General features: G+C 35.8%; 1 protein-coding gene across 1 annotated transcript; it reads right to left on the reverse strand.

Annotated features, from left to right (window-relative positions):
• Nucleotides 1-4,897: 4,897 nt before the first annotated feature.
• Nucleotides 4,898-57,298, reverse strand: LOC145270141 (uncharacterized). Its single transcript, XM_080125751.1, has 4 exons — nt 56,931-57,298; nt 43,922-45,025; nt 23,499-23,721; nt 4,898-6,295 (listed from the first exon to the last, which is right to left on the reverse strand). The coding sequence occupies exons 2-4, from the start codon at nt 44,871-44,873 to the stop codon at nt 5,431-5,433; spliced, it is 2,040 nt and encodes a 679-aa protein (XP_079981877.1). The 5' UTR covers nt 44,874-45,025; nt 56,931-57,298; the 3' UTR covers nt 4,898-5,430.
• Between the last annotated feature and the right edge of the window lie 14,791 nt (nt 57,299-72,089).

The raw sequence follows: 72,089 nt of genomic DNA on the forward strand, positions 1-72,089 counted from the left end.
GCAATGAAAAAGAAAAACAGGCTTGACCCGGTGATAGGCGCAGTTCACACAGATGAGCTGGATGAGAGTCAAATCATGGCTATTCACAAAGGTAGTGGACATCTGGGGGTGCGACGCACGACCTACTTTGTCAGGAAAAGTTGCCCAACCACGACAAAAGCAACCCACCCAGTGGCAGTCAGGTGGGAAAAGGGAAAGCTGGAAGTTAACAAGAATTAGAAAAGAATTGGAACGGATATCACGCATTATGGCACCTTCCACTTTTTAACTCTAACAGACTGTGGCCCATCGCTCGCGTTTCTCCATTTGGAGGAAATCAGCAAGGCAGGACTTGGCAAGCATGATTCATCAGTTGGAGGCAGTGTTCCTCAGGCGTGGCTTGCTGCATGAAATCCTTTTAGACAATGACACAGCTTTCTGCAGCAACACGTTCCAAGCATTTGCACATAAATGGGGAGTTCACTTGCGATTCCATTGTGCAAACGCTCCAGCTGAGAATGGCATAGCGGAACAATGTCACCGTACAGTGGAACGAATAATGGCTAGAATGAGCTGTCCCATACAGGAGACTGTCTACTGGTATAACATCACACCAAGAGACGACACATCTCCCTTCACTGCGCCTGCCAACCGGATTTATCAATACGAGGTTCGAGTAAAGGAGACTAATCTCGCAACAGCATCCCCAGGTCCCAAGAACAGCTCTTACCAGGTTGGAGATCACGTGTGGGTCAAAAGACCGCAAAATCGATGTACCGTGAGGTTCGGCAAAGGTGGGATGACCAAGGTAATCAGCCATCGATCGATTTTGGTGGACGCTGTGCCTCACCACATGAAAGATCTGCGCCCTCGTCATTATATTGTTACATCAGAGGAAGAGGAAGAGGAAGACAGTACAATATCTTCTGAAAGGACAGAGAGTATGATGCAGGAAGATATAGAGGATTTTGAGCTATTTAATCCACCTACTGAAGAAGTGGAAGAGGGACCACCCGTCTTGCCATTAAAAAGGAGTACCCGACAAAGACGGCTACTGCCCCCCTGCCCCGATTGTGAAACACCGTCTATGGAACAGACTGGTGGCAATAATGGTGGTAATGAGGAAGATGGCAAGGAGGAAGTGCTGCCTCCGGTTCTTCGAAGAAGTACCCAACAAAGACGACTGCCACCCTGCCCCGTTTGTGATCATGAGATCAGGGAGGAGTAAAGCAGAATTAGCAAAAACCGAAATGAGGGGAAATAGAGAGCTTACCTGGGATACGTCTGTAGTGTTTCGGGCCGAGCGGAAGAGAGGGTTCCAAGATGGCGTCCATGGGGTTTTATTATTCTCGCGCGATTATGCAAAAACATAATTCCCGGCCACTAAAAAGGGAGGACACTGGACAGGTGTCGGGGGCGTCCTGCAGATTGTGTGTAGGTGGTTCTGGCGAGTGGATTGGATTGGATTGTTCTTTGTTATGAACCACATGTCTGCCAAAAGCGAGTTTTTGTTCTTTCTGGTTTTTTTTTTTTGTCTTCTTCTTTCTCCACAGTTATTAGAGACAAGAAACATCTCTCTTCTAGAGGTGGGTGATACTTATTATTTCCTATCTGTGTTCCTGATTTTTTTTTTTTTTGCCTACTACATTTTGCTTCAGTATCGAATGTCTAGCGACACTGATAACTGACCAGTTCAAACACTTGACATATATGAATTTAAAATCAATCTCTAACCAGCACTGGCAAATTGGTATATAAACACAGCAAGTTGCAAAGTTGAAAAGTTGTTCCCTTTTCTATTTGCTGAGGTTGAAACGTCGAGCTGGCAGGCAAGATGACTGACGTCACATAAAGCAATATAGAGGCAAAATGTATTGAATCTCATATCGACAGAAATGAGCTGCGTTTAACTCCTACCATGACCACAACCATGATAACAAAGTTAGAAAATCAGACGTCCGCAGTGTTTAACACTCAACTGTTATACATTTATGTAACAAGTAATTAGTGTTTTATTTTGCTTTTATAATACATTAAGACTTTTTACTTATAACAAGTCGTCTGCCGTTTTTTTTTCTTCTCATGACGTCACCAGTCTGATTGGAGTGACTTGCTGGAGAATATTCGATTTCGTTTTCAGCGCATGTAAACTTGGATTGAAGACACATCGTAGGCAAGTAGGCACCTGCTGGCGTCATCCATACAAGAAGGAGCCGTGATCCAAAAGGGCCAATCCTCTTCCCAGCAGGGTTAGCTAGCCGGATGGGAAGAAATGTCATAGACGTATGCTACATTAGTGAGAATATTAAATTTTAATTACATACAACAGCATCATATGCTTATAGAGAACATTAGATTTTAATAACATCAACCAGCATTATATGCCAGTGAGAATATTGAATTTTTATTACATAAACTAGCATAATATTCTAGTGAGAAAAATGAATTTTAATTACATTCAGTTGGAATATATAGTAAGAATATTAGATTTTGATTACATAAACCAGCATCATATTATAGTAAGAATATTAGATGTTATTTACATAAATCAGCATCATATGCTAGTGAGAATATTAGGGGAAACAGTTTATGCGCTCCTAAGATTCTGGGTAGCTTTACATCCCAAGAGAATTTTATGGTCTCGAACTTTATCTAGTTGCTCGTCTGCTAAGTTCTCGGTAAAATTAAGCTTCTTTTAAGCCTGTTTAGACTTGAGCTTTTTTCATCACAGAATAATTGAAAATTTGCTACACTACTACTCTCACTTGTCGGCGGTTGGTTAAGGAGAAATATGTATAATAAAATAAGAAATATATGCAACAAGGATAAACAAACAAGATTTGAAAAATACAATATTTTTATGAATTTTATTTTTTAAAGAACAACTGTAGTATCTCAACATACAAATATTTTTATAACTTTTACTTATATAAAATTCTATTAGTTTACCTCCTCACAATCCAAGGTAAGTTTTTAATGTAAAGAAACGAAACGTTACATTTGAATAAATGTATTTTGTGCAGAAATGGTATCAAACAAATTTTTAAAAGTATTTTATAGGCCTTAAAATGAGATCTTCTACAACCAAGAATTGATTAAAAAATGTTTCTATTGTCTGGCTATGAACTTGATTGTTTGACTTCATAAAAAAAACGTGATTGGTTAACAGTGTAGTTGGAAAAACTTACATCATTCACCATCATACGCTTTCCATTCATCGCTATGGATTACGAAAATACCCCCCAAATTGCATGTTACATAATATTTTTAAAAATTCTCCGCCCTTTATCTTCCCTATATAACTGGGCTCCCAATTAGAACAATTAAAAAGCATTAAAACTATGTAACACACACAAAATTATGAACCACTTTTTTTTTTTGAAAACTTTGCTATTTCAAATGTCTACTAAAGATTTCTCCATGATGTGATAAGTCATTTCACTATAAGAAAACATGAAATGTCACAAAATATTTTCAGTTCTGGGGGTTCATACCATGCAAATTGTAAATTTGCCACGGGTTTGGTTATCAGATTTCTTGTCAGCAAGCTTGAATACTTCTAAAAAAACTAAATTAGAGTGATCGGTGTTCTGTTGTAACATCAAATAGTTTTATTAAAAAGTCTTTTTTAAATAGTTTTATTTAAATAAATTTGTTTAAACAGTTTTATTTGCCAGTTTTGTTTAAATTTCATAAACCAGTTTTGTTTAAATAGTTTTATTAAAAGTTGTGTTTAAATAGTTTTATTAAATAGTTTTATTAAAAGTTTCACTCATATAGTTTTCTTAAACAGTTTCTTTAGTTTCATTTAAAAGTTTTGTTAAAATAATTTTAGTAAAAATGTTTGCTTAAATATAGTTTCATTAAAACAAAAATATTACATTTGTTTAAAAATGAAGAGATAGATAGTTCACATGAATATAGTTTTTATTAGAACCAAAAATATTATATTTGTTTAAAAATGAAGAGATAGTTCACATGAATATAGTTTTTATTAGAACAAAAATATTACATTTGTTTAAAAATGAAGAGACAGATAGTTCACATGAATATAGTTTTTATTAGAACAAAAATATTACATTTGTTTAAAAATGAAGAGATAGATAGTTCACATGAATATAGTATTTATTAAAACAAAAATATTACAATTGTTTAAAAATGAAGAGATAGATAGTTCACATGAATATAGTATTTATTAGAACAAAAATATTACATTTGTTTAAAAATGAAGAGATAGATAGTTCACATGAATATAGTTTTTATTAGAACAAAAATATTACATTTGTTTAAAAATGAAGAGATAGATAGTTCACATGAATATAGTTTTTATTAGAACAAAAATATTACATTTGTTTAAAAATGAAGAGATAGATAGTTCACATGAATATAGTATTTATTAAAACAAAAATATTACAATTGTTTAAAAATGAAGAGATAGATAGTTCACATGAATATAGTATTTATTAGAACAAAAATATTACATTTGTTTAAAAATGAAGAGATAGATAGTTCACATGAATATAGTTTTTATTAGAACAAAAATATTACATTTGTTTAAAAATGAAGAGATAGATAGTTCACATGAATATAGTTTTTATTAGAACAAAAATATTACATTTGTTTAAAAATGAAGAGATAGATAGTTCACATGAATATAGTTTTTATTAGAACAAAAATATTACATTTGTTTAAAAATGAAGAGATAGATAGTTCACATGAATATAGTATTTATTAGAACAAAAATATTACATTTGTTTAAAAATGAAGAGATAGATAGTTCACATGAATATAGTATTTATTAGAACAAAAATATTACATTTGTTTAAAAATGAAGAGATAGATAGTTCACATGAATATAGTTTTTATTAGAACAAAAATATTACATTTGTTTAAAAATGAAGAGATAGATAGTTCACATGAATATAGTTTTTATTAGAACAAAAATATTACATTTGTTTAAAAATGAAGAGATAGATAGTTCATATGAATATAGTTTTTATTAGAACAAAAAATATTACATTTGTTTAAAAATGAAGAGATAGATAGTTCACATGAATATAGTTTTTATTAGAACAAAAATATTACATTTGTTTAAAAATGAAGAGATAGATAGTTCACATGAATAGTTTTTAGTAAAACAAACATTACATTTGTTTAAAAATAAGAGATAGATAATTCACATAAATATAGTTTTTATTAGAACAAAAATATTACATTTGTTTAAAAATGAAGAGGTACTATTCAGCAAATTACACATAATCGATGAAAAATTAAGTGCAACATAACAAGAAAAGTATTTGGTTTACATTATGTGTTTGCATGCAACATATTAATATATTAGATATAAATTTAAACGAATGATTTCTATTCTGTATGTGTTCGCATATGTTGCAACATACAGTCTTTTCTTTTGAAAGAAGAGCCACACACACCACAAGAGAAAGGTTTCTCTCAGGTATGCTTACGCATATGTTGCAACAAATATTGTTTCTTTGAAAAAGAAGAGTGACATATTTCACAAGAATGTGGTCGCTCTCCGGTATGTGTTCTCATATGCTGTACCATATAACTTCTTTGTGTAAAAGAAGAGCCACACACTTCACAAGAATATGGCTTCTCTCCAGTATGCACATGCATATGTCGCAACATACTTTGTTTCCGTGCAAAAAAAGAACCACATATTTCACAAGGATATGGTTTCTCTCCAGTATGTATTCGCATATGTTGCAACATACTTTGTTTTAGTGTAAATGAAGAGTCACATATTTCACAAGAGTATGGTTTTATTCCAGTATGCATGCTCATATGTCGTAACATACGTTGTTTCAGTGCAAAAGAAGTACCACATACTTCACAAGAGTAAGGTTTTTCTCCAGTATGCATTCGCATATGTTGCACCATATGTTGTTTCCTTGTAAATGAAGAGCCACATATCTCACAAGAATGTGGTCGCTCTCCAGTATGTGTTCGCACATGCTGCAACAAACTACATTTTTGTGTAAAAGAGAATCCACATGCTTCACAAGAATATGGTTTCTCTCCAGTATGTGTTCGCATATGTGTCACCATGTCTGATTTCCTTGCAAAAGAAGAACTACATACTTCACAAGAATATGGTTTCTCTCCAGTATGTGTTCGCATGTGTTTTAACATATTTGATTTATTTGCAAAAGAAGAGTCACATACTTCACAAGCATATGGTTTCTCTCCAGGGTCTCTTTGCATATGTAGCGACATATGTGATTTACAGTTAACAGGAAGTTGTTTTTTCAATATCTTTTCAGAAAATGCTATTTGATGAAAGGAAAAAATTGTTCAGATTTTTCTCATTTCCGGCTTTTAACTTTAATACATGTGCATTTATTTTCTTGTCTTGTTTTCTTGATATTCTGCAAAATTAAAAAAAGATAAAGGTAAAGAAAATATAATTAATTTATACATGTTTTTGCAAAGCATTTTTATGACATAAAGTTATGGACTCAGTTATTCATAAAATATATATTAGAAATAAGTTTTCAGTATAATGTGCTAAAAGCAAAAATCAGAATTATGTTCAATTTTATTAAAAATTCAATAATTGTTTTGTTTAAAAATTGAATGAAGATATTTTTACAATACCTATTTTTTAATTAAATGAATGAATTTAATTTGTATAGGTAATATTAAACTAAACTTTCACAAAAGTTTTAATGAGATCATAATTTATGTTTTATTTAGTTTATAAATTTAGAAACACAAATACTTTATTGATGATCTTTAAAAAACTGTTATAATAATCTTGTTAAATTTGCAACACATTGACTAATTCTTTCCAATGCATTTAATAAATCTGGAAATTCTTTAACATTACATAACATTGACATATACATATAACATATATGTAACATAAGATACATAACATTGACATATGTAACATAACATTACATTCAACAAATTAATGTATAAATATTTGAAGATGTCTGAATTAAATTAAATTCACCAAAATTAGAAAAAGTTAAAATTCAAGAAAATACAAAAAAAAACAATCATACATTTTTTCACGTCATCAAATATTTCCTAATTTAATATATTTTGTGTATCGAATTAAGTTAAATTTTAAATATGATTTATACTTAAATCAAAATAGAATAAAAGGTTATTTAAGATACAATAAATATATACTAAATAAAGTCGGAATGTGTAACAGTTATATTCTTATTCACAAAATCACATTTATTGGACGGTTTAAACATGTAACTATTATAAAATACTGCCAGAAAAAAGGGTCAATATCTAATGAATAAACATTGTACAAACTCCAGTCATGTCATTCTTGTTTGAGATAACTGATCTCATGTATGATGAATTGAGTCGAGTGTCTTATCCTCATGCATATGTTTATGGTTTTCAAGTAGTGTAGTGAGAAAAATTGAGATTTTGCCTCGTTTATCTTTTTAACTGTAAACAAAGCCTAGCATAATGGGCTACTAATTGGGACTACATATACATGAGATTATGCAGGGAGTTGAGCGACAAGATGTCTGTGTTACATTTAAATTTCTGCATTCTAGTACAATTATAGAAGCAAGAAACATTAAAGGAATTCCAAAGTCTAGCAGTACGAGGAAAAAAGAACTATTAGAGCAGATTGCTTTTCAACATTTCAACAATAAATGAGATTTTAATGCTTGTTGGGTTATTCACAAGTACATATGCTAAAGGGCTACAAGATGCAAGATTGCAGTGATAGGACAGATGTTTGAGTTTGGTCGAGTGCGAGACAATGCTTTTGGACCCTGTTTAAGAGGGTAACACTAGTAGTAGATACGCCAGACGTCATGCCTTATGATTGTGGCATTCATATTGGATAAGTTAGGCCAGTTGTTTTCAACAAGTTCACTGGCTTACCAGACACAGTGATTTAGGTTTACTTCCATTTTTGATTTACTTGCAAGGCATTCGCAGTTACAATGATGGACCCTTAAAAGCTTCACTGAGGATAAACGGTTGTCAATGACATGGAGAATGCAACATGATAGAATATCTCTAGTTTGCATAAGCTACTTGCCTACACAGGCCAAGTCTTACAGACATAAAGGAGAATAATGCAGACAAGGGTCTAGTAGATTCTGACTTCTGTGTTCAGCCTGATATATTTTCAAAACCAGAAACACAATCGAAGTTGACAGAAGCTGGTGCAGACATAACAGATGCAGTGAAGTATGTCTTCACAACCTTAATCTGTTACCGTGATGATGGAGGGAAAATATTTGAATGATCAACTAATTCAAAAGTTTCTGTGTTGAGGAAAGGCAGTTGTTTTTTATTTAGAAAGAAGGCCTGCATTTATCTTCATGGTAATCTTTGAAATGTAAGATTGCATCTTAGCAATAGCCGACAGAATGCCAGTGAAGCTTTCACCTAATATGGTGATATCATCGGCATAGTCTTCACCCTATATGACTTTAAGTTACACCGTGAATGTTGACCATAGTATTCAATGTCATCCAGTTCATGGTGTAATTGAAGAGAATGAGAACACATCCTTGTCGATCACCAGACTCAAAGACTTCTGACCATACAGCAAAGTTTAGTGCATGTGGAAAGATAGTAGGCTTTGATTAGGTCGAGAAGTTTTAGAGGCATGTCCTTCCAAGGGTTCCATATTTAACAGTCAAATACAGTTAAGTGAAGTTAATGAAGCAGGGGATAGTTTTTGCTCATGCATTCTTTGGAGAGTGAAAATCTGGCAAGTACATCCTAGAAATCTACATTGTCTGTGTCTTTAAAACTGCTCCAACAGAATAATAGTAACGATTTTGCACTGATATTAATAAGGCTGATACCACAATACTAATAGTAATAGCATTTATCACCTTTCATGTAAAAGAGAAGCAAGACAGCATTGCTCCAGTCTTGACAAAGCTTTTCAGCTTTCCAGACATGGATGAAATTTAAATGGAGGGTTGAGACTAATAGATCTGAAGCTTTCAGATAAAAGACCATCTTCACCAGCCATTTCAATTTTTTTCAGTTTTTTGATGTTGTCAAGGTTTCATCAGTAGTGAGGGTATGATGACACAAATGTGGCAACAATACTTTTCGCATAGGAGAATGATGGCTTTGTAGAAATACAGGATACTCTCAGGTGTAATTTTCTAGCAGGGTAGAGGGAGCCCACCTCCTTTGCAAGGGTCTTTGCAATATATTTGTTACAATTTATGTTACCTGAGAATGAAAAGTCAATGATTTTGAATGAAAAGGGCTTAGGTAGGGCATTATTTGCCATGAAAATCGGTGGTTGAGAAAATTTCTTGTAATTGCAAAAGGAAGGAAGTTAGTGCAGCATTAATTATAACCATACATTCATGGTCACATTTAACTACAAACTGAAAGTCGTTTTCTTTACTATAGAAATATGTATATTTTTTTTTTTATATCTATTACAAATCGTACTCTTTTCGTACACAATTTTATTGGAAAGATTTTTCATGAATATCAGGAAGTAAGGTCAACGATTCGATCCCTGATGCCCACACAACTTAATATCATTTTGTTTGAACATACTGTCATCAAGAACAATCTGGAATTTTCTCTTTTAAATGCATATGTGTTTAGAGATGGCAATTATATGCAGTAGAACGGGGTTAGCTAACTCCATGCTATTCATTAGAAATGAGTTTATAAGGTTGTAATGCAGTAACTACTCTTCTGTAAGCACATGCTAATAAAGCATATGCTTACAGAAGAGCATTTACTGCATTACAACCTTATATATATATATATATATATATATATATATATATTTAACATTACATTATAAATTGCTCATTCCATGTCAAATCGACAAATTTGGGGGGGGCACAAACAATGTCCAACACAGATTTTTTTCAAATTTGCTACGCTCTATGGTCTCCATGAAAGGAATTGAATGGCACTTGTAAAATATTTCAAGGTCAAGGGGTTCCTGAGATATGACCTTGACCTTTTACAAAAATATGAATTTCATACTTCCTCATCCACCATGATTGTCGCCTTTACCTACTCAGCCTCGGAAGTGTCTCACCATCCTTCTGCTGCACGTCACTTTCCATCATCTTACTTTCAACTGGCTTGATGTTGAGAACAAGTCCTCGTCCCTCCTCCATCGCAATGTTGTTGCTCATATTACTTCCAATCATTTGTTCTCTGCTCCACCCATGTGTCATACATCATGCACCTGGGAGCTTCACCCATACTTCATCCATACTTCACCCATACTTCATCCATACTTCATCCATACCTCACCCATACTTCATGCATACTTCATCCATACTTCATCTATACTTCATCCATACTTCATCCATACTTCACCCATACTTCATCTATACTTCATCCATACTTCACTCATACTTCATCCATACTTCACCCATACTTCATCCATAAATCACCCATACTTCATCCACACTTCATCCATACTTCAACCATACTTCATGCATACTTAACCCATACTTCATGCATACTTCACCCATGCTTCATGCATACTTCATGCATACTTCACCCATACTTCATCCATACTTCCCCCATACTTCACCCATACTTCATCTATACTTCACCCATACTTCATCCATACTTCACCCATACTTCACCCATACTTCAAGCATACTTCATCCATACTTCACCCATACTTCATCCATACTTCACCCATACTTCATCCATACTTCACCCATACTTCATCCATACTTCACCCATACTTCAAGCATACTTCATCCATACTTCACCCATACTTCATCCATACTTCACCCATACTTCATCCATTCTTCACCCATACTTCATCCATACTTCACCCATACTTCATCCATACTTCACCCATACTTCATCCATACTTCACCCATACTTCATCCATACTTCACCCATACTTCATCCATACTTCACCCATACTTCATCCATACTTCAACCCAGAGTTGTATAGTCCCAGTTGTCTCTGCTTCTCTGCTTGCCGACTAAACTCTGGGATGTCTCCAGGAGTATATGAATATCGACAGGTGTGGAACTGTTTCTAGCACTTGTCCTTAACTAGGTAACATATTGTACCAGTAGACAGCTTGCTCTCTTGAGATGCTCACTCTCTCTGGCACTGCCATTATAGTCCATAGGGAAAAGTGTCCAGGTCTGCAATCGATCATTGTCATATAAAGCCTTCCTCCCCACCTCTGTAATGAGTGACATCAACTGCCAGTCCTTTCTAGGTCCCCATTACACCTAGTTCTCCTGCTTCATACAGCAGGGTCAATTAACCAAAACCACATATCCTGACTACTTGCTTCACTTGTTCCTTGTGGACAATTGGGTTGACTTTTCTCACAGAAACCCCATCCTCTATATCCTCATATCATGAATATTGTGCAACTGTCACACTCCAGAAATATCCAGATTAGAGACTGCAGCGACATCCTCATTTTTTTGGCATGAGCCAGCTCTTTTTCACTCTTGTAAGAACATCATCTTTGTTCTTCTCAGAGGACACCATGGTTACACACTGATTCAGGAAGAACTTTTCTAGCCTTCACTTCACTAGCATCTCCTCTGCTTCTTTCGTCCTTATCCTTTTATCATTGGCAATTACCGATTTTAGCCACACATAGTGGGAGAGTGTGTTTTCACACAGATGTCACATAGTCCTCATTTCAAGGCCAGATTCCTTTCTTTCGTAACTGCGTCCAATTCTGATGTGGCTAGCATAATCCATCTTTCTTAGCCACATCCTCCACAACCACTCCACCTACTTTCAAGATGACATTTGTTGCAATGCTGTTTGCATAACAACACACAAATCCATCCAGTGTTTGCAGCACGTCCAATGTTCCCTGAACTGGGTCTTGCCTTTTCACTCCTTACAGGACATCTTTGATCAAGGCAGCCATTCTTCCTCCCACTTTATCATCCTAGCCTCTTCCTTCAGCATGCCTCTTGATATAACTTAATGCCGTTCTAAGCCTGCAACAGTTTAATGATATTGAAAAAGCTTGTTATGCTTTTCCATCATTTGTGGGACCTCTTTCCCTCTGAAATTCCAGGTCACTTGATGCACGTTGTCTCAGCTTTAGCCCTGAGGCTGCTACCCTGTCCAATTTTTCCAGTGCTTTGATGACCAAACTGAAGTCCTTTAATGAGCCACCATATCATTTGCAGTCACCAGAGTTTAATTTACAAGGATATCATCAATGTATAGGCTTACGGCACAATCGCCTTTCCCTATTCTCTCCAGAAGCTTCCTCAGAATGGTTGACATGATCTTTAAGTTTAGTCTGAATTCTACTTTCATAAAGCAGTAGGTTTTGCTTTTATATCTGACCAACTGGTACTTCTGAATGTCTTGGCAATGCAGCGTTACAAATAGGCAGATTTTAAATCATCTAATGTAGATGCACTGCTCATTTGATTTCATTCTTTAATGGTCTCACTGCATCTACAGCATCACCTCCAGTATGCCACTCAATGTGTTAGTTCAAATCTAAAAAATTCAGAACTGGTCTGACCTTCCATTTTGTCGGTTGCAAAATGGCTATTAACAACAAGATGCCTGATTTAACATCATCTGTCCATGGCAAGAGTATACCCTCTTCAATCCACCTGCCCACTTCTCGTTCAAAACCCTTTCTCACTCCTCCTTTGAGTGAATTCTCATAGCATGCCACCCTGTTTGTTAGCATCGGCAGTTTATTCTTCCACGCTCATTGTTTCCTGTTGAATTCCACTTATAAATCTGGATCACTAGTCAATATCCTTCTCTTGTCTCCATCCTTAAGGCTAGAGTCCTTCAGGGGTCAATCCTGGGCCCAACTCTTAATGATCTCGCAAAACATACTTAAATCATTCGTTGACATCTATGCTGATGACATGACCATCTATGACAACACATCAAAAGCCGTAAATGACAAAATTCTCTCTGACTCTCTCCTCTGATCTTGAGTGCATGGTAGAATGGGGGAAAGAGGTGGTTGGTTACTTTTAATGCATCTAAAACCAAGCTCCTATCTTTACATCATCAACACTCTGATCCCCATCGGCTATTAATTGAAATGGATGACTCTCATCTTGGGGAGGCTCCATGTTTTGACAAGCTTCTGGGTTTGACCTTTACTCCTGATCTGAAATGGAACACGTACATCAGGTCGCTGGGAAATGAGAAGAGACATTGCGAGCCTATCTTTGTTTTATCATTATTTCTATGGTAAGTGCTCGTCTGAGCTCCATCTCTGGTCCCCCCTCGCCAATCTTTCACGAAAAACACCAGTCTAGCTGAAACCACTGTCAGTAATTTCCCCACTCTTTATCTGTGCCTAAATCAAAATGTAGATTCCATGAACAAAGCTTCTTTCTTAGATGTGCATGCTCGTGGAACTCTCTTCTGTTTACCTATTTCCCACCTGACTACAACTTGGATGTCTTCAAGTCCAACATAAACAAATTCCTGATGAATCGGCCCCTTAAGTAAGATACTTTATCAAATTTCTAATTCTAACGATTACTACGATACTATCCCATTGATTACTGTACACTCAATAACCCTTATCCCCGAGTGGTTTCGAGGGCTTGATAAGTGGTGACCTCCATGTAAAAAAAAAAAATTACAGGCACCATCTTTAATTCTTTTCCTTTCTCTCCCAACTCTCAATGCACACACGCAAGGAGGCTAAAGCAGTAAGCCTTCTCTGTTTTTCCCACAGCCCACTCTCTCTTTAGACAACAAGTAGTTTTCAAGTGAATGAATAAACCTTAGTAGAAAGCCGTATTCTTAGCAAGAGAATGAAGTTACAATAGCAAGAATAGATTAATTATGATTTTAAAATAAATGAATACTGAGGTACGTTCAAAATAACCATGGCTTATATAGATTAAGTTTATAAAAAGAGACTTATCTGATAGTAATTATTTAATAGTGTGTGTTAAAATTTTTATTGTTTTTGAAAGATAAAAAATTGTTTTTTGTTTTTTTATTACATTTTCACCTCAAACAAGACACATTGCCACTTTGATGTAGGGGGCTACTATCAGGGACATAAGCTACAGGGGTACTATGTGGGGAGTTAGGCAGCAAGATGTCGGTTCACGTTACACTTGAACTTCTGCATGTCCATACAGTTGGGGAAGCAGAAACCTGGAAAAGAATTCCAAAGTCTAGCAGTTCTGGGGAATGAAACTACTGGAGTAGAAGGCTCTCTTACATCTAGGGATATCTACTGTGAAGGGGTGGGACTTTGCTGCTTGTCAGGGTTTGTTGGGGGTATTTACATTGAGGGGGTACAAGTACTTATAGATCTTCGGTGCATTTCGTCGATGCGACAGAGGCTGAAGCTTAGATGACAGTTCAGGATCTTTCGAACCTTGTCTATGAGAGCGAACAGGTGAATAAATAAATTGAAACATCTCTTGAAAAATTTAAATTAGTTTTCTGGAATTATTTATAAGCAAAGTAAATTAACGTCTTAAGATAATAATAGATGTAACTACTTTTTAATAAAATTTTTTCAGTACGAATTACCTACTGTCATTTTTTATTCTCTGAAAAATAGTGGGTAGTGAGTGAGGTGCAAATCTTTTTCATTTATTGCAATACTGTCCATCCATATTTCTTTAAAAAAATCGTTAGTAGAAATTATCAATCTTAATTTTTTCTACATCTTTTTGTTTCAATATTATATAAATAAAATCTTATGTTGAAGTTAACACATTTATGCCATTTCTGCTAGATGAGTATTTTTTGTAAAAGATAGAGAATTGCATCAGCAGTGAGATATCTAATGGACTGGTAGAAAGATCCCACTATTTTTCCAGTAAGCTAACAAGAGATTTGATGTCCGTGTTTCATTTCAGATCAGGAGTAAAGGTCAAGCTCAGAATCTTATCAAAACATGGAGCCTCTCCAAGATGAGAATCATTCATTTAAATTTATGCCTGATGGGGATCAGAACATTGATGATATAAAGACAAAAGCTTGATTTTAGATGCATTAAAAATAACCAGTCACCTCTTTTCCCATTGTATCACATGCTCATGATCAGAGGAGAGAGAAGCAGAGAGAACTTAATCATTTACAGCCTTTGATGTGTTGCTATAGATGGTAAAATGTCTATGAATGATTTTAGAATGCGATTTGAGAGATCATTGATGTAGATCAGGAAGAAAGTTGGGCCCAGAATGGACCCTTGAGGGACTCCAGCATAAATACTGTGAGCTTCAACCATTACTCTTATGACTATAATGACTATTTTGTAATATTTAAGAAACATTTGAAAACAAAAATTTAATTAGTGTTTTTCATAAAAATGCAAAAAATGAATTCATCCGTTTTTTTACTTGAAGAATAACTTTAATAAAAAGGTTTTGTTGACATAAAGTATTACATTTTTAACAAGATTTGAAAGATAATCAATTCATTATATTCTATAATCATTAATTTTCTTACTCGTGTTCACCTCAGACAAGAATTAACCATTATTTTGGACATAAGGGGCTATTATGTGGGACTATGTTTACATCGGATTATTTAAGGAAATGAGCAAGATCTCAGTTTACATTGCATTTAAACTTTTGAATGTCAGTAAAGTCAGGGAAACAGTAAGCGAGGAGGCAATTCCAAATCTAGCCGAGGAAAGAAATTATTAAAGTAGAAATCTTTTCAGCATCTCTAAACCTCTACAGTGAAGGAGTGGGAGTTTGCTGCTAAATGGGTTTGTCAGGGAAAATATGTTGAAGGTTCATGCAATGAGTTCATTAGAGTACATTCCATTAACGTGTTTGCAAAACAGAAACAGGGGCACAACATTGGCCACAAGACATGAGTTGGAGCTTGGTTGATAGTGTGGCATGTTTTAGATCAGAGATTCTTGTTTGGGATCTTGTCGAAGATGGAGAGACTAGTTGTGGATATGGTAGCTTCATTGAGTCAAACTTTGTCACACATTCAAACTTTGTCACACATTCCGCCATCAAAGTTTTGTGTTGCTTGCCGTTGTGTGGCAGAAAGACTGTTTCCCATATCTCTGGCCTTACATAGCAATCCCAGTTAACAATGTGCATCACCTTGCCTACAGGTGCCTGCATCTTGAACTTCTTCTTTGTTGGAGAGTGTGAGTAATGCAATTCTACCGACTGTCATTTGGACTCTGACTTGTAGTGATAACACCACATCCTGTCACAAGTGATAATGTCGTCCAAGATTTGTCATATTTGGCTTCATATTATTCAACCAGTCCTAACTTGGTGGTTCTTTAGATCTTATGTGAGCATTCACGAACCCTTGTTAGCACACACTTTGCTGTATCCTAGGGATGGCAACATCGTTTTCAGTGCACTCACACCCACATTTTATTCTATACCCATTTAATTTACAATTATCCATCAATTAGCGTAGATGAGTTGGTCGAGGTGCACAGTATTTTCCGAGGAGGTAGCTGTTCGTGAAACAAAGCAAGATGGTATTTATTTGCTCCCCCACTGAGCAAATTAGGCACAAGGCCGTTTTTAATGTGAGGTAAAAACCAGCTCCCCTAAAAGTAGGCAAAAAGGGGGCACTCTGGTTACCAAAAATAATAATTGTCCCAGTATAGAGGGTTTCCCCTCCATTGACTGATACAAATTATCTTATTTATATATTTTATTTTCGGTAAAAGTACATACATATTTTCACAAAAATTGAAATTTTATAAAAAACATACAACAATTACAAAAAACAAAATTAGGCACAAGGCCCTATAAGAAATTGGGAGGGGGAGGGTACAGGGTCTTTGTGACTATTTGACATTATTGAAAATGCAGACTTTGGAGTCTTACTCTTGACTGGCAACATCTACCAAAATACCTCATTCACTCTGTGGATCCTAATCTAACTAATAACCCCAGCGTTCAGTGTAAAAATAACATATTTACAATTTGCAACAAAAAACTTGTCTGTGTGTTGTGTGTGCATTTTTTTTTTTTTTTTTTTTTTTTTTTTTAAAACAAAAACAAAATAGTGTGTGTGAGTGCATTTGTTAAAAGTCCAAAAAAGTTCAAATTCATTAAAATTATGTACAGTTTGTAATCAATTTGTAAAAGCACGTGGAGTGGGGCAAGCTAGTCAAAAGAGTTCAATTTAAACATAAAAAATAAAGCCTACTTGGTTTGTTAGTATTGACCCCCCTTACTAATCTAACGTCTAGACCCCCCACTGTTTTCCGGGAAACCGAAAACAAGCAGGGTGATCCCTATATGGGGTTGGGGTGAAGCCTTAATAGGAGAAAAGAAAAACAACGGGAGGAGGGGTTGATTGGTGACCTCTGAGTACTGGGGGAAAGACCAGGATTACATCCAAAACAAAAAGCAGGTAACGGGGGAGCGGGTGGACTCAGAGGTTCTCTAGCACCGAAAATAATAACAGGGGCGGGATCTCGTTTATACCACCAGTCAAGAGTCTCTTTACTTGATTATGCTAAACTAAGCGGGATGGGTTCCGAAGGACCCAGCACCGCCCGTGCCATGCTTAAGGAGGGAACACGTATTGGAACTTGGCTCCTCGACGGATGCACAGACTAGTGTTGTGCACCCACCTCTTATTAAACTCCGCTCGAGGCAACCTCCTCCAATCGCATCTGATCTTTACTTTAAGCAGATGTTTAAAGTAAACGATCAGATCCCGATCCGGAACAGATATCCCTTCGCGGACCAACTTGAGGCGCATACAAATTATCTTAAGTGCAGCATCTGCAGAACAGATACTACACTTTGAGATATTAAATCTTTTATTCATGTTAAAAAAATCCAGTAAAATTAACGGTGAACAAAAAACTTAGGCACATGGCCAACTCAAAAGGGGGGATTTTGGGGGTCGTTGGTCATCCTTGTCGCTCCAGAACTAAACAAAGTCAAAAGTTTCTCCCAGCTAGTATCTTCTTTCACCATAATACTGCATTCACCCTTTCATCTTGGGGGACGTCCTAGTAACTCCCAATTTTTAAAACATTTTTTATTGACGTGTAAAAACAAAAAAGATAACAATAAAATGGTAACAATAATTCATTTGTGTCGAGGGAGGGGGAAGAAAAAACAAAAGGTGATTAGTAGGACCCTCCCAACCCCGTCTAGTTGATAGACTGCCCGTTCCACTAGGTTTGTAAAAGGAACCTCGCTTCTGCGGGTCAGTCTCTAGGTGGGGATGCCCTCTAGATGGGGGTGAATGGAGAAAAGAAAATTTTGTGGGTAAGGGATGGAGGTTAGTTTGTATTTCTTTTTCTCCAAGATGGGTAAAATTTAGAGGAAGGGGTGAAAAACAAAAATTGCAGGTAAGAGGGGATGGGGATCTTGGAGGCTTCCTAATCGGGGAGGGATGGAACACACACTCAGCTAGCTGAGAGACTACTTGTTTAATTTAACTTTACAGAACTGCGCGTTCCACACCTAGGCGGGGAACACGTATTCGAATTTGGCTCCTCTTCGTACACACAGACTTGCCACATGTATCCATCTTCTGTCAAATGCCGCGCGATGCAGCCTTCTTCTATCACATCTGATCTTCACCCGTAGTTGGTGTTTAAAGAACGCGATCAGATCTTGATCAGAAAAAGACAACACCCCCCGGCAACCTTGCAGACGCGACGTCCAAATCACCATTCTCGCCACGGCCAGAATCGTAACGTAGACCATTTGTCTTTCCCGGTCCCACGGCGGCCTCACGTTGTCCACAACATTGGATACAGTAATTGGGCGAGGATGCTCAGGATCGATGCGAGCCGTCACCCCACTGACATACGACCAGTACTGGCGGAGTTCGCGGCAATCAAAGAAAGCGTGATCCGTAGTTTCCACAGCCGTTGTCCCACAACGGGGACAATCGGGCGACTCCAGAAACCCAGAACTGCATTGTATGTTGTTGAGTGGAAGTGCATTTCGGGCCAATCGCCAGGTCAGAGAGAACTCCGAATTGTTCAGATGACTCGAACCTGGCGCCCAGCTCCACGCGGAGCGGATCTCACTCTGCTGCCACCCCAAACGCGCGCATAGCGGGTCGTCAGCGGCCTCCCTCACTAGATCCCTGTGGAGTTCCCTACGGGTAGCAGTCACAAGGTCACTGGACCTTGGTAGTCGTTTTAGCGCGGCTCGGCACTCTTTCATGTAGGCAGATTCTCCCCGCGGCCTGCGACGGCTCTCGATGGAAGGGTCGAGAACGAGGTCGGGGAAGGCGGCAGTAACCACGGGGTGCCACGGTTGGTCCTCCTGCATATAGTTGCTCAGGAAGGCCAGTCTCTCAGCATCTCGATGACACTTCAAGTCCGGCATTCCCAAGCCTCCCTCACACGGACGTTGAATACAGACCTGTCTGCTCACCCAGTGTCTTCCTCTGTCCCAAAGGAGCGAGGACAAGAGTTCGACGAGAGCTTTTAGGTGTTGTGCAGGCAGGGGAAGTACGGCCAGTCGGTAAAGGATGAGAGGAAAGACGTAAGTGGCGCACGCCTCAGCTCTACCCTTTAAGGAAAGTTTCCTAGGAAGCCACGAACTGACTGCAGCCTCCACCTTTGACCGTACCTCCAACCAATTCTTGTCAAGCTGGAGACCCGGTCCGAACCACACGCCGAGGATCCGGACCGGGCCATCTGTCCAGCTGAAGGGCGCAGGGAGGTTTGCGTTGCCACTCCATGCGCCCAACCGCAGTCCTACCGACTTGTTGCGGTTTATCTTGGCCCCTGTAATTCTTTCGTACTGTGTGAGTGCCTCCGACACGACCTCAATGTCTCTGGAGCCCGACACGAAGATCGTGACATCATCGGCGAACGCGGATACCTTGGCAGCTGAGCCGCCAGGCAGAGCCATTCCGCGCAGGGCCGAATTTGCCTCCCCATGTCTCAGCTTGCGGAGAAGAGGCTCCAAAGCCAGGACATAAAGCAGGGGCGACAGCGGACAACCCTGACGAACCGACCGAGAGATAACAAAGGGTTTCGAGCGCTTTCCGTTCACTTGCACGACAGCCATGGGCTGCCGATACATTATGGAGATCCACTTGCAAAAGTCCGGTTTAAAACCGGCGGCCTCTAAGACAGATGCCAGGAAACGATGGTCGACCCTATCGAAAGCTTTGGACTGATCTAAGTTTATCAGCGCGGCTTCTGTGTCGTCATCTATTCCCCCCTCTAGGATCATGCGGATCAGGTGCAAGTTGTTCTGAATCGATCTCCCCTTCACAGCGTAGTTCTGTTCTGGTTCAACCAACTCGTCGATAACAACCTGCAGCCGATTCGACAGGACCTTGGCCAAAATCTTCAACTCTGTGTTTAGCAGAGTTATGGGCCTGTAGTCATCTAACTCTTCCCCTCCATGCCCGTCACCTTTCTTCAGCAATGTGATCACTCCCTTGGTCACCTGCCCTGGGATGGATCCCTGAGCAAACCAATGGTTGAACATATCCGTCAGAAGAGGCAGAAACATGGGCGACAGCCTCAAGTACAGTTCGTATGGCAGACCATCAAGTCCTGGCGATCTGTCACAGCTGACCTGCTTCAGCGCAGTAAAGACCTCCTGCTCCGTCACCCGGCCCTCGCAACCAGCCGCTCTAGCCGCCTCGAGGCGGGGAGAGTCGGCCAAATAGTCGCTAAACTCAAGGACCGGAAGATCGGGCTGCTGCGTAAAACGCTCCTCGAAATGTTCTCGAAACCCCTCGCAGATCTCCCGAGTCGATTCCAGGGTGCGTCCATTCGGATGTTTGATTTTTGCAATATATTTGTCCGAGCCACGCCTAGAAACCTCATGGCGCACGTCTGCATCAGAATTGACTGCTTCGTTGCCTATCTTTCTAAGCCTAGCTCTAACTACTTGGCCTTCGTAACGCTCGCTAGTCTCGCGTAGAAGGTCCTGCTTAGCTAGTTCCTGACTAACCCTATCACCCTCCCCGGTAGCCTGGGCTAGTTTCTGCTCTAGCTTCTTCTTCGTCTTGGCCTTATCTAGTGCGAGGCGCTGGGCATACTTGACGGAGAAGCTTCTGATCTTGGCTTTGAGACCTAACCACCACTTACTCCCGGTAACCGCCCCCACTAGTGCCTTTTTAATCAATTCTCTTAACTGATCTTGGAAGTCTTGTCTCTCCAGAAGGGAGGTGTTTAACTTCCAGTACCCCGCTAACTTAGGCCTATTTCCTAGCTTCAGCCGGGCCATAACTAATTTATGGTCCGTCTGGCCTAGCCAAGTGAACGTGGGACAAGATAAGAAGTCTACTTCGCCTCTCCTAACTAACATCCTGTCCAAATAAGTATTTGGATAGGAGGAAACACTATTGGTCCACGTCCACATCTCCCGCCCTGGATGCTCGACCCGAAACCTGTCGACCAGACCGCATCTAGCCATCAGATCAGCCAGGCTGGACTCGCACCTCTCCGATCCTCTAGCTCCGCCTCCTACCTTATCTATGTCGGGGTCTAAGATGGAATTCCAATCCCCCATTAGCACTACCCGCTTCCGACAATCTACAAACGCGTCAAGCTGACTGAAGAATGAGACCCTCTCACGAGCGGTGCTGGGCGCATGAACCGCAATCACCCGAAACACAGAATCTTTTACGGCAACATCGGCCACAACCAGCCTACCCACTGCATCTCTATGGACAACGTCGACCGTCGCCGACAGGGTACGTTTAACCAGCACGGAAACTCCCTTCCCCCGCGGGCTGCCATATGCTGAGAAAACCTCAAAGTCTCGGGCCAGCACCTGACAGTCCACAGAGGAAACGAAATGCGGCAGATACTACACTTTGATCCCGGCCCGAAGGCCACGAACAAAGCAAGATGTGAATACTATTGACATTGCTACTTCTATCGACAAGGACTACTGCAGATCTTCCGCTAATCAAACAAATTGTCAAGACACGAATTTATCTTCAAAATAAACGATTGATTAATCAGTTATTTAAAATTAATCTTATGTTGTCTATTTCTTCCCCGCCACCATACGCTTATTCAATATAACAATATGAAAATAAACAAATTTTTACTTGTGTACATTCAAAAATATTCTAATTAAAAGAAACATTTCCTGTTTTATTGCAACAAAATTAAATTAAATGTAATTATTGCACTTCCCATGATCCATACTTTTGTGTGCGTTTACAAATTCTTGTCGTCTTTTGTTTTTATAGAAATTTTAGTTTGAAAAAGTGGTGCTTATGCACTTATGTTACCGTGCTATTATTTGAAATAGAATTTTCAATTTTAATTCAAGTTTTACGATATCTTTTATTAAATTCTTAAGTGAAAGTACAGAATAATTACAAAACACCCTTTTTGTCCCATGTTAAGAATGGCTTTCTAAATAATAACAGTATTATATCAACACGGTAACTTAAGTACATGAGTACCAAAATTTTTTTCATTCGGTATTTTATGAGTTTAATTCATTAATTATTGTTGAAATCATTTCAGAAAACTGATAATAATTTTTCCAAAGATATTTTAAGTCAATTTATTCGAATGAAAATTCGAACAAAATTTTCTTTTTTCTTTTCCTTGTAATTTTTTTTAACACGTTTTAACAGATTTAGAGATTAGATTTAGAGCATGTTATCTTTCAAAAACTATAAAAATTTAGACGTGAACCAAAAAAAAAAAAAAAAAAATCATAAGTTTCATTTAAAAAGGATAATGGTTCATTTTCTTCGTCCATACATATATCTATAATATTACAAGTCTTCGTTTATATGCAAACATGTCAATATCAAAACCAAACGAAACATAATAATTTGGACTCGCCACTGTAGTAAAAAAAACAAAAACAAAACAGAACAGAAGTCCCAAAATCAAATGATTTCAACTAATACTTACTTTCAATCTGCTTTCAACAAAGAAATGATGAATTGCTAAAATGTTAATTAAAACGAGACGAGTTTGACGGATAGAGGTCGATATTTCAGATGAAAACCGGAAAAGCAAGTTCGCAGAAAATAAAAACAATTATTTTCATTTATTGTAATTTTAAGTCTTGTATTTTTATTATTTGTTTTTACCTAATTTAGTAAATAATAAAAAAGAAATATTTTTCATTTTAACAATGAAAAATATTTCTTTTTTTATTATTTAAATGTATTAATACTTTTTTTGGTACTCTTCTTGCAGAGTTTTTTGGCCCGGATCCTCGGAATATTTCGTCAATTAAGCCGAATGCTGTTTAACTGTTCAAACACTATATCGACATTTTTTTCTTGTTTTTTTTTTGTTGTTGTTGTTTTTGTATATATATATATATGTGATGAACTGAAAAGAATATCTGAGAAGGGAAAAGAAACCGTTGATATAGGTTTTATTAACGAACAAAGAATACACGTCTGTGATTAATGATGTAATGTCGGAAGGGCTTACTCCGACCAAGGGGGATAACCTGTTATTTTATTACCGCTAGGGGTCCTTGGAAAGGATAAAGCCAAAGGGCTAGGGGTCAAGGATAATTTAAAACTATAACATTTTCTCCTTCAAGAATTATTATGAAACGGGTGTATGAAGGGGATCACTAAGGGTTGTCTGTCCAGCAAAAATCCTTAAATTTACTTGGGAGTCTTTCGTACTGATTCGTAGGGATTAAGGTCCTTTGTATTAACTTCTTGGGAGGTGTTGGTTTTTTCAGGGGCGGGCAAAGGATTCTTCTCCTCCTCATCGGCCGCGCCTTTGTCAGTAGATAGTTCTTGAGAAGCCTCCGGGCTAGCAGAGTTGTTTTCATTATATAAATCTGTTTCATTCAAGGAGTTAGGAGCTATGTCTTGCACTGTAGTTTCTGCGCCAGAAGGAAGTCACACATGAGCATAGTTAGGGTTGATGTCTAAAAGAGTGTCTGGAGTAACAGGAGCTTACTAATTCTAGTGTGAATCTTCACATATATTCGGCCTGGTTTTGGACAAGAAGTAATCAAAGTCCTGAAGGAGGATTTACAGCTGTATTTGTCATGATAAGTTATATTAGTGGCAGGGCAGAGTAATTAACTAATTCAGTGGAGGGCATCAGGTAATGCGTCTTTCCAACAAAACCGCTTTATGATGCTAGAGTGTAACGTTACTTGAATGACGTACAATAAAGTGCCGTTCAGTGACCCAGCCTGTCCATTACCTTCAGGAAGGTATCTGCTTGTGTTAGGGTAGCAATACTTTTTCCATGTAAGACGTCTCTAATTTCACAAGAAAGGAAGTCAGCAGCCTAGTCAGTATGTATCATATCAGGCATCCCAAAAATTGAAAATAGTTGGTTTAGACAATGGATGATTGGTTTACTTGTCATGTCTTTACACAAAAAAACAAAGGGAAAGTGGGAATATTTATCAGTTATAGTAAGGAGGTATTTGTTTCCCTGTAAAAAAGTTGGTAATGAGCCTTTAAAATCGATGGGTTAATCAATGGAAAAGGTAGTATGGTCTTTACGGGTGTCCCTTTATTAGTACTGAGAAATTTGGACTTCAGATACTGGCAGGAGGAGCAGGAGTTGGTTATGCTTTTTATTTGGTTTAAAGAAAACGTGAGATTTCTCGTTTTGATAAAGTGGCAGAGCCGTGTAACACAAGGATGATATAATCGAATATGCAAATCACATAGGTTTTGCAAAGTGTGTGTGAGAGCTGAGATGTGAAAAAATGTGACAGCAGCTGCATTTTCCGTTCCCGGATGATAACCAATACTGAATTTGAACTGTAACAGTTCAATGCACCACTGACATTTTTTGTCATTTTAATTTTCGATAATGTTTGATTTTTTTTTTGGATTGTGAAAAGAATGCAACTGGTCGACCTTGTTGATTTAATGTAAAAGCTACATAGTAATTACTTGCGTCTCTACTTCAAATTCTTTACATTGGTCAACTGCTATAAAAGAAACGTTTTTTTAAGTCATTTTTCTAAGTTTGAAAAGAGTATGGAGATGGAGGTTGCAGTAAAGTGATTGAAATAATGTTCTTGACGGAAATTTATCCTCTAAATTCATGCGAAAGTAACTAGTCTGAAAAAAAAAATAAAATAAAAGAACGAAATAAAAAAAGTGGGGGTGGGGGGTAAAGAATAAAAAATAAAGGTCTTGTTTCAAAACGAAGAAGAGATTTTATTTACAATAAAATTAGTTGAAAATTTTTCCCTTTTGTGGACATTAAATTCAAAAACAAAAAACGCCAAGGTAACAGTATATAATAAAAAAAATAACACTGGTTCTTATAATGAAGATGTCGTATCCATGAACGAATACAATAATATGATTCAAAATAGTAGTTCCTAATCACACTCTCATATGTTATAAATTTCAGGAACGTACTCACAAATTGAAAGCCAGTCAGGCACGTGCCTTTTTCTTTTTTTTTCTCGATTTAAAGTCCTTTTAAAAAATTATACTGCTTCCAATTACGTGCAAACCATAGCCACGTAAATAGTCTTCCGAAGTATGCATCGTCGCGTGTCCGGGGTATTCTTGCTGGGCTTTCTTCTTTGAAGGAGGCTTGTCAAAATTCCATTTTCAGCGCCGGGCTATGAAACCACGTCCAATATTCTCGTTGCGGAATTTCAAAAGAGGACGAATTTCACGCTGGATTCGTGACGTGATCACGGAGCTAGCATTTCCCTTTTCTTCAAATTAAAGGGAGTTTTGTACAAACTCAAAATATACAAAACTAAGAATCAGAAGATACGAAATACAGAAAATCAAATATAAGAACCAGATAAAAATTAATAAATGTATAAACAGGGGGGATGCACTATTATTGGTACAAAAAAATTCCAACATTCTCCCCCAACAGGAAATGGCAGTCACCCTACAATTGGATGACACCTGTAAATATTATAATACAATTTTTTTCTTTATATATATACCACACAATGTATGGTCAGAAGAACTCCTGGAAACACATATCAGAACAAGGATTTAATTATGTTAAGTATTCTTTCAGTGATACCGTATGGTTTGATTTTCCTGAGGAAACCTTCATGCCATACCCTGCCAAAAGCCTTAAATATATTAAGAGCTACTGCTCTACCCTCCCCTGCTTTGTCCAGTGAATGGCATATACGTTCAGAGATTACAGTTGGGATATCTGCTGTTGAATGGACTTGCCTAAATCCATATTGTTGGTCAGTCACATGTTTAGCAGCTGTAAGGTGATGGACTAGAGCTTGGTTAATTATGGACTCAAATATTTTGGTGAAAATCAGCAGGAGGCTAAGGGGGCGACATTTTAATGGGTTAGTTCTTTTGCCAGAATTCTTAAAAATTGGTGCCACAGAAGCAGGTTTCCAGCAGTCAGGAAAGCAAGATTCATTAAAGCATTTGTTGTAAAGTTTGAAAAGAATTGTAGCCACCTCGGTGGAATATTTTTTTAATAGCACAGCTGGGATGAGATCGGGTTCACATGCTTTCGAGGTGTCTAGTGTTCCCAGCCAGCCTGAATGATCGGCCCATCATCGGCCCATTACATAACCGACGATCAGCCGACAAACACTGTAATGGGCCGATGATGGGCCGATCATTCAGGCTGGCTGGGTATGTTGCATGTTAAGTCTGAAGTCCATAAAGGCTTGGTTGTCTGATTTAAGTTTTGTTTCTCTAGTCAAACACACATGTGCATGTTTCGAATATAGACTCCAAGTGCATGTTTCGAATATAGACTCCAAGTCTGTCTGGGTCCTTACAGCAGAGTAAGAGATAATGTTAAAGTGGTTCGAGAGAATGGAGGAATATAGGGTAGTTTCACTTGTTTCCACCAAATCATATGCATAAAAATAAAAACATCCGGAAAACACTTTACAAAGAACTCAAAATGTATTGAAATGGAAATACATTTGTTTACGTGTTTAAGAAATATTAATTCAAATCGTTCCAATGTTAGTTTTTTCTTGCAGCGAGTGTTCATTAGGCTTAGCTAATGAGTGTCTGATGAAAATGATTTTATGATGAGATTGTAACACATGATTATTTCCTGAGGGGAAGAAAATAGTCATTAAACCATGTAAGCAGAATGTGCGTGTGTGTGTGTGTGTGTGTGTGTGTGTGTGTGTGTGTGTGTGTGTGTGTGTGTTCATCACATAAGAAAACAATAGTTGGAAATATAATTGATGAAAAGAAGAATTAATTCTCATTTGATGTGGTAACTTTCCATGATGAGAATTGTTGTCTCACTGTGCATGTGTGCGGATTGGTAAATTACGACATTGTGTGACTGCACATTCTTAGAAGAAGGAATATAATTATTGCAAGTTGATAGTAGTCCAAAAGAAGAGTGATGTCATCAATTTTTGAGTTGCGCGGCTGGTTGGGGTATGATGAATTGTGTAATTTCGAAAGAAATGAGCCAGCTGTGTTTGCAAGTTCGTCTCAATTTAGAATATACACAGGAGTTGAGCAAAAGGAGAATATCGGAGGTAATAATTCCTCACCATTCCTATGGTTCACAGCGATCTGTCATAGATCCATATAAGTCTGCAAGTAAGTCTACAGAGTCAAAGTCCAAGTGAATCTGTAATGGTTTATCGGCATTTTGTAGGAGTGCAATTTAGCTCCTTGTGCATGCATTAAAATGCAGCAGAATTACTTAAGACTCCAAGGTGTTTGTAATGGAGCTCATTTGAAATTGTCCATTATGGTTGACTCAAGTAGGGGGAGACGTTATTAAATTCTGCCCATGTGAAAAATAGTGGTATCTCTGATATGCTTGGTGTGGCCATGATTGATACCAAAGCATTTGTTTGTATTGTATTGCAAATTAAATGGGAGATTCAGCGTTAAACAGGTGTTGATAATCACCACTGTCAACGATGTAGGTAAAATCCTGTTTGTTGGTGAATTTTCCAACGTGCTCACTTTGGGGCCGTTAATATGTAGGAGGAGCGTTTGACTCTAATTGACTGCAGTCAGGATCAGATTCATAGGAAAACAGGGTTTTTTATTATTTGCAAAACTCAATCATTTTATTGAGACCAGTGTCGCTAGTTTGTAAGGAGATGTGCGGATACACATGTCATTGACTTACTGCCATTCAATTCATTAACAAACATGCAGGATGGGATCCCAGTTACAAAAGAAGACCCTCCCCCACACGCTTCTTAGTTGTTGACCCTTCTGTTTAATTCAAAAAATGATTTATTTAAAGTCATTTTAATTCATTTAAATTAGCCATTTGTTCGAAAAAAAAAATTACTTTGCAAAAAAACAAAAAAATTTTTTTTATAAAAATCCAATGTTGCATTAATTACAAAATTGTTTTATTAAAATTATATTTTATTCCGCAAACTTTTAAGTAAATGTTTTTACAATTATATATTGATACATTTTTATACAATAAATGTTTTTACAATAATATATTGATACATTTTTATACAATAAATGTTTTTACAATTATATATTGATACATTTTTATACAATAAATGTTTTTACAATTATATATTGATACATTTTTATACAATAAATGTTTTTACAATTATATATTGATACATTTTTATACAATAAATGTTTTTACAATTATATATTGATAAATTTTTATACAATAAATGTTTTTACAATTAATATTAATACATTTTTATACAATAAATGTTTTTACAATTATATATTGATACATTTTTATAAAATAAATGTTTTTACAATTAATATTGATACATTTTTATACAATAAATGTTTTTACAATTATATATTGATACATTTTTATACAATAAATGTTTTTACAATTATATATTGATACATTTTTATACAATAAATGTTTTTAGAATTATATATTGATACATTTTTATACAATAAATGTTTTTACAATTATATATTGATACATTTTTATACAATAAATGTTTTTACAATTATATATTGATACATTTTTATACAATAAATGTTTTTACAATTAATATTAATACATTTTTATACAATAAATGTTTTTACAATTATATATTGATACATTTTTATAAAATAAATGTTTTTACAATTAATATTGATACATTTTTATACAATAAATGTTTTTACAATTATATATTGATACATTTTTATACAATAAATGTTTTTACAATTATATATTGATACATTTTTATACAATAAATGTTTTTACAATTATATATTGATACATTTTTATACAATAAATGTTTTTACAATTAATATTAATACATTTTTATACAATAAATGTTTTTACAATTATATATTGATACATTTTTATAAAATAAATGTTTTTACAATTAATATTGATACATTTTTATACAATAAATGTTTTTACAATTATATATTGATACATTTTTATACAATAAATGTTTTTACAATTATATATTGATACATTTTTATACAATAAATGTTTTTAGAATTATATATTGATACATTTTTATACAATAAATGTTTTTACAATTATATATTGATACATTTTTATACAATAAATGTTTTTACAATTATATATTGATACATTTTTATACAATAAATGTTTTTACAATTAATATTAATACATTTTTATACAATAAATGTTTTTACAATTATATATTGATACATTTTTATAAAATAAATGTTTTTACAATTAATATTGATACATTTTTATACAATAAATGTTTTTACAATTATATATTGATACATTTTTATACAATAAATGTTTTTACAATTATATATTGATACATTTTTATACAATAAATGTTTTTACAATTAATATTGATACATTTTTATACAATAAATGTTTTTACAATTACAAATTGATACATTTTTATACAATAAATGTTTTTACAATTATATATTGATACATTTTTATACAATAAATGTTTTTACAATTATATATTGATACATTTTTATACAATAAATGTTTTTACAATTAATATTAATACATTTTTATACAATAAATGTTTTTACAATTATATATTGATACATTTTTATACAATAAATGTTTTTACAATCAATATTGATACATTTATATACAATAAATGTTTTTACAATTAATATTGATACATTTTTATACAATAAATGTTTTTACAATTATATATATATACATTTTTATACAATAAATGTTTTTACAATTATATATTGATACATTTTTATACAATAAATGTTTTTACAATTATATATTAATACATTTTTATACAATAAATGTTTTTAGAATTATATATTGATACATTTTTATACAATAAATGTTTTTACAATTATATATTGATACATGTTTATACAATAAATGTTTTTACAATCAATATTGATACATTTTTATACAATAAATGTTTTTACAATTAATATTGATACATTTTTATACAATAAATGCTTTTACAATTATATATATACATTTTTATAAAATGAATGTTTTTAGAATTATATATTGATACATTTTTATGCAATAAATGTTTTTACAATTATATATTAGCACATGTTTTATACAATAAATGTTTTTACAATTATATATTGATACATTTTTATAAATAAATGTTTTTACAATTATATATTGATACATTTTTATAAATAAATGTGTTTACAATTATATGTTGATACCTTTTTATACAATAAATGTTTTTACAATTATATATTGATACATTTTTCTACAATAAATGTTTTTACAATTATATATTGATACATTTTTATAAATAAATGTTTTTACAATTATATATTGATACATTTTTATGCAATAAATGTTTTTACAATTATATATTAGCACATGTTTTATACAATAAATGTTTTTACAATTATATATTGATACATTTTTATAAATAAATGTTTTTACAATTATATATTGATACATTTTTATAAATAAATGTGTTTACAATTATATGTTGATACCTTTTTATACAATAAATGTTTTTACAATTATATATTGATACATTTTTATACAATAAATGTTTTTACAATTATATATTGATACATTTTTATAAATAAATGTTTTTACAATTATATATTGATACATTTTTATAAATAAATGTGTTTACAATTATATGTTGATACCTTTTTATACAATAAATGTTTTTACAATTATATATTGATACATTTTTATACAATAAATGTTTTTACAATTATATATTGATACATTTTTATACAATAAATGTTTTTACAATTAATATTGATACATTTTATGCAATAAATGTTTTTACAATTATATATTAGCACATGTTTTATGCAATAAATGTTTTTACAATTATATATTGATACATTTTTATAAATAAATGTGTTTACAATTATATGTTGATACCTTTTTATACAATAAATGTTTTTACAATTATATATTGATACATTTTTATACAATAAATGTTTTTACAATTATATATTGATACATTTTTATACAATAAATGTTTTTACAATTAATATTGATACATTTTATGCAATAAATGTTTTTACAATTATATATTAGCACATGTTTTATGCAATAAATGTTTTTACAATTATATATTGATACATTTTTATAAATAAATGTTTTTCCAATTATATATTGATACATTTTTATAAATAAATGTTTTACAATTATATATTGATACATTTTTATACAATAAATGTTTTTACAATTATATATTGATACATTTTTATAAATAAATGTTTTTACAATTATATATTGATACATTTTTATAAATAAATGTGTTTACAATTATATATTGATACCTTTTTATACAATAAATGTTTTTACAATTATATATTGATACATTTTTATACAATAAATGTTTTTACAATTATATATTGATACATTTTTATACAATAAATGTTTTTACAATATATAATTAGTACATTTTTATAAATAAATGTTTTGGTTTTCAAATATTTTTCTGTTTGGAAAAAAATCTTGTTTATTACTGATTAACTGTGTTTATTTGACCAAGAAAAAATTGGAGTTATCGCCTCCTAACAATGGCCACCGTCCGCATACATTATTTTCTTTTTAATTTCATAAATTGATTTTTGTGTTCAGAGTAGTCAGTGTTCTGTTGTAGCGTAAGGGGGCATTTGCTAAAAACGGTACTTTCACCTAACAATTTATGGTGAAAAAGAACAAACAAACAAACAAATTTTCTTGAAAAAGCAAACTTTTGTTGGTAAGAAAAGTGCAAAATAATATGATGTGCGGGCATTATTGAACCGTACTGAATAATAAGGTTATTATTAAGAAAACTATTCTTAACATGGGGGAGAGAAGGGTGTTACTTAAACCACCAAAACAACGGATCGAAGCACAGAAATTAGGAACTCGTGATTTCTGGAAAATCTACAACAGTGTAGTAAATAATGGGTAATCAACAATTCCCCTACTATTCAACAATCATGAGGTTGTTTGCTCAGCAAATTCTTGAAAACTGATACCATAGCAGTTTTCCAGCAGTCAGGAAAGCAAGATTCATTAAGGCATTTGTTGTAAAGTTTGGAGAGAACTGGAGCTACTTCAGCGGAGCACAGCCTCCAACTCCACACTGGACCCAGCAAACCACTCCCTCCCTGACTTGGATTTGCAGACACACTAGATGATCTGAAAATCACCCCTTCTCAGGTGCATGCTATCATAAAATAATCCTGACACTTCAAAAGCATGTGGACCTGATCTCATCCCGGCTGTGCTCCGCTGAAGTAGCTCCAGTTCTCTCCAAACTTTACAACAAATGCCTTAATGAATCTTGCTTTCCTGACTGCTGGAAAACTGCTATGGTATCAGTTTTCAAGTATTCTGGCGAATTCTGGAAAAAAAAAATTCTGTCCTAGTAAATTATCGCCCCCATTAAGCCTCCTCCCACTTTTCACCAAAATATTTGAGTCCATAATTAACCATGCTCTAGTCCATCACCTTACAGATGCTAAAGTTCTGACCGACCAATAATATGGATTTAGGCAAGCCCGTTCCACAGCAGACATCCTAACTGTAATCTGTGAACGTATATACCAATCACTGGACAAAGCAGGGGGGGTAGATGATAGCTCTTGATATATGTAGACTACAATTTATAGTGGGTTGTCACTGCGAGGAGGTATGTGACACTTCTTCCTGGTGCACCATGGTGAGTCCTTAACTAAAGGTGGCAATCAATCGATTTAATTGAAAAATGCACAATTTCTCTGATTTCAATGACAATAAGAATATGGAAGGGTGAAACATTCGTTGATTATATTTACTCCTGTGCAATTATTGTCTGGTCTCTCTGCAAGTATGTATATATATATATATATATATATATATATATATATATATATATATATATATATATATATATATATATATGCAATTGCTCGATTCCAGCTAATTCTGGGTTCTCGCTTGATCATTAAAAAGTGTATGTGAACGAGTATATATATATATATATATATATATATATATATATATATATATATATATATATATATATATATATATATAAAATCTCTTCTTAATGTCTAATACATGTAGAAAAAGTGGTTCACTGGTTCATCCTTCGTAGAGACGTAATGTCCCTCAACAAATAGGTTGTTCCATAATCGTGTCTGGGGAGTCGGCTAATTTCAGTTAATGTTTGTAGATGAGATGTCTACCGCCTGCATAGCAGCAGTAACTATCTTAGTTGTATAAGACACATTACTTTTCGCATAGTAGAATGTAGAACTAGATAAAATATATAAAAAAAAATTAAAATCAAGGCATAGCAAATATATTGCGCCGTGGTTAGGTCGTCAGTATTGCATACTTCATGCTTGCGACGACCTGGGTTCGCGCCTATGTTGGAGATGCAGTACATTGAAACCCACTTTGGCTCTGGTGTTGTCCGTTGTTGATGCAATTGCTCGATTCCATCTAATTCTGCGTTCTAGCTTTATCATGAAAAAGTGTATGTGAACGGGCATATATATATATATATATATATATATATATATATATATATATATGATAGTAGTAGAAGAATATTTAAAAAAGATTAAGTTATAATTCATTAGTAAATATTTAAAGTATATTTAATTTAAGGTTATTTTTAAAGACACAAAATGAAATAATGTCTAAATTTATACTTATTATTTTTTGTTTTGATAAAAGTAATATTCTGCTAAAATGCCGAAGTTAAAGTTGAATGATGGAGCATTTTCTTGCGATATTTTTGGAAAAGGATTTTCACTGAAAGGATATCCAAATACACACAGAAGAGAAGCAACTTGTGAAATATGCAGTAAATCGTTTTTTAAGAAACGAAATTTAAATAAACATAAAAGAATACACACTAAGGAAAAACCATATTCTTGTAAAATACGTGGTAAATCTTTTTCAGAAAGTGGAAACTTAATTGTACATATCCGAAATTATACTAGAGAGGACCTAAAAAATGATCTAAAAACAACATGGTCTCTGAAAGAAATAAACATAGGATAGGAGCAACTGGCTTAATAAAAAAGAACTTCATAAATACTTAGAAGCAATCCCTGGAAGACCAAGCTGTAATGAAATACAGATAGAAGCCATAAAGGGAACAGTATCTATTCTTACAATAGCCCTCGGATATAAATTTAAATCATAACAGAATCAAGTGTTAGCTCCAGGAGGGAGCCCCTTGATCTCTTAAAACTTACTGAAGTAAAATACAAAAAAAAAGAGATAAACCATATAAATGTGAGGTGTGTTTTACGTCTTTTGCATATAAATCAGTCTTAATAGACCACGTGAGAATACACACGTAAAGTTATGTGACTTCAAGTAATAGCACAAAGCCGGATACTCCACCAGACTAGATAAATTCTTGTCCTGGAATCCAGTAAGACCAAGAGACCAAAATAAAAGATATACTACAACGTATGAAAATGGTTAATTGGGGAGAGGAAAATTATGTTCGCAATTTCTTTATTAATGCTTGAGAGACAAAGAACTTAAATGGAACATTCGAATATCTATGTATCTCATATAGTGTTCAAGTGTTAGCCCCTGGATTTCTGAAGTAAAATAAAACAAAAAGAGTACAGCCATATTATTGTGAAGTGTGTGGGAAGTCATTTGCACGTCAATCCCAAGTGAAAAGTCATTTGAAACACACACACTGGAGAGAAACCATATGAATGTAATGTATGTGGGGAATGTTTTTCTGCAAGAATGAAATTAACTCAACATATTCGAATTCACACTGAAGATAAACCATATTCTTGTGAAATGTGTGAGATATCTTTTGCACATAAATCAAGCTTAACTATACACATAAGAACACATAGTGGAGAGAAGCCATATTCTTGTGAAATATGTGATAAATCATTGGGGAACTAAAGGAAATCTAATTATACACATCCGAAGTCATTCTGGTGATAAGCCATATTCTTGTGATGTGTATGGAACGTCATTTTCACGTCAATCTCACATGAAAAGTCAATTGAGAACACACCAGTCCTCATAAAACATGAAAATACATACTGAAGGTCTCGTTGTTGGAAATTGACCCAGACTGGTAAAAATTAATATGAATAAAGCCTTCAAGACTCTTGTTTCGAGTCTATAATGCCGTCACTCCAATTAAACATGAAATAAACCATGTAGCATACAGGTGTATTCAGTTAAAATTCCTATCCCAATACCAAGCGAATAAAGGAGGAGAAACATGAAGACCAAATTATATAAGCCATATATGGAAACGAAAACTAACAAAAAATAGAACGGAAAACGCTCGCACATCTGCATTTCTATCCTGTGAAATCACGGGATAAAACTGAATAAGAAGGTTAAGAAGCTGAAAAAATCAAACACCACTAAGAGTTAAGATGTCATAACATTATGCTGAAATAAAAACCTTAGCTGCACAAATAAAAAACTAAGCAAAAAGGATAAATAAACGTTTTGTAACAAATGGTTTATAGGAGCCTCATTAGAGAAGAAATAAAGGTGAGTAACTCAAGAAGAAATTGAAATCTTCTAGAGGGACACTAAAGACCATAAAGAAAAAGATTAGATAAACACCATCGAAGAGGAAAACAAGGAGAAAACAAAGATGCCAGCTCTAAAACTTAGTAAGGAAGCTGTCTGTAGCTCAATCAGTAATTTGAAGACCCCAGATATAGACCACATACTAATTTATGGCTGAAAAACACTGAGCACACTATGCTAAGGCATTCAATAGAATCATCAGTGATGATGAAGAGCTGCCGGCTACTGTAAGCAGTACATCACTTATTCCCAAAAGTGAGGACACTCACTTGGCTTACAAGTACAGCGAATCTGGTGCCTTACAACAATCTACAAGCTCCTAGCAGGGATAATCGCTGATGCAACACACGATCATCTGATTGCTGCTGACGATTACCTCGAAAGTGAACAGAGGGGATATTTACTAGGAAAAAGTTCGGCACAAAAGATCAACTGCTTGTAAATAGATTCTGGAAGATTGCAGAAGAAGAAAAAGAAATCTGTCAATGACCTGGACCAATTACAAGAAGGCCTCATACCTGGATACTTCACTGTTTGTAGCTGTACATATTACCACATTTCTTCAGAAGCAAATGATCAGATGGGGCATATAAATGATGCTAGACCATACAGAAGATACAGATGCAAAACTTTAAGGAATATTCCAGGAAGACAGCTTTTCGCCACTTCTTTTCTGCCTCATAATGGATCCACTGAGTAAGCTATTCAAACGATCTGATGCCAGATACAATCTCAGCATAGGCAGAAGGAAGGAGGAAAACAAAAGAGAAACACATCTAGAAGGAAAGACACAGATGGGAAACATTAACATTCAGTGAGGAATATTCCAGGGAGACATCTTTTCTCCACTTCTTTTCTGCCTCATAATGGATCCACTGAGTAAGCATGCGATACTCCAGAAATCCAGGACAGAGAAATTAACCCTTTTCTCCACTCCATAATATCCTCAATACTCATCAGTGACAAATGTCGACAACTGAGACAACCAATGATGAAATATGGCAACAATTACAACAGCAAATCATGGAAGGGTGGCCAGATCATCGACATACCCTTAACACCTGCCACCACCAATATTTTAACTACAGAAATGATCTTACATACCAGGAAGGGCTTCTATTAAAAGACCCACAAATTGTTGTCCCAACTAATATGCGAGCAGTAATGTGCAAGATTTTGGATCAGGCACACCTGAGAATTGAAAAAAACTAAATCCAACACTGGCAAAAGGTTGGAACAGACCTTGTCAGACTGCGAGGGAAAGATTGTGTCATAGTAGTGGATTACTACTCCAATTTTCTTTTTGGGAATTCAGCCATCTCACTGATACAAGTGTCTCAACAGCGATAACTCGAAGAAAACACATCTTCAAGCATAAAATACCCAAACTGGTAATCTCTGATAATGGCCTTTAATTTAAATCTCATGAATACAAGAAATCTGCCACTAAATAGGACTTTTAAACATGTAACAAGCAGTTCAGAATACCCACAGTATAATGGTCTAGTGGAGAGCACCATTCAAACACATTGCTCAAATGTTTCCAGATGATCCATATCTGGTTCTATTAACTTTATGCACAAAACCTGGCAAAAACAAATTTTCTTCACCAGCGGCTAAACTTATGAATCGCTAACTAAGAACCGTCCTACCCGTCATGAGAAATTATGGTCATGATCTTTGCACATCGTCTTCAAAGGACAGACAAGAGACAAAATAGGACATCAGCAATCAGCGTGACTTCACCTCAACAAAGATAGGGGATCATGATGGTAAAACTTGGTCCAGGGTAAAGTGACAAAACGTTGCTCACAACCCGACGGTCATACTTGGTACTCATGGGAAATGGCGGAAGTACATGCCGAAACCGCCGAGATCTACTGTTAATACCTCGATCAAAGATACCATCAGCACAACCTTACCCTGACACAATATTTAGCTCACCCAAGCAGGTTCATCGACCAGGGGACGGAACACCAAATCCAGCAACTCCAGAAGCAAGTTTTTGATCAAAATCAGGACGACTAATACGTTAACCAAGATGGATGCAAGACTACACAAGTTAGGAGAGCTTGTCTTTTATCATCAAAGGACTAAGGAGGGGGATGTTGTATATATGAAGGACAGTTACTGCAAACTTTCTTTTTTGGGACTTCCGGGTTGTCCGGGGTCGGGTCTTCCGGTAATGGCGTTCTTGGAATAAAACTTCTGTAAACATTCTCCGATGTCTATTTTCTTCCTTTTACCTGTTGTAAAAACATCATGATTTCTTCTTTTCTTCCAACGGTAAGATTATTTCATCTCCTAATTACTCATAAAGAGATAAACCTTGTTGTGTTGAATGACTGTAACATCTGAAGCATCTGATGGAAGTGCGGCATGAGAAATTGAACCTGGCTAGTGGGTTTTAGAATTACTGATACTTAATACTGATTTTATGAATAAAATGAATAAGGGAGCTTTAAATGACATTTTTTGGAAAGTAAGAGATAAACAGAAAAAAAGGTCAAAGTTTTAAACAGAAACTCATCGCTAAAAATAGGATGGAAGAAACAATAAAGGAAAGTTGAATGGGTCGATATTTGAATATGGTATCGAATGTCTAGCGACACTGATAACTGACCGGTTAAACACATGATATGTATGAATTGAAAATCAATCTCTAACCGGTACTGGCAAATTGGTACATAAACACGGCAAGTTGCGAAGTTGGCTGATCTTCACTTTTTTATTTGCTGAGGTTGAAACGTCGCAAGGTATCTGCCGTCATGTAAAGCAGTAGAGAAGTTTCTTGGTGCGAATGTATTGAATCTCATATCGACAGAAATGAGCTGCGTTTAACTCCTACCATGACCACGACCATTATAACAAAGTTAGAAAATCAGACGTCCGCAGTGTTTAACACTCAACTGTTATACATTTATGTAACAAGTAATTAGTGTTTTATTTTGCTTTTATAATACATTAAGACTTTTTACTTATAACAAGTCGTCTGTCGTTTTTTTCTTCTTCTTATGACGTCACCAGTCTGATTGGAGTGACTTTGCTGGAGAATATTCGATTTCGTTTTCATCGCGTGTAAACTTGGATTGAAGACAGATCGTAGGCAAGTAGGCACCCGCTGGCGTCACCCATACAAGAATGAGCCGTGATCCAGAAGGATCAGCTAGCCGGATGGGAAGGAATGTCATAGACGTATGCTACATTAGTGAGAATATTAAATTTTAATCACATACAACAGCATCATATGCTTATAGAGAACATTAGATTTTAATAACATCAACCAGCATTATATGCCAGTGAGAATATTGAATTTTTATTACATAAACTAGAATAATATTCTAGTGAGAAAAATGAATTTTAATTACATTCAGTTGGAATATATAGTAAGAATATTAGATTTTAATTACATAAACTAGCATCATATTATAATAGGAATATTAGATTTTGATTAAATAAACCCGCATATGCTAATGGGAATATTAGATTTTTAATTACATAAACCAACATCATGTTATAGTAAGACTATTAGATGTTATTTACATAAACCAGCATCATATGCTAGTGAGAATATTAGGTAAAACAGTTTAAATAGAGATGCGGCGCATCTCAGATGCGCTCCTGAGATTCTGTGTAGCTTTGCGTCCCAAGAGAATTTTATGGTCTCGAACTTTATCTAGTTGCTCGTCTGCTAAGTTTTCGGTAACATTAAGTTTCTTTTAAGCCTATTTTGACTTGAGCTTTTTTCATCACAGAAGAAATAATTGAAAACTACTCTCACTTGTCGGCGGTTAGTGAAGGAGAAATCTTTCTAGACTGAAGCAATTTTTATGTATAATAAAATAAGAAATGTAAGCAACAAGTATAAGATTTGAAAAATACAATATTTTTATAAATTTTATTTTTGTAAAGAAGAACTGTAGTATTGTTGTATATTGGTTTATATTAGAGGAGATGATATATTAAAACGTGTCATGAGTTATCTAGCGGATGTAAGATATTGTTCTTTTAACAGACAGATAATAAACGTATAAATCGTATGTATGTTGTTTAGCCAGGAGGACATGATATTGATGTGTAAACCGAGTCATGGTGTATCAGACTTATCACACGGGATATTTTTACAGTTCATATATAGGAAGAATAATATATGCTTCATACCTTTTTTCTTTAAGAGTTCTTCTGTATCTTCCCGCTGTTCCGTGACGAACTATGAAGCGATCAGCACCATCCAATTGAGACATCTGTTCTTATTTGTGAAACCATTAAAACAACTCTTTATATATTTATAATATAAATTTATTACAATTGTCTCAAATAGTTTTCACAGGATCTGCAGTTCGTCTACATTTTCTGTTCTTACAGCCCGCTCCTAGCTGTCTGTCCACTCCTGTCTATCCGCTCTGGTGGTCAATTAACAACTCTCTGAATCCCTTTAAAACTAACTATATCACGTGTTCTCTTATGTCACCTAATTACGTGTCTCAGACCAACCTAATGTCCACAACTAGTTGTTTGTTTATTCAAAACCCCAAAATAATGTTTACATATATTTTCTATTTTCACATTCCTTTTGCGATTCACACGTCAATCATTTCTTCCCCAATTTAATTGTTTATTCTTCTAATCATAATAACTGATCCATTGACCATCCGTCGCTCAAATCAATTACTAAGAATACAATGACAATAATAATAATGTTTTGACCCTTGACCCCGCTTGCCACAGTTAACAGATACTATGCTATGATTGCATAGGTCATAACATTACAGTATCTCAACATACAAATATTTTTATAACTTTTATTTATATAAAATTCTATTGGTTTACCTCCTCACAAGGGCATATTAAATCCAAGGTAAGTTTTTAATGTAAAGAAACAAAACGTATTTAAACAAAATATATTTGAATAAATGGATTGTGTGCAGAAATGGTATCAAACAAGTTCTTTTTAAAGTATTAAAGGCATTAAAATGAGATCTCCAAGAATTGATTTAAAAAAATGTTTTTATTGTCTGGCTATGAACTTGATTGTTTGACTTCATAAAAAAACGTGATTGGTTAACAGTGTAGTTGGAAAAACTTACATCATTCACCATCATACGCTTTCCATTCATCGTTATGGATTACGAAAATACCCCCCAATTGCATGTTACATAATAAATTTTTTTTTTAATTCTCCACCCTTTATCTTCCCTACATCACTTGGTTGATGCCGCCCCCACCACACCCTGCCCCAGAACTGCCCTCCTCCCCAAACAGAATTTTTTTGAAATGTTAAACGGCATTCTACTCAGTAAATGTCAGTGCCTTACTAATGGAAAAACGATTAAATAATCTGCAGAAGCACCTGTTAAACTACACAAGTTCTATAATTAAAAAAAAGAAGGAAAACATAAAAATGTTTTTGTAAACCACTCATATAAACTTAATTTTTTAGATCAATTAAAAAGCATTAAAAACTGTGTAACACACACACACACACACACACACACACACACACACACAAATATGAACCACTTATTTTTATTTCAAATGTCTTCTAAAGATTTCTCCATGATGTGATAATTTACTTCACTAAGAAAACACTACTGAAGGTGGTGAAATGGCGCAAAATAGTTTCAGGGCTAGGGGTTCATACCATGCAAATTTGCGACGGGTTTGATTATCAGATTCATTGTCAGTGACCTTAAATACCTCTAAAAAGACTTAGACTGATCGATGTTCTGTTATAACATTTATCAAATAGTTTTATTAAAAGTCTTTTTTAAATAGTTTTTGTGGTCAGAAGCTAAGAAAAACAGAAGTCTTACAGTGGGTGTGCAACGAGTGAGTTCAGGCAGAGAAAAGAAAACGCAAAGATGGTGGCCAGCCTTTTATTATGTGCGTTCTCGCAAAATCTTGTGTGCGCGTGAAGCTCGAAGCTACAAAACGAGCTTCATTTGTTAGTGCTAGAGAGATTCAAGATCTGGCAGGAGAGTAGGTGCAATGGGAGTGGAGATTCTACTTTCTCGGATTTATTTCCTTGGACCCTCATCCGGTGTTTAGCAATATCAATAGTGACGGTCTTCCTCCCACATGTTGAAAGACCCCTCTGCAAATGCTTCGATTAGTCGACCCTTGATGGCGTCTGCATCAGCCTGATCTTGCTCACTGAGCTCCAAATAGAGGGCCAGTGTGTCCCCTTCTAGAAACAGTGGTATTACTGCGGCCACGTCGTCCAATTTTTGAATCCTTACCACAAGGTTCACTTTTTTAAGCCACGTCGCCACATCACCGTCACCATTAAAAGGCTAAATCATGTTGCTTAAGCCTGCATTGGCCATCGCCGAAATAGCTTGATGTTTCTATGCCCACTCTACAGTCCACTGCTCTGCGTCGAATTCAACCCAAACCCCACTCGTGTAAGGCAGTTGGTTTTGCCTTTGTACCTGACTAACTGGTATTTCCAGAGCTTCTTGGTGATGCAGAGTTGCAAATAGGCAGATTTTAGATCATAGAAACTCCATTCATCTGCCTCCATTCTCTAATGGTCTCACTGCACATGTCTACGGTGTTGCCTCCAGTATGGCACTCAACATGTTGGTTCAGCTCTCGGAAATCCAGGACCGGCCTTACTTTCACTTTAGTTGGTTGCAGAACAGCGCTCAATGGCAAAATGCCCGACTTCAGGAAACTGGCAAGGGGAAGCCGAAGTGCCAGTGGCCGCCCCGATTCCGCCTCGAATAGTGGCACACTCGCAGCAGATGCCCAAGCAGAAGATCGTGGTGGAAGGATGGGGAGTTATGGCCCTGATCAACATTGGCTGTACCACTACCATGGTGCACACGACCCTGATGAAAGATGAAAAACACCAGATGAGGGTCCATGCATTGTCACCCATTACAGGGGTGGACTTTACCTGACCATGATTGACTGCGAGCCCGGGCAATTTGCCTTATAGAAGAAGCTAAGTGAAGGAACAGGCAATGAAATAGCGGCAATCCTCAATGAGGTGTTTTTGGAGTGAGGTCCCATGGAAGAGCTGTTAACAAAAAATGGGACTACATTCAAGTCAGTAGCAGTGACGGAAGTAATGAAGAAATGGAATATCCAACAATTTTTCAGAGCTGCCTACAAACCCAGTGGCAACGGGACCGTGGAGAGAAATATTCCTGGAGACATCCTAGGGTTGAGCTGGCAAACAGGGAAGCAGAGACAACAAGGACCATTAAACTCGGTGATGAGGCAAGGGTGAAGCCACCGGGGGCGCGCTGCACCACACAATGGAGAAGAGGGCGCGTGACTGGGAGGAACACCAGAAACAACATTGTGGTGGACGGAGTACTGAGGCATATTCTCAACATCAGACCAGTGGAAGGTGAAGCAATAGAGGGGAATGTGCAGCAACAGGAGGAGGACGAGACACCTCAGAGGCCAAGTAGAGAGAGGCAACCGCCACAGTGGATGAGAGACTATGAAATATGATCTTGAGATCAGGGGGGCGTGTGGTCAGAAGCTAAGAAAAACAGAAGTCTTACCGTGGGTGTGTAGTGAGTGAGTTCAGGCTGAGAAAAGGAAAAACAAAGATGGCGGCCAGCATTTTATTATGTGCGTTCTCACAAAATCTTGTGTGCGTGTGAAGCTGAAAACTACAAAATACGAGCTTCATTTTTCGGTGCTAGATAGATTCCAGATCTGGCAGGAGAGTAGGTGCAACGGGAGTGGAGATTCTACTTTCTCAGATTTATTCCCTTTTGCGTATTTAAGGTGACCCGCCTCCCCTTGTAGTTTAAGGACCGTGCCCCCCTTTTTTTAAAAGAAAGTATTTTCAGTTTTATTTTTTTAAATTTGTTTAACCAGCTTTATTTACAAGTTTTGTTTAAATAATTTCATAAACAAGTTGTTTGAATAGTTTTATTAACAAGTTCTGTTAAATAGTTTTATTAAAAGTTTTATATAAAATATTCTTTAAATAGTTTTACTTAAAAGTTGTTAAAATAATTTTATTAAAAAATTTTGTTTAAATATAGTTTTTATTAGAACAAAAATATTACATTTGTTTGAAAATGAAGAGATACTATGCAGCAAATTACACATAATCGATGAAAAATTAAGTGCGATATACATAAGAAACTTATTTGGTTTACATTATGTGTTTGCATGCAACATATTAATATATTAGATATAAATTTAAAAGAATGATTTCTAATCTGTATGTGTTCGCATATGTTGCAACATACAGTCTTTTCTTGTGAAAGAAGAGCCACACACACCACAAGAGAAAGGTTTCTCTCCAGTATGCATTCGCATATGTTGCAACAAATGTTGTTTCTTTGAAAAAGTAGAGTCACATATTTCACAAGAATGTGGTCGCTCTCCAGTATGTGTTCTCATATGCTGTACCATATTACTTCTTTGTGTAAAAGAAGAGCCACACACTTCACACGAATATGGCTTCTCTCCAGTATGCATTTGCATATGTCGCAACATACTTTGTTTTCGTGCAAAAAAAGAACCACATACTTCACAAGGATATGGTTTCTCTCCGGTATGTATTCGCATATGTAACACCAAATGATGTTTTCTTGTAAAAGAAGCTCCACATACTTCACAAGAATATGGCTTCTCTCCAGTATGTGTTCGCATATGTTGCAACATACTTTGTTTTATTGTAAATGAAGAGTCACATATTTCACAAGAGTATGGTTTTATTCCAGTATGCATGCTCATATGTCGCAACATACGTTGTTTCAGTGCAAAAGAAGTACCACATACTTCACAAGAGTAAGGTTTTTCTCCAGTATGCATTCGCATATGTTGCACCATATGTTGTTTCCTTGTAAATGAAGAACCACATATTTCACAAGAATGTGGTCGCTCTCCAGTATGTGTTCGCACATGCTGTAACAAACTACATTTTTGTGTAAAAGAGAATCCACATGCTTCACAAGAATATGGTTTCTCTCCAGTATGTGTTCGCATATGTGTCACCATGTCTGATTTCCTTGCAAAAGAAGAACTACATACTTCACAAGAATATGGTTTCTCTCCAGTATGTGTTCGCATGTGTTTTAACATATTTGATTTATTTGCAAAAGAAGAGTCACATACTTCACAAGCATATGGTTTATCTCCAGGGTCTCTTTGCATATGTAGCGACATATGTGATTTACAGTTAACAGGAAGTTGTTTTTTCAATATCTTTTCAGAAAATGCTATTTGATGAAAGGAAAAAATTGTTCAGATTTTTCTCATTTCCGGCTTTTAACTTTAATACATGTGCATTTATTTTCTTGTCTTGTTTTTTTGATATTCTGCAAAATTAAAAAAAGATAAAGGTAAAGAAAATATAATTAATTTATACATGTTTTTGCAAAGCATTTTTATGACATAAAGTTATGGACTCAGTTATTCATAAAATATAAATTAGACATAAGTTTTCAGTATAATGTACTAAAAGCAAAAATCAGAATTATGTTCAATTTTATTAAAAAGTCCCTAAATTCAATATTGTTTTGTTTAAAAATTGAATGAAGATATTTTTACAATACCTATTTTTTAATTAAATGAATGAATTTAATTTGTATAGGTAATATTAAACTAAACTTTCACAAAAGTTTTAATGAGATCATAATTTATGTTTTATTTAGTTTATAAATTTAGAAACACAAATACTTTATTGATGATTTTTAAAAAACTGTTATAATAATCTTGTTAAATTTGCAACACATTGACTAATTTTTTCCAATGCATTTAATAAATCTGGAAATTCTTTAACATTACATAACATTGACATATACATATAACATATATGTAACATAAGATACATAACATTGACATATGTAACATAACATTACATTCAACAAATTAATGTATAAATATTTGAAGATGTCTGAATTAAATTAAATTCACCAAAATTAGAAAAAGTTAAAATTCAAGAAAATACAAAAAAACAATCATACATTTTTTCACGTCATCAAATATTTCCTAATTTAATATATTTTGTGTATCGAATTAAGTTAAATTTTAAATATGATTTATACTTAAATCAAAATAGAATAAAAGGTTATTTAAGATACAATAAATATATACTAAATAAAGTCGGAATGTGTAACAGTTATATTCTTATTCACAAAATCACATTTATTGGACGGTTTAAACATGTAACTATTATAAAATACTGCCAGAAAAAAGGGTCAATATCTAATGAATAAACATTGTACAAACTCCAGTCATGTCATTCTTGTTTGAGATAACTGATCTCATGTATGATGAATTGAGTCGAGTGTCTTATCCTCATGCATATGTTTATGGTTTTCAAGTAGTGTAGTGAGAAAAATTGACATTTTGCCTCGTTTATCTTTTTAACTGTAAACAAAGCCTAGCATAATGGGCTACTAATTGGGACTACATATACATGAGATTATGCAGGGAGTTGAGCAACAAGATGTCTGTGTTACATTTAAATTTCTGCATTCTAGTACAATTATAGAAGCAAGAAACATTAAAGGAATTCCAAAGTCTAGCAGTACGAGGAAAAAAGAACTATTAGAGCAGATTGCTTTTCGACATTTCAACAATAAATGAGATTTTAATGCTTGTTGGGTTATTCACGAGTACATATGCTAAAGGGGACTTCACTGTCCTGAGTCGAGTTTTGAGTTGACAACCGCAAATGTTTCTTCCAGCATAGTGATGGTGCTGGATCGATGACTTCACAAAGGACATGGAGAATGCAGCATGATAGAATATCTCTAGTTTGCATAAGCTACTTGCCTACACAGGCCAAGTCTTACAGACATAAAGGAGAATAATGCAGACAAGGGTCTAGTAGATTCTGACTTCTGTGTTCAGCCTGATATATTTTCAAAACCAGAAACACAATCGAAGTTGACAGAAGCTGGTGCAGACACAACAGATGCAGTGAAGTATGTCTTCACAACCTTAATCTGTTACCGTGATGATGGAGAGAAAATATTTGAATGATCAACTTATTCAAAAGTTTCTGTGTTGAGGAAAGGCAGTTCGTTTTTATTTAGAAAGAAGGCCTGCATTTATCTTCATGGTAATCTTTGAAATGTAAAATTGCATCTTAGCAATAGCCGACAGAATGCCAGTGAAGCTTTCACCTAATATGGTGATATCATCGGCATAGTCTTCACCCTATATGACTTTAAGTTACACCATGAATGTTGACCATAGTGTTCAATGTCATCCAGTTCATGGTGTAATTGAAGAGAATGAGAACACATCCTTGTCGGTCACCAGACTCAAAGAAGTATGACTTCTGACCATACAGCAAAGTTTAGTGCATGTGGAGAGATAGTAGGCTTTGATTAGGTTGAGAAGTTTTAGAGGCATGTCCTTCCAAGGGTTCCATATTTAACAGTCAAATACAGTTAAGTGAAGTTAATGAAGCAGAGGATAGTTTTTGCTCATGCATTCTTTGGAGAGTGAAAATCTGGCAAGTACATCCTAGAAATCTACATTGTCTGTGTCTTTAAAACTGCTCCAACAGAATAATAGTAACGATTTTGCACTGATATTAATAAGGCTGATACCACAATACTAATAGTAATAGCATTTATCACTTTTCATGTAAAAGAGAAGCAAGACAGCATTGCTCCAGTCTTGACAAAGCTTTTCAGCTTTCCAGACATGGATGAAATTTAAATGGAGGGTTGAGACTAATAGATCTGAAGCTTTCAGATAAAAGACCATCTTCACCAGCCACTTCAATTTTTTTCAGTTTTTTGATGTTGTCAAGGTTTCATCAGTAGTGAGGGTGTGATGACACAAATGTGGCAACAATACTTTTCGCATAGGAGAATGATGGCTTTGTAGAAATACAGGATACTCTCAGGTGTAATTTTCTAGCAGGGTAGAGGGAGCCCACCTCCTTTGCAAGAGTCTTTGCAATATATTTGTTACAATTTATGTTACCTGAGAATGAAAAGTCAATGATTTTGAATGAAAAGGGCTTAGGTAGGGCATTATTTGCCATGAAAATCGGTGTTTGAGAAAATTTCTTGTAATTGCAAAAGGAAGGAAGTTAGTGCAGCATTAATTATAACCATACATTTATGGTCACATTTAACTACAAACTGAAAGTCGTTTTCTTTACTATAGAAATATGTATATTCTTTTTTTTTTTTCATGCCTATTACAAATCGTGGTGTGATCAACAAATGTACTCTTTTCGTACACAATTTTATTGGAGATTTTTCATGAATATCAGGAAGTAAGGTCAACGATTCGATCCCTGATGCCCACACAACTTAATATCATTTTGTTTTTCAAGAACAATCTGGAATTTTCTCTTTTAAATGCATAATATGCGTTTAGAGATGATATCTGCAGTAGAACGGGCTTAGCTAAATCCATACTATTTATTAGAAATAAGTTTACAGTTACTGCATTATAACCTTATATATATATTAACCATTACATATAATATATATAAATTATATATATATATTAAACATTATAATATATATATAAATTATATATATATTAAACATAATATATAATATATAAATTAAATTATATATTAAACATCACTATTGACAATTTTTCTTCATACCCAATATATTCTTTAATATATTCAAAAATTAATAGCAGCAACATCTTTCTGCAGTCTGATAATACATCGAAGTTCTTTTTACACGCAGTTAGTACAGTAAATGGTTCCAAATAATCCCATACAAATGAAAAATATTTTTTCAGTTGAAAGAAAAGGCATTTATTACTGGTCGTTTCCACACCAAGCCACTTGACACCTATGTCTTGAGCCAGCAATAATATGGTCACATTCGGACTTTTTCACGCATGGTTAATTAACAGTTTTTTAGTTTGCAAGTATAACCTGGTGTTATATCTGTCATTTGTTCCATCATATACAATTGTTCGAAAATCTTGTAAATGTTGGGAGAATAAATTGGTTCTACATCTTGTTTAAAAGTTTCTGTCGTCCATCATGTGATTAAAAAACTCTGCCACGTCAGTGTTGTTTAGAGGTAGCGGAAGGAAAGGAGAAAAAAAAAAGATCAAATGAACAGAGGTCTAACTGCGGGTGTGTCGGGTGAGAGAGAGAGAGAGAAATCAAGATGGCGCCAATAGTTTTAAAAGGTGTGCTCTGGTGGAAGTCATGCAAAATCACACAGGAGACATGTATAAAAGTTGAGAAGTTGGTGACTTGCAAAGACAATTTTTAAAAAAATTTTGTCGTCCTAAACCAGGAACACTTCAAGCTATTTCGGTGATGGCTACTAGCCTGAACAACATGAAAAAGCCGTTCGACCTAGTGGCAAATCTCCAAAAGATAGGCGATGTTGCCATAGTGATACCGTTGTTCCTGAAGGGTGACGCATTAGCCCTATATTTAGAGTTGAGCTCCCGTGAACATTGAGGCGATCATAGCCAGATTTATCCAGGCATTTGTGGAAGGGCCGTTTGAGACGTGCAACAAATTAAAAGAGAAGAGGTGGCTGGGGAAATCCGTCGAACGATTGCTGGAACTGGCAGGAATTCAGAGACCAAGTAGGGAAAGACGACGACCACCAGAGTGGATGAGGGATTATGAAATGTGATTCAGAGATCAGGGAGGCATGTTGTTTAAAGATAGCAGAAGGAAAGGAGAAAAGGAGAAAACAGATCAAACGAACAGAGGTCTTACTGCGGGTGTGTAGGGGGAGGTTGGGTGAAAGAGAAAGAGAAATCAAGATGACGCCCATAGTTTTAAAAGGTGTGCTCTGGTAGAAGTCACGCGAAATCATGCAGGAGACGTGTATAAAAGGAGTTGACAGGTTAGGTTGGCGAGAGGCAGACAGACGAAGTGATTATCTCAAGCCTGGCAATTGTTAGCTTGCAAAGACAAATTCTTTTTCTTTTTATTTCTTTAATTTTGTTTCTTTCTTCGCTTTTCTTTCAATTCTCTTTCTTTGATTCCACTGTGACAATATGCTTGCATTATAGCTTGCGTATTTGCATGTGTGTCAGTGGTTTTGTTACATGCACATCATTTTAATTAACATCAATGCATCAAAACTTAACTATTTTTCATTCAATTTTTACTTTATGATATTGAATGTGCATCATAAATTAGGTTCACTTTTAATTATGCTTGTTTAACGGCCTTAAAACATAAATGATGTCTCAAATAAAACGGGTTGATTTTTTTTTTGAAACTATAAAGAAAAGACAGAAAACAGGTTAATTTCTACTTACAAATCTTGAGAACAACGTAATTATTTGTTCTTCCCTTGCTTACACACAAGGTCAATATTTGATGTAAAGTATTTTAAAGTAACACAAAATCACTCAAGAGAAAAGCATTTTCCATCGTCTAAGTTGGAGTTGCATGAAAGCAATCAAATAAAAGGAAAGTGACTATGAGTATATATATACAATTTGTGATTGGGAGGGAATAGCATTAAATCTTGCATTAAATCTGACATTTTCAGGAAAATGTTTTTATTTTCATAAAAACGAAGAGAAAATGCTTCTCTTTCAGTAAAATGCTGAATAAAATGCCACACTTATGAAAAAGTAAATAAATGACATTTTCTTAACATGTTTGAAAGACGATTAAATTTCTTGATGACAAAAACATGACTTCATTTTAGTATAAAATCAATCATAAGAGTAAGATGTTGACTGGGAATGAGAGGATCTGGGTCTGGTGACATCTTTGATTCTATCCCTTTTTCCTCCCCCTCCGACCCCGCATGATGCACACACGTAGGGAAGCTTCTCTCTTACTTTAGACAACATGCCATCCTGATCTCTAGATCAGATTTCATACTTCCTCATCCACCATGACGGTCGCCTTTACCTACTCAGCCTCTGAAGTGTCTCACCATCCTTCTGCTGCACGTCACTTTCCATCATCTTACTTTCAACTGGCTTGATGTTGAGAATAAGTCCTGGTCCCTCCTCCATCGCAAAGTTGTTGCTCAAATTACTTCCAATCATTTGTTCTCTGCTCCACTGTGTGGTACATCATGCACCTGGAAGCTTCACCCACACTTCATCTATACTTTATCCATATTCACGCATACTTCATCCATATTTCACCCATACTTCATGCATAGTTCACCCATATCTCGCACTGCCATTATAGTCCATAATGTAGACACACTGTTCATTTGACTTCATTCTCTAATGGTCTCACTGCATACATCTACAGCATCACCCCATTTCCAGTTTCATGCTATTAACGTAACATCACCCCCAGTATGCCACTCAATGTGTTGGTTCAACTCTAAAAAATTCAGAACTGGTCTGACCTTCCATTTTGTCGGTTGCAAAATGGCCATCAACAGCAAGATGCCTGATTTAACATCATCTGTCCATGGCAACAGTATACCCTCTTCAATCCACCTGTCCACTTCTTGTTCAAGACCCTTTCTCGCTCTTCCTTTGAGTGAATTCTCATAGCATGCCACCCTGTTTGTTAGCATCAGCAGTTTATTCTTTCACGCTCATTGTCCAGTTTCCTGTTGAATTCCACTTATAAATCTGGATAACTGGTCAATATCCTTCTCTTGTCTCCATCCTTACATTGCTCCCTTTATTGACCAGCTCTGTCACTGTGTACCCAGCTGGTCTGAACCTCATGCCATCACTACTGATCAAGTCAGCATATTACATCCATTCCACCAATCGCGTTGCTGCCATACACCAGATAGTCAATGACAATTGCATAGACCCTCATCTAGTGATCCTCAATTTCAAGTGTAACAGTGCTCCTCCCCAACATTTCACTCATGACGCATCGAATGCCACTACTTCGCCCTTCCCTTGCCGTTCACCCAATAATGATACAGCCAGTGTCAATCAGAGCCATGATTTCTCAGCCCTACACCATGATTTACCCCTTGAGCATCCGCTGTGAGCGCACCATCATTCCTGAGTTGGGCCAGCCACCGATGCTGCAGCCCCCCCCTCCCTGCTAGTTTTCTCTGGATTTGCGCAGTTCACTGCAAGCTGACCATTCTGTAGCACACCATCTTTTCTAAGAACTTTCTGCAGTCTCTTCGCAGGTGTGGACCCCCACATTCGAAACATGCAACCCACAGTCTTGTCCAGCTTCTGCTTGCATCTTTCTGAGCTGTTTCTACTGACCGAGAGAATTGGGTGCTCATTAGTATATTTGCAGTTGAGAGCAGCTCACTCACCCAATCGTCTTGACACTCAGGAATTCAATGAAAAATGCCATCTTAGCCACATGACCCACTTCATGCCTTCTACTCCTGTCAACTCCACCTTTTGATTTCATTAGCATATACATCGATGGATTCCCTCACCAACCTTACTTCTTAATCTGTTGTAGGCTTCAAACAGCCCCTCATCATAAGCCTGGGTCAATCTGGCTCAAACTGCATCAGCATTGGACTGCTCCCGCTCATTCCATTCCAAGTACAGGGCCATCATGTCTCCCTCCAAGAACAACGATATCACTGTGGCAATGTCATCTACTTTTTGTAGTTTTACCATCAGGTTTTCTTTCGTTAGCCATCATGTTGCCAAAAAACAGTTTGATCATGTTGTTCAGGCCAGAGACCGAAACAGGTTATGATCTGAAAGCTGTGAAACGATGTAAAACAGCAGACGACATTAAGAAAAGTCCAACAAACATGTGTATCAAAATCTAACATAAACCTACAAAGTAACGTGCAACAATAATATGGATTCTTGTAGTGCTCCCCCTTACCTTCTCCACGTGAGCTGTTATACAGCCCAGGTACCCCTCACATGCATGCGTGGAATGATACTTTGTGAGACCACATATAAAAAAAAATTACAGGCACCATCTTTAATTCTTTTCCTTTCTCTGCCAACTCCCAATGCACACACGCAAGGAGGCTAAAGCAGTAAGCCTTCTCTGTTTTTCCCACAGCCCACTCTCTCTTTAGACAACAAGTAGTTTTCAAGTGAATGAATAAACCTTAGTAGGAAACCGTATTCTTAGCAAGAGAATGAAGTTACAATAGCAAGAATAGATTAATTATGATTTTAAAATAAATGAATACTGAGGTACATTCAAAATGGCCATTATGGATTAAGTTTATAAAAAGAGACTTATCTGATAGTAATTTTTTAATAGTGTGTGTTAAAATTTTTATTGTTTTTGAAAGATAAAAAATTATGTTAATCTTTATTAGAAAAAAATTATATTGCAAAATATCATGACGATTAAAAACACAAAAATTCAGGTATTTATTTAAATAAATTGTAACAATCTCTTGAAAAATTAAAATTAGTTTTCTGGAATTATTTATAAGAAAAGTAAATTAACGTCTTAAGATGTAACAACTTTTTAATAAAAATTTTTCAGTACGAATTACCTACTGTCAACACATTTATGCCAATAAGGAAAATATAATCCTTTCTAAGAAAATATTAAAATCACATGAAATATTTTGTGCGACACTATTATTATTATTATTTGTGAAAATATTGAACATACAAGATAATAATATTGTTAATTTGGGAATTATTTTCTTTGGTGACATTGATCATTATCGTCAGTGTTTTTTTTATTTTTCACCACTTATCAAGGTCCGAAGGCCACTCGAGGATAAGGGTTATTGAGTGTATAGTAGTTAATGGGATAATATCGTAGTAATCGTTAGCAGTGGGAATTTGTTTAATTGGATTACTAAAGGGGACGGTTTATCAAGAATTTGTTTATGTTGGACTTGAAGACTCCCAAATTCTAGTACTGGAAAATAGGCAAATGGAAAACAGTTCCACGTGCGATTTTTTCATGGAATCTACATTTAGGGTTAGGCACAGATAAAGAGTGGTGGAAATTATTGACAGTGGCTTCAGCTAGATGAGTGTTTTTTGTAAAAGTTTGGCAAGTCGGGACTATATATTGGAGCTCAGATGAGTGCTTGCCATGAAAATAATGATAAGCAGAGACAGGCTCGCAACGTCTCTTCTGTGGGAATGAAAAGAGCATCCCCGCACTAGGCTAGAAAGTCTATTTTGAACTCTGTCAAAGGCAGGATACAGTGTTTCTAGCAGTTCCTTCCCAGATGTGGCAACAGTAGTCCATCCTTGGACATACCTGAATTTCATAAAGATAGAGAATTGCATCAGCAGTGAGATATCTAATGGACTGGTAGAAAGATCCCATCATTTTTCCAGCGAGCTAACAAGAGATTTGATGTACGTGTTTCATTTCAGATCAGGAGTAAAGGTCAAGCTCAGAATCTTATCAAAACATGGAGCCTCTCCAAGATGAGAAGCATTCATTTAAATTGATGCCTGATGGGGATCAGAACATTGATGGTATAAAGACAAAAGCTTGATTTTAGATGCATTAAAAATAACCAGTCACCTCTTTCCCCATTGTATCACATGCTCATGATCAGAGGAGAGAGAAGCAGAGAGAACTTAATCATTTACAGCCTTTGATGTGTTGCTATAGATGGTAAAATGTCTATGAATGATTTTAGAATGCGATTTGAGAGATCATTGATGTAGATCAGGAAGAAAGTTGGGCCCAGAATGGACCCTTGAGGGACTCCAGCATAAATACTGTGAGCTTCAACCATTACTCTTATGACTATAATGACTATTTTGTAATATTTAAGAAACATTTGAAAACAAAAATTTAATTACAGTGTTTTTCATGAAAATGCAAAAAATGAATTCATCCGTTTTTTTACTTGAAGAATAACTTTAATAAAAAGGTTTTGTTGACATAAAGTATTACATTTTTAACAAGATTTGAAAGATCGTGGCCTGGTGGGAGATGTCCTTTTCTCTTCGCTGCAACCTCTATCTCACAGAAGAGATGTTGCAAGTTTGTCTCTGCTTTATCGTTATTTTCATGAAAAGTGTTCAACTGAGCTTCAATTTATGGTCCCCCCTCGCCAAACTTTCACAAGAAACACTAGACTAGCTGAAAACATTTTTTTATCAATAATTTTCCCCACTCTTTATCTGTGCCTAAACCTAAACATAGATTCTATGATCAAAGCTTTTTTCTTAGAACTGCACGCCTGTGGAATTGTCTTCCGTTTTCCTGCTTTCCAGCTGTCTATAATATGGTTGTCTTCAAGTCCAACGTGAACAAGTTTCTGATGAGCCATTCCACTTAAATTAACAAATTTACCGAACTTCCATTACTATATTGTCCTTTTGACTACTCTACAGTCTTTAACCCTTATCCTTGAGTGGCCTATCGGCCTTGATAAGTGGTGACGCCTATGTAAAAAAAACAACAAAAAAAACATAAGGGGCTATTATGTGGGACTATGTTTACAGCGGATTATTTAAGGAAATGAGCAAGATCTCAGTTTACATTGCATTTAAACTTTTGAATGTCAGTAAAGTCAGGGAAACAGTAAGCGAGGAGGGAATTCCAAATCTAGCCGAGGAAAGAAATTATTAAAGTAGAAATCTTTTCAGCATCTCTAAACCTCTACAGTGAAGGAGTGGGAGTTTGCTGCTAAATGGGTTTGTCAGGGAAAATATGTTGAGGGTTCATGCAATGAGTTCATTAGAGTACATTCCATTAACATGTTTGCAAAACAGAAATAGGGGCACAACATTGGCCACAAGACATGAGTTGGAGCTTGGTTGATAGTGTGCCATGTTTTTGATCAGAGATTCTTGTTTTGGTTCTTGTCGAAGATGGAGAGACTAGTTGTGGATATGGTAGCTTCATTGAGTCAAACTTTGTCACACCTTCCGCCATCAAAGTTTTGTGTCGTTTGCTGTTGTGTGGCAGAAAGACTGTTTCCCATATCTCTGGCCTTACATAGCAATCCCAGTTAATAATGTGCATCACCTTGCCTACAGATGCCTGCATCTTGAACTTCTTCTTTGTTGGAGAGTGTGAGTAATGCAATTCTATCGACTGTCATTTGGACTCTGACTTGTAGTGATAACACCACATCCTGTCACAAGTGATAATGTCGTCCAAGATTTGTCATATTTGGCTTCATATTATTCAACGAGTCCTAACTTGGTGGTTCTTTAGGTCTTATGTGAGCATTCACGAACCCTTGTTAGCACACACTTTGCTGTATCCTAGGGATGACAACATCGTTTTCAGTGCACTCACACCCACATTTTATTCTATACCCATTTAATTTACAGTTATTCATCAATTAGCGTAGATGAGTTGGTCGAGGTGCACAGTATTTTCCGAGGAGGTGGCTGTTCGTGAAACAAAGCAAGATGTGAACACTATTGACACTACTACTTCTATCGACAAGGACTACTGCAGATCTTATGCTAATCAAACAAATTGCCAAGACATGAATTTATCTTCAAAATAAACGATTGATTAATCAATTATTTAAAATTAAACTTATGTTGTCTGTTTCTTCCCCGCCACCATACGCTTATTCAATATAACAATATGAAAATAAACAAATTTTTACTTGTGTACATTCAAAAATATTCTAATTAAAAGAAACATTTCCTGTTTTATTGCAACAAAATTAAATTAAATGTAATTATTACACTTCCCATGATCCATACTTTTGTGTGTTTACAAATTATTGTCGTCTTTTGTTTTTTTTGTTTTTATAGAAATTTTAGTTTGAAAAAGTGGTGCTTATGCACTTATGTTACCGTGCTATTATTTGAAATAGAATTTTCAATTTTAATTCAAGTTTTACGATATCTTTTATTAAATTCTTAAGTGAAAGTACAGAATAATTACAAAACACCCTTTTTGTCCCATGTTAAGAATGGCTTTCTAAATAATAACAGTATTATTTCAACACGGTAACTTAAGTACATGAGTACCAAAAGGGTACATTTTCTTTCATTCGGTATTTTATGAGTTCAATTCATCAATTATTGTTGAAATCATTTCAGAAAACTGATAATAATTTTTCCAAAGATATTTAAGTCAATTTATTCGAATGAAAATTTTGTTCCCTGTAATTTTTTTTTAACACGTAAAGAGATTTACAGATTAGATTTAGATCTTTCAAAAACTATAAAAATTTAGACGTGAACCAAAAAAAAAAAAACAAAAATCATAAGTTTCATTTAAAAAGGATAATGGTTCATTTTCTTCGTCCATACATATATCTATAATATTACAAGTCTTCGTTTATATGCAAACATGTCAATATCAAAACCAAACGAAACATAATAATTTGGACTCGCCACTGTAGTAAAAAAAACAACAAAAACAAAACAAAACAGAAGTCCCAAAATCAAATGATTTCAACTAATACTTACTTTCAATCTGCTTTCAACAAAGAAATGATGAATTGCTAAAATGTTAATTAAAACGAGACGAGTTTGACGGATAGAGGTCGATATTTCAGATGAAAACCGGAAAAGCAAGTTCGCAGAAAATAAAAACAATTATTTTCATTTATTGTAATTTTAAGTCTTGTATTTTTATTATTTGTTTTTACCTAATTTAGTAAATAATAAAAAAGAAATATTTTTCATTTTAACAATGAAAAATATTTCTTTTTTTATTATTTAAATGTATTAATACTTTTTTTGGTACTCTTCTTGCAGAGTTTTTTGACCCGGATCGTCGGAATATTTCGTCAATTAAGCCGAATGCTTTTTAACTGTTCAAACACTATATCGACATTTTTTTTCTTGTTTTTTTGTTGTTGTTGTTGTTTTTGTATATATATATATATATATATATATATATATATATATATATATATATATATATATATATATGTGATGAACTGAAAAGAATATCTGAGAAGGGAAAAGAAACCGTTGATATAGGTTTTATTAACGAACAAAGAATACACGTCTGTGATTAATGATGTAATGTCGGAAGGGCTTACTCCGACCAAGGGGGATAACCTGTTATTTTATTACCGCTAGGGGTCCTTGGAAAGGATAAAGCCAAAGGGCCAGGGGTCAAGGATAATTTAAAACTATAACATTTTCCCCTTCAAGAATTATTATGAAACGGGTGTATGAAGGGGTTCACTAAGGGTTGTCTGTCCAGCAAAAATCCTTAAATTTTCTTGGGAGTCTTTCGTACTGATTCGTAGGGATTAAGGTCCTTTGTATTAACTTCTTGGGAGGTGTTGGTTTTTTTCAGGGGCGGGCAAAGGATTCTTCTCCTCCTCATCGGCCGCGCCTTCATCAGTAGATAGTTCTTGAGAAGCCTCCGGGCTAGCAGAGTTGTTTTCATTATAAAAATCTGTTTCATTCAGTATGTCTTGCACTGTAGTTTCTGCGACAGAAGGAAGTCACACATGAGCATAGTTAGGGTTGATGTCTAAAAGAGTGGCTGGAGTGACAGGAGCTTACTAATTCTAGTGTGAATCTTCACATATATTCGGCCTGGTTTTGGACAAGAAGTAATCAAAGTCCTGAAGGAGGATTTACAGCTGTATTTGTCATGATAAGTTATATTAGTGGCAGGGCAGAGTAATAAACTAATTCAGTGCAGGGCATCAGGTAATGCGTCTTTCCAACAAAGCCGCTTTATGATGCTAGAGTGTAACGTTACTTGAATGACGTACAATAAAGTGCCGTTCAGTGACCCAGCCTGTCCATTACCTTCAGGAAGGTATCTGCTTGTGTTAAGGTAGCAATACTTTTTCCATGTAAGACGTCTCTAATTTCACAAGAAAGGAAGTCAGCAGCCTAGTCAGTATGTATCATATCAGGCATCCCAAAAATTGAAAATAGTTGGTTTAGACAATGGATTATTGGTTTACTTGTCATGTCTTTACACAGAAAAACAAAGGGAAAGTGGGAATATTTATGAGTTATAGTAAGGAGGTATTTGTTTCCATGTAAAAAAAAGTTGGTAATGAACCTTTAAAATCGATGAGTTAATCGGTGGAAAAGGTAGTATGGTCTTTACGGGTGTTCCTTTATTAGTACTGAGAAATTTGGACTTCAGATACTGGCAGGAGGAGCAGGAGTTGGTTATGCTTTTTATTTGGTTTAAAGAAAACGTGAGATTCTCGTTTTGATAAAGTGGCAGAGCCGTGTAACACTAGGATGATATAATCGAATATGCAAATCACATAGGTTTTGCAAAGTGTGTGTGAGAGCTGAGATGTGAAAGAATGTGACAGCAGCTGCATTTTCCGTTCCCGGATGATAACCAATACTGAATTTGAATTGTAACAGGTTTTGTCATTTTTAATTTTCGATTTTCTACAATTGTCAAACATAAAACTAATGTTCTTTTGATCCATAATGACTTCGAAGTGGTGCCACTTTCGAAAATCTTCAATAATATTAGCAGCTTCTTTTTCGACAGAATAATGTTTGATTTTGTTTGGATTGTGAAAAGAATGCAACGGGTCGACGTGTTGATTTAATGTAAAAGCTATGCAGTAATTATTTTTTTTAATATCTTTTCTCTTCCCACTAAACAATGTGCAAATGAAACCACTGAATGGTACAAAACTCAAATTGAAGCATATGTCCCCATGCAAAAATTCTATAGCAAGCTCATTCTCTGCAATGGTTTACTTCAACTTGTGCATCTGCCATTGCTCAAAGGCAGCATGCATCCGACAGATTTAACTGACATGTCCAGTTCAGACAGAGAGAAGTTTATAGAAGCTAGAAGTAATTGTAAGGGAGAAATAGAAATAGCTAAGAGAGAATATAGTGAAACCACCAGAAAACACATCGAAGCACAGAAATTAGGAACCCATGATTTTTTGGAAAATCTACAACAGTGTAGTAAATAATAAGCAATCAACAATTTCCGCACTATCAAACAATCATGAGGTTGCTTGCATGGTAACGGAGAAAGGCAACATGCTTGCCACTCGGTTCGCCTGAAATTCCACATTGAACCCAGCAAACCACTCCCTCCCTGACTTTCCTTTGTGGACAGACGCCACACTAGATGATCTGAAAATCACCTCTTTCTCATGCACATGCAATCATAAAAACACTAGACACCTCGAAAGAATGTGAATCCGATCTCATCCCAGCTGTGCCATATAAAAAATATTCCACCGAGGTTGCTACAATTCTCTTCAAACTTTACAACAAATGCCTTAATAAATCTTGCTTTCCTGACTGCTGGAAAACTGCTTTTGTGGCACCAGTTTTTAAGAATTCTGGCAAAAGAACTAACCCATTAAAATGTGTCCCCCTTAGCCTCCTGCTGATTTTCACTAAAATATTTGAGTCCATAATTAACAAAGCTCTAGTCCATCACCTTACAAATGCTAACTGACCAACAGTATAGATTTAGGCAAGTCCGTACCACAGCAGCCATCCTAACTGTAATCTCTAAACGTATATACACTTCACTGGACAAAGCAGAGGAGGGTAGAGTGGTAACTCTAGATATCTAAGGTTTTTGACAGGGTATGGCATGAAGGTTTTCTCAGGAAAATCAGATCATACGGTATCACTGGAAGAATACTTTACATAATTAAATCCTTCTTAGATAAGAGAAAAATCCAGGTTGTCCTCGACATTTGTACATCTAAAGACAGACACACACATATAAATGCAGGAGTGCCTCAAGGGTCTATCCTTGGACCTTTATTATTCCTAATATTCATAAATGACCTCCCTGGCAAAATTGTCTGTGAGATGGGTATATATGCTGATGACATCACATTCTATAACAGACACGATAGGAAAACAAATGAACACATATCTAAAGAAATGGCAGAAACACTAGAGGATAACCTCCAATCTGTAGTAGAATGGGGACGAAAATGGATGGTCACATTCAATGCTGCCAAGACCAAACTGGTTTTCTTCAATAATTACAAGAAACCTTCTCTACTACCAATAGTAATGAGCTAAGACTCTTTATCGGAAAACCTTTAAACTCCTCAGTCTAACATTCACAGGAAACATGAGTTGGAACAATTACATTGAGAGCATTGCCAGGCCAGTTGTGAAGAAGTGGGTTCTGTCTACTGTGCTAGAAAGCTACTTAAACCTGAAAGTATCCTGTATCTCTATAAGACCACCATTTTTGCCCATGTATGGAGTATTGTTGTCATATTTGAGCTGGTGCATCTGCTACTAGTCTCACGCTACTAGACAAAGTTCAAAAGAGAGTCGCCAACCTGATACATCCTAAACTGTCATCTAAGCTTCAGCCTCTGTCCCATCGACGAAATGTTGCATCCCTCTGCCTGTTCTACAAGTACTGTAAATGATCTGACAAACTGCAAGTACTTGTACTCCCTCGACGTAAATACCCCTGACAAACCCGACAAGGGGCTTAATCCCACCCCTACACAGTAGAGATTCCTAAGCCTCCTACTCCAATAGTTTCTTCCCCAGAATTGCTAGACTTTGATTCTGTTTTCCCAACTGTACCGAAACGCTGAAGTTCAATGTAATATGAACAGACATCAGCGATCTGTCATGGATCCATATAAGTCTGCAAGTGAGTCTACAGAGTCAAAGTCCAAGTGAATCTGTAATGGTTTATCTGCATTTTGTAGGAGTGAAATTTAGCTGTAGGAACGTTCGTTGTGCATGCATTAAAATGTAGCAGGATTGCTTAAGAATCCAAGGTGTTTGTAATGGAGCTAATTTGAAATTGTCCATTATGGTTGACTCAAGTAGGGGGAGGCGTTATTAAATTCTGCCCATGTGAAAAATAGTGGTATCTCTGATATGCTTGGTGTGGCCATGATTGATACCAAAGCATTTGTTTGTATTGTATTGCAAATTAAATGAGAGATTCAGCGTTAAACAGGTGTTGATAATCACCACTGTCAACGATGGAGGTACAATCCTGCTTGTTGGTGAATTTTCCAACGTGCTCACTTTGGGACCGTTAATATGTAGGAGGAGCGTTTGACTCTAATTGACTACAGTCAGGATCAGATTCATAGGAAAACAGGGTTTTTTATTATTTGCAAAACTCAATCATTTTATTGAGACCAGTGTCGCTAGTTTGTAAGGAGATGTGTGGATACACGTGTCGTTGACTTACTGCCATTCAATTCATTAACAAACAAGCAGGATGAGATCCCAGTTACAAAAGAAGACCCTCCCCCACACGCTTCTTAGTTGTTGACCCTTCTGTTTAATTAAAAAAATGATTCATTTAAAGTCATTTTAATTCATTTCAATTAGTTATTTGTTCGAAAAAAAAAAAAAAATTACTTTATAAAAATCCAATGTTATTTTTTATTACAAAATTGTTTTATTAAAATTATATTTTCTTATGCAGACTTTTCAATAAATGTTTTTACAATTATATAGTGATACATTTTATACAATGTTTTGGTTTTCACATATTTTTCTGTTTGGAAAAAATCTTGTTTGTTACTGCTTAACTGTGTTTATTTGACCAAGAAAAATTTTGAGTTATCGCCTCCCAACAATGGCCACCATCCGCATACAGTAGAAGTGCCATTGTTTTCTTTTTAATTTCATAAATTGATGTTTGTGTTCAGAGTAGTCAGTGTTCTGTTGTAGCGTAAGGGGGGCATTTGCTAAAAACGGTACTTTCACCTAACAATTTATGGTGAAAACAAACAAACAAACATATTTTTTTGAAAAAGCAAACTTTTATTGGTAAGAAAAGTGCAAAAGAAAATGATATGCGCATTATTGAACCGCACTGAATAATAAGGTTATTATTAAGAAAGCCATTCTTAACATGGGGGAGAGAAAGGTGTTACTGAAACCACCAAAACAACGCATCAAAACACAGAAATTAGGAACCCGTGACTTCTGGAAAATCTACAACAGTGTAGTAAATAATAAGCAATCAACAATTTCCCCACTATCCAACAATCATGAGGTTGTTTGCTCAGCAACTGAGAAGGCTAACATGCTTGCCATTCGGTTTGCCTCAAACTCCACACTGGACCCAGCAAACTACTCCCTCCTTGACTTTGCTTTGTGGACAGACGCCACACTAGATGATCTGAAAATCACCCCTTCGCTGGTGCATGCTATCATAAAAAATCTTGACACTTCAAAAGCATATGGATCTGATCTCATCCCGGCTGTGCTATTAAAAATTGCTCCGCTGAAGTAGCGCCATTTCTCTCCAAACTTTACAACAAATGCCTTAATGAATCTTGCTTTCCTGACTGCTGGAAACTGCTTCTATGGTACGAGTTTTCAAGAATTCTGGCGAAAAACTGACCGAGTAAATTATCGTCCCCATTAAGCCTCCTCCCACTTTTCGCTGAAATATTTGAGTCCATAATTAACGAAGCTCTAGTCCATCACCTTACAAATGCTAAAGTTCTGACTGACCAATAATATGGATTTAGGCGAGCCCGCTCCACAGCAGACATCCTAACTGTAATCTCTAAACGTATATACCATTCACTGGACAAAGCAAGGGAGGGTAGAGTGGTAACTCTAGATATATCTAAGGTTTTTGACAGGGTATGGCATGAAGGTTTTCTCAGGAAAATCAGATCATACGGTATCACTGGAAGAATACTTTACATAATTAAATCCTTCTTAGATAAGAGAAAAATCCAGGTTGTCCTCGACATTCGTACATCTAAACACACACACACACACACACACACATATAAATGCGGGAGTGCCTCAAGGGTCTATCCTTGGACCTCTATTATTTCTAATATTCATAAATGACCTCCCTGGCAAAATTGTCTGTGAGATGGGTATTTATGCTGATGACACCACACTCTATAACAGACACGATAGGAAAACAAATGAACACATATCTAAAGAAAATGGCAGAAAAACTAGAGGAGACCTCCAATCTGTAGTGGAATGAGGACAAAAATGGATGGTCACATTCAATGCTGCCAAGACTAAACTTGTTTCCTTCAATAATTACAAGAAACCTTCTCTATCACCAATAGCAATAGGCAATGACTCTTTATCTGAAAGTACATCCTATAAACTCCATGAGTTGGAACAATTACATTGAGAGCATTGCCAGGACCACTTTGAAGAAGGTAGGTTCTCTCTACCATGCTAGAAAGCTACTTAAACCTGAAAGTATCCTGTATCTCTATAAGACCACCATTATCCCATGTATGGAGTATTGTTATCATATTTGGGCTGGTGCATCTGCTACTAGTCTCTCGCTACTAGACAACGTTCAAAAGAGAGTCGCCAACCTGCTAGGTCCTGAACTGTCATCTAAGCTTCAGCCTCTGTCCCATCGACGAAATGTTTCATCCCTCCACCTGTTCTACAAGTAATTTAACGGTGAATGCTCCGACGAACTGCAAGCACTTATATCCCCTCGATGTAAATACCCCCGACAAACCCGACAAGGGGCTTATCCCACCCCTACACAGTAGAGATTCCTAGGTGTAAGAAAGCCTTCTACTCCAATAGTTACTTCACTAGAACCGCTAGACTTTGGAACTCCCTTCCGGGTCCCTGCTTTCCCAACTGTACTGACATGCAGAAGTTCTAGTTGTAAGAAACTGGCAAACTCTATTCGAAATGGCAAGATGCCTTATCATAGAAAGCGGCTTACCGAAAATACTGTGGAGCTATGCAGTTATGACATCGGCAATTATACGGAACCGACATCTTGCTGCCCAACTCCCCACATAGTACCCCTGTAGCTTATGTCCCTGATAGTAGCTCTCTACATCAAAGTGGCAATGTGCCTTGTTTGGGGTAAAAATGTAATAGTAATAAAAAAAAATTATGTACTTTCACCTAACAATTTAATAAAAAAGATATTGTAAAACTTAAAAATATTATTTTAAAATAGCGCGGTTCAATAAGTGAAAAGAAAATAACGGCACTTCTGCATGTCAGTGACATGAGGCGAATGTGTGTATTTTAGTTTCAAGAAACACCGACAGATGTCACTTGTCAGCTAAAGAACAGGGGTCGATAAATCTTCCTTTTCTAAAAGTGCGGGCAAACTAAAATTATATTTTGCTACATTTTTATACAATCTTTCTGTACAAAAAAAAAACAAAAAAAAAATTTATTATTAAACCTTTATAAATGTTTCATGTTTTTAAAATTATATTTTACTACATTTTTATACAACCTTACATAAAAAAGAATAAAAAATAAAAATAAACTCGAAAATAAGTTCGACAACTCTAGTTCGTCAAATCATGTGTTATTTTCTTATTGAACGAATTTGACGTAAACACTTGATTAAATAAAGTAAACGAACAAAATATACATTCTTTTATATTTATAACTATTTATTTAACAGAAAAATTAAACAATTTTTAGAAAGTGTATTATTGTCTTAACAGAACAAAACCAAACAAAATAAAATCTGAAGTGGAAACACGTAACAAAATATACATTCTTCCTTAATTTCTGCGATTGTTAACGAATTTAGGAAAACTCGTCTCGGGAAAACTCGTCTCGGGAAAACTCGTCTCGGGAAAACTCGTCTCCGGAAAACTCGTCTCGGGAAAACTCGTCCCCTTTCGCTAGGTAGGAAAACTGGTCCCGTATTGAATAAATATCGATTGAAAACACATTTTATGATCGTTCTTGAAGGAGATATTGCTTTTTAAAATAGACTATAGCCCCCCCCCCCATAATATTTTTAAAAAATATTTTTATTTGTTTAATGTTTTTTTTTTTTTTTTTTTCTACCTAACTGGCTAAGTTCTTAGTGGTTTCACTTATTTTAAAGCGTTTATTATGTTCATACAAAGTTAATTAAAAATCTTTTGGTTCTTATTTTAACGATGTTTTTTGGAGTCATAAAAACAATAATAAAAAAACAAAACAAAAAAATTAAAAACTGGGAGCGTTACTTTTTTGTTTTGGTTTTTTAATTATGATAGTTTTTTGTTGTTATGTTTTCGTTTTCTCTCATACCAAATGCAATGCACTCATGCGTTATTTAAAATTATAATTCTATCAATTATCAACATTTATTGTCGTCCTGTCAAATTTTGCAAAAATTAACTAATAAATCAAAAGCGAAATATTTTTTTGGCGCGAGAGATGCCTATGCCATGTGCTAACGATCTCTCGTTAACTCATTTTTAATTTTTTTAATTTTTACTTCAAAATTCTAAAATCAATCATTCAGAGAAAAAGTAATCACTAAATAAATTTATTAATCAATTTTATTGAAAACTCCGCTATCGTTTATCAAGAATCTTTTTAATTTCATTTTTTGTTGGTTGTTTTTCCGAGGGAGATATAACCCCCCCCCCCTCTCTAAATTATATTTCAAAAAATATTAAAATTTTGGTTTGTATTACTGTACACATAGATTCGAAAAATAATAAACTAGACAAAATACTGTTAGAAATTCGCTCAATATATATTACCGTGACATAGGTTGACATATATTCGGTGTTTTTTTTAATAGTATTTTGTCTAGTTTATTATTTATAACACCCTTTCCCAAACTTACCATGTTAAAGAGAGAGTCGGGCGCCATCTTGAATTTTCCACTACATCGGTAAACACTGTATGCTTTTCGAGCTGAGTAAACATGTTACATTGAATAAAAACACGAAAAATATATCCAGTTTGGTAGAAAAGTAACTTATCTTGCTTTTGATAACATTTATTTGTTATATATTTGTTTTTTGACAATTTTTTCGAATCTATGTGTACAGTAATAAAAACCCAAATCGATTTTACCCTTTTATAACAACAGTAAATAAGTAAATTCTTTTTATATTAATATAAAAAAAATATGCGGTCTCGTTTATGAACATAATAAACGCTTTAAAATAAGTGAAACCACTAAGAACTTAGCCAGTTAGGTAGAAAACGGACACTTAGAAAATCGATTTTATTTAAAAAAAAAAAAAAAAAAAAACATCAAACAAGTAAAAAAAATTTTTTTTTTAATATTATGGGGGGGGGCTATAGTCTATTTAAAAAAAAAAAACAATTTCTCCTTCAAGAACGATCATAAAATGTGTTTTCAATCGATATTTATTCAATAAGGGACCAGTTTTCCTACCTAGCGAAAGGGGACGAGTTTTCCCGAGACGAGTTTTCCGGAGACGAGTTTTCCCAAGACGAGTTTTCCCGAGACGAGTTTTCCCGGGACGAGTTTTCCGGGCACCATTGTTAACATGTGGTCAGCAATTTCAGTTTTCAGATTTCAAATTTACAAAACAAATTAGATAAAAAAAAAAATAAAAAATAAAAAAAAATTGAAACTTTGCCGCGCGTAATAAATGAAAGTGTAAAGTTTAAAGTAAAACATTTTTTTAAATATTTTAAAACTTTAATAATTCGTAATATCGTGATAAACCTTTAATAATTCATCGTGATTTGACTTTGGAAAATACTGATATAACCCTCAAAATATTAAAATAGTTTTTTAACCGTGAAACTTTGCCGTGTATAATAAAAGAGAGCGTAAAACTTAAAATAAATAAAATATTAAAAAAAATATTTAAAAAATATTTAAAAAATATTAAAAAAGTATTAAAAAAATATTTTAAAAATATTAAAAACATATTTAAAAAATATTAAAAAAAAGTACGTGAATATTTTCTAAAATATTTTATTTATTTATTTAAAGTTTTAAAACTTTAATAATTCCTAATATCGTGGTTTGACAGTATAAAATACTGATGTGACCTTTCTAGAGTTGTTGAACTTTGCTTTCGACTTTGACTTTATTATTCTATTTTCATTCATGATTGAATCACTCATTGAAAAAAAAATTGTATTAATACATTAAAATTATATTTGATACATATTTTTTGTGTTATTAATTTTGTTATATATTTTTGCGTTATCGTAAACACGTGTTCATATTTGAGGTTCAGATAATGGCCACTAGATGTCATTTCTCTTTCGAAGAACAGGGGTCGATAACGCGTCCCTGTTGCTAATATGTCACTGACATGCAGAAGTGCCATTTATTATTTTATTTTCACTTATAAATCACTCATTGAAAATAAATCATATTAAAACATTAAAATTATATTTTTATACAATAAATGTTTTACTTTTCCTATATTTTTGTATTATTTATTGGGGTTGTATTATTGTACACATAGATTCAAAAAAGTTGTCAAAAAACAAATATATAACAAATAAATGTTATCAAACGCAAGATAAGTTACTTTTCTACCAAACTGGATATAATTTTCGTGTTTTTTATTCAATTTAACATGTTTATTCAGCTCGAAAAGTATTCAAAAAATATTTTTTACCGATGTATTGGAAAATTCCAAATGGCGCCCGACTCTCTTTTTAACACGGTAAGTTCGGGAAAAGGTGTTATAAATAATAAATTAGACAAAATACTGTTAGAAATTCGCTCAATATATGTTACCGTGACATAACTTGACATATATTCAGTGGTTTTTTAATAGTATTTTGTCTAGTTTATTATTTATAACACCTTTTCCCAAACATACCGTGTTAAAGAGAGAATCGGGCGCCATTTTGAATTTTCCAATACATCGGTAAACACTGCATGTTTTTCGAGCTGAATAAACATGTTACATTGAATAAAAACACAAAAAATATATCCAGTTTGGTAGAAAAGTAACTTATCTTGCCTTTGATAACATTTATTTGTTATATATTTGCTTTTTGACAACTTTTTTGAATCTATGTGTACAGTAATACAAACCCTATTTATTTTGTTATATGCTTTTGTGTTCTTGGAGACACTTGTTTACATTTGAGGTTCACAGAACGGCCGGTAAAGGGCGTTTCTCATTCAAAGAACAGGGGTCCATAACTCGTCTCATTCGCCTTATGTTGTTGTCATGCAGTGCAGAAGTGCCTAATAAATATATTAAAAACATGAAACATTTATAGATAGTTTTAAAAATTATTTGTTTTTCCCCCCAGTAAGATTGTATAAAATGTAGCAACATATAATTTTTAAATAAGCAATGGTTGGTGTTGTCGAAATGAAAATTATGCTAAAAACGTGAAACTTTTAGTTTTTTTTTAATTATTTATTTGTTTTTTGGGGTTTTTTTTGGTTATTTTTTCCACAATAAGATGGTATAAAAATATATCAAAATATAATTTTAATTTGTCAATGTAGCAAAATTGTCGCGGCTTGGCCGCTAATCAACAACAACAACAACGACGGCATTACAAACGACCAGCAATTAATAGACTCTACCAAAATCAGCAGTAGCAAGTAAACAACAACAACAACAACGACGGCATTACAAACGACCAGCAATTAATAGACTCTACCAAAATCAGCAGTAGCAAGTAAACAACAACAACAACAACGACAGCATTACAAACGAACAGCAATTAATAGACTCTACCGAAATCAGCAGTAGCAACAGCGCGACAGACGACAACCAATTGAGGGCCTTTCGCCAAAATCATCAGCAGCAGCAATGTCGGCGGCTGTCACGTGATTTTAGGGCCCCGTTGTAGAAAAGAAATTTAAAAAAAACATCTTTTCTACAACAATAACAAAAACAACAAACTTTAATTTCCTGGAAAAAACTTTGAAATACAAACAACGAAATCCTTCAGCATCGACTGCTCGTAAAGAACACATCCGGGAATTAATATTAACTGTTGTTTATAAATAGAAACAATTTCCTGCCCGTCCCGAGGGCCTTGTGCCTAATTTTGTTGTTTAAGGAATTTTTTGTTAATTGGATTTTCAAGATTTTTTTTATTAAGCAATAAAATACATAATCTCATGCAAAGCTCGTACTAATTTTGACGTTTTTCTATTCTTTTTCAGATTGTTCAGTGTCTGGAACCGACTTAAGCAGCCGGCAGGACTAGAGGTTACCCACGTACCCTTTTGTGGTGAAGGCCCTCTAGCTTCCAAATCGGCGGGTCGGGGAAGGGCACTGGGCCAACAAAGTAGATGGAGCAGGCCTCTGCTCCTGCCACCTTGGGGGACGCCCCAGGTGTAGGTGCCGTGAAGGGTTTGGGGGGTGCCGTCCCGAAAGGCACCCCCTTGTCGAGGTCGAGAAGGGTCTCGGGGGTCGCCACCCCCAGTTCGGAAGGGTCGAGTGCCGGTGCGGTTCCGGGGGTCGCCACCCCCAACTCAGAAGGGTCGTTTTCGGGTGCGTCGCGGTCGCTTTCCACCCCAATAGCGTCTGGCAGGGTTGCAGACGCCGTGCAGGGCACCCCCAGTGCAGGTGCGCCCGGTTGGGTGTCGGGCACGGGGATGACCTCCCAGGAGGACATCCCTAGATCAGTAAATTCAGGATGGCCGTGGATCATGCCTGATACGGAAACAGCAACGTCCAGGGAGGAGGAGATCGAGGCCTGGAAAAGATTTGTTGAAACCCGAGGTGCATCGTGGAAAGGAAAGAGAAGGAGGCGTCCCGCAAGGCGTTGGGGCAAGGAAACGCCAATGGTTTCGCAGTCGGCTAGGAGTAGCCCCAGAAAGTCGTCAGAAGATAGCCTGAGGAGAACGAGGTCCATGGACGTGTTTGTAGTGGATGGGTGCTCCCCGGGTGTGGGGGGATCGAAGATGGTGGAGTCGGAAAAGAAAGAGGAGTGGCCAGCTCTCTCATTTACGGATTCCCCGATACCAGCAGCACAGAAAACCCCAGCACAGAGGACCCCAGCAGCAGCGGTAACAGTGGAGGCAACAGCCAGTGAGACCAAAGAGAGTTGGGGGCCGAAGCAATCAGCACCAGCGAAGTCCCCAGAGTACTATAGAAGGCTTTTTGAGGACAAATATAAGAACCTGACAAAAGGGAACCAGATAGAGGTGGTTCCAGAGACACTGATGAAGATAAGGGAGAGATCAGTGTCCCTGCTGACTCTGAATGCCACCGGAAAGGGCCTTCTGGGAGTACCGAAAGACCGCATGATGGAGCTGCTGGGGGAACTGAGGATCCCCGCTCAGTACGCCGTTAGACGCTTTAACGCCATGTGGGAGGTCCTCTTGCCAACAAAGGACGATGCAGAGAAGCTGGCAAGAGGGGATCTCACATGGAAAAACATCAAGGTACGGCCAGAGTACCTTTCAAAGAGGAGGACGCTGGTCACAATTACAGGGGTGCCGTGCTTTCTGGAGGAGGAGCAGCTGGGGGCAATCATGTCCCAATATGGAGAAGTCGAAGGCATCGAGGCGGTAAAGGGCCCCCGGAATATAATGTCGGGAGACTATAAGATCAAAATGAGGCTGTCCCGCAAGGAATTCCACGGGATCCCGGCCCAATTCACCTGCGAAGGCTGGTCACTCGCCGTCATTGTGGAGGGCAGAAGACCCCAGTGTTGGCAATGCCAAAAAACAGGCCACGTAGCGAGGTTCTGTCCTCAAAGACAAGCCGGAATAGCCGAGACGGGCAAATCGGCGGAGAAAAACCCCCCAACAGAGTCAAGGAAGGAGGAAGCAGCCCCAGCAAAAGAAAAGTGGAGCACAGTGGCGGCCAAAAAGGGGGCAAAGAAACAAGAGCCGGCTCCACAAACTACAAGAACAGTGGCAACAGCTACAAAAAGAAAGGCGAGAGGAAGCTCCTCGGGCTCAGACAGCGAAGGGGCCGAGGACAAACAGAGGGAGAAGAGAGAGAAGAAAGACGACAAGCAAGACCAGATTACTGAGCTTCAGCCGCAAAGCCCCCAGGAAGAAGATCAGCAAACCCCTCCCCTATTCACCACTCCTAACGAGGAAACGGAGCAAATGGAAGCTCCAGTAGAAGAAGTTGTCCAAGAAGCCCAAGAGGAAGAAGCAAAGGAGAAAAGGCTGGAACAAAAGTCGGCAGCCCCGAGGGAGGGGAAAACCAGGAAGCACCCTTTCCTTCCCGGGGAACAATTATGCAACGCCGACTTAAGTAACGCGGTCTCGGATTTAAATGGGAGACAGAGGCGATACTTAACGGAACTGGAAAGTCTCCGGAAAGTGGACGGAAAAGAGGTGACAGACCCTAGGAACTTCCAGGATGCTCCGTCTATTATCACTTTCGTCCGGGTGAATAGGGGAGGAAGAGCGAAGGCGCTATGGCGCATGATAGAAGCAGCCAAGTCGGCCTTCGGGGGCCTCAAAATCGTGGACGGGGAGCACCCATCACTTGGAAAAATAACAACACAATGTGAAGGGAGGGTCCCGCTTTATGTTCACCCCTCCCTTTATAGGGCTCTGAAAATGACGTTCCCCTTGGACGTGGGGGGCCTGGCTCGAGACGGACGGCTTACGTCCGACCTGCTCACGGGCAGTCTTGGTCAGGCCTTCGACGTCCTCACTCCCGAGGACTTTAGACCCTTAGTTGAGGAATACTTCTAGTTAGGGAATCATGGCCTTGAACCTGGCTAGCTTAAATGCGAGGGGCATGAGGTCTCGAAGCAAGGCTGCTCGCGTGCTGAGGGACCTCATGGCCCTTGAGGTAGACATAGCTGCAATACAGGAGACCCACTTTGTTGGGGCTGGGGACTGCGATGTGCTGGTGAACGATTTTGATGTTTACTCAGCATATGGCAGTTTCCATAGCCGGGGGGTTTCTGTGTTAGTAAGTCGCACCCTATCTGCGACGGTTACACTTGTTCATGCGGACGCTCATGGGAGGCTGGTCGTGGTTGATGTTGCCGTTA

The sequence above is a fragment of the Euprymna scolopes genome, chromosome 46 (genome assembly GCF_053919585.1).
Source record: "Euprymna scolopes isolate OS-2025 chromosome 46, ASM5391958v1, whole genome shotgun sequence".
Taxonomy (NCBI): domain Eukaryota; kingdom Metazoa; phylum Mollusca; class Cephalopoda; order Sepiida; family Sepiolidae; genus Euprymna; species Euprymna scolopes.

What these genes read in the sequence shown, in the direction of transcription:
- LOC145270141 (XM_080125751.1), bottom strand. Translation starts at nt 44,873, where the DNA reads ATGTCGCTACATATGCAAAGAGACCCTGGAGATAAACCATATGCTTGT. An exon ending in ACATATGCGAACACATACAG is followed by an intron (nt 23,722 to 43,921) that starts ATTAGAAATCAT and finishes CTTCTGGCGCAG; the next exon opens with AAACTACAGTGCAAGACATA. An exon ending in TCAGTACGAAAGACTCCCAA is followed by an intron (nt 6,296 to 23,498) that starts GTAAATTTAAGG and finishes GAGAAAAATCTG; the next exon opens with AACAATTTTTTCCTTTCATC.